Here is a 72,089-nt window from a genome sequence, read left to right on the forward strand (position 1 = left end):
AATCCCCAAATGGTAATTATGGTAATAGTTATAAGTAGCTAAAATTAATCAAATGGAATAAATACTATATGGTCTTACCAGGGATTGTTTTTTATTAACCTTCATAAATTATCCCCGTTCCACAGATAACGAACTTGAACCTGAAGACATGTAAGTAATTTGCCCAGGCAATGTGCCAAGGTAATAAATGAGAGGGTCAGTCAGGACTGAAGCTCATGTCTTGCATCAGGAAGTTGTACTGCTAGCAACTGATTGACACCACTAGGCTCATGGTTATTGACTCATTACTGTCGAGGCTGGACTCCACTAAGAAACCCTTCCACCTACAAGCATGTAGCATCAGCCTTCTGCATGCTGCCTGCAAGGAGCCTTTCATATTACAAAAAGGCTACAGCAGCCACCTGGGTATCAAATGCCGCAAGTGTCCATGACAACACACTTGGAAGCTTCCTTGGTGGGCCCTGACATGGTAACAAGCACTCGTTTCTTTATTCCTTATGGGTCCTGAAAAATGAGCCTTTCGCTAGCGTCTCTGTTATTAGCTAACTTTCAGAAAGGGCCAGCTCCACAGACATCTTGAAGGTACAGCCTTATAATGTATTTATTAGTGCCAGCTAAAGGTCAAGCCTGATTCTGATAGTATTTTTAATAGAGTCTTTCTCAGCATTCCTTTGGCCATAACTTATTTCTTTCACCAGTTTGTCCCTCCCCCCATTTCTTGGGAGAATCCACAACGGTTGTATAGTTCAGAGGAAATTGAAAGCTTGCCAAATAATGCAAAAGCTACACTAAAAAGCCAGTTTTTAGATCAGAAGAAAAAGGGCATTTTTTTTCTGGAAAAGATTATTGATCTTTGAATGTTAAGCACGCAGCTGGCTCCATAGTTAAGGAACACAGGGGTTTGGGAAATTCTCAGGAAAGAGCACGTGTGTATTGTGCTTCTGGTTTTCCTGAAGTCTGTTGCTGGAGGTTTAAGGTGTGAGTCCTGTACATGCAATTCTCAGTAACAGTCCCTATTCCAAAGGGACTCAGTAGGACAGCTCACACACAGAGACCCAGACGTACCATTCTAATGCATTAGTGTAGATTAGAAATGGGGAGGGCCGTGAGTCACATAGGAACTCATGGAGATAGTATCAGAGATAGCCCTAGTCTTTGCAGAGAGCAGCATTTATTAAATACCGACCATGGGTGCTGGTGGCTTAAATGAAAAGGCAAGGTATCTGTTAAGCCACAGGAGTTGCAATCTGCTGGCTGATTCTCATTTGGAGAAAGCAGGCAGCTGGGCAGTGATTGAAGTGTCCAGCAGGGGGCTGGCATTCGCTGTCTATACGTGGTCCTGGCTCCTCTTCAAAGCCTCAGCTCAGGAGAGCTGCCGTTTGCTGGGAAAGCCAGTGACGTGCAAAGCATCCTGCCTATAGGATTGGAGGCTTTCTTGGTGCAGTTTTTTCTACCCACTTTAAACCTTCAGGTTCTACATATCAGGAAAGACGGGAAATGCTGTGTGAAAACAGCAATCCAAAAGTTCTTAGCAAACTGCAGCCAGAGGGACTCAGACTAGAATGGAGGTAGGAAGAACTGGGACAGAGTGGGCTTAATCCTAAGCTTTTCTTTGGGCTGAGTTTCTGTTGCTTGTTAACTTAGGGCATTTACAGATAGATGTATCACTCACTGGTGGTGTGGAGGCTGGGGCAGAACCAACATCTACGTACTGAGCTAGAGTTTGGAATACCAGTGTGTGTGCATTCAGAGTGTTTTTATTAAAGGAGATCAAGAGCCTAGCACAGATCTTACCTTCATCACCTAACTGCAAAACCAGAAGTTAAGAAGCAGCATCTTAAAGGCACTTTTCTAGAGAGAAGTCTTGAGATGGCTCTGAATAATTGTTCCCACCTGAACCTGGAAGTGGACCCTTTCCTGTACTGCAACAACACTGTCAATCAAAGTCTGAATCCCCCCAAGATGGACAACTGGTTCTACCCAGGAATCATTTACGTCATCCCCGCAGTTTATGGGGTTATCATCGTGATAGGCCTCATTGGCAACATCACCCTGATCAAGATCTTCTGCACAGTCAAGTCCATGCGAAACGTGCCAAACCTGTTCATCTCTAGCCTGGCTTTGGGAGACCTGCTGCTACTGGTAACCTGTGCCCCTGTGGATGCCAGCAAGTACCTGGCTGACAGATGGCTATTTGGCAGGATTGGCTGCAAACTGATCCCCTTCATACAGCTTACCTCAGTGGGGGTGTCTGTCTTCACACTTACAGCGTTGTCCGCAGACAGGTAAGTACTGACTGGAAGTTAATATCCTCTCTTGGGGTGGTGGACTACTCAGTGAACGACACAGGAGAGCTGTTTTCATGAAAGGGAAGTTTTACTCAGATTCAAACTCCCTTCCAGGCATGGTTTTGTTCTGGAAATTACTTCTGGAGTTTGGCATATTAGTTTAAGAAAAGAAAAATGAGTGAATGGTGGAGACAGGAGGAGACAAATGAGAATTAAATCTCTAAGCCTGAGACCAAGGGACATTTTTTCTGAAGAAAAATCATTGCCTAGCCTGTCTTCTCCCTCCTTGAAAAATTAGTTGAGCAGTGAAAAGGACAATCACACCCCATAGTTTTAACCTCGGGCTAATGTTTCTTAGAAGCAAGTCAGACCCTTTCAGAAAACAGAGAAGTTCCCACTGCCCCTCTGTAAAACCTCTGAGAAAGAAAAAATAGGCTCCGTTTCTTGGAACTTTGTCTTCCTTGGACAGTGTTAACTTTTCTTACAGCTGATATTCGAGTGTGACTGTACAGAAAAATTGTGTGTTGATTTTTGTAAGTTTTCCTTCAATGAACTTAAACACAATTGCTCTCTTTGGCCTGGCTAAGGAAATGTTGTTCAAGGTTAACTTCTAATTGTCATAGCTTTATTAATGTCCTTCTGTGTTCAATGTCTTTGGAGCTTGGTGGTGGTGGGTATCCACTTTTATTCTGGAAAATACACATCTTTGTGAACTTCATTGTATATATATATATATAGAGAGAGAGAGACACAATTTTAAAACCTGTTCTCATGCACTTATCAACTATCTACTGTGTTAAAAAATAAAACCCATGTTTGAACAAGCAAGTAAAGAAATATTTGTAGGATATTCACACACATTGCTGACCATGTCTTAGATTCTGAAGATTGAACACAGAAATGATTAGACTATCAGATACAGCATATGCTAAATGGCTAAATTAGGAAAAACAGGTCCTGTGGACCAGAGATTATAAGTTATCTTAAGTCAACTCGATGGTGTATGTTAAAGATACATAGGACCAGAGTGTATACTGGAAAGAGTACAGGCACAGTTCTTAAAAGTTTAGAATCTGAAGAATATGGCCTACATCTTAATACATCTGGTGCTGGAGTCTTTTTCTAAAGGAACAAACCGTCCTCAGGTGAGCTGGCCTTAGTAAGTAATGGACAAATAAAGATAGCGTTATCAGTATTTGTGGCCATGTGTTTCTCCTGAGCTACTTAAACTACACTGCTCAGTACAGATGATATTCTCAGAGACTGAAAAGTAATGATCCAGAAATGAGGTTATTGTGTGGACCGGACAGGGTTCCTCCACTCACCCTCCTCTTGCTCGCACCCTGCCTTTTTGCCCTCCAGGTACTAATGACCACAGATACTTTTCTGTGTTCGTTCAGGGCCAGCAAACTTCAGAGCTGGCAGAAGCTCCAGGGCCGGTTCCCACTGGTGGAGGGCACGTCAGGCTGAGCATAATTTTCTTGATGGGAAGAAGAGATTTGGGTTTCCGGGCTGGTGAATGCAGTGGTCCAGATGGTGTTTACTGTCTCCTTGGGGAGGCGAACAGAGTGGAAAGGGAGGGCATGGAATGGAAAACTGCAGCTGCAGGGACCCTCTTCCCGGAGTTTCGGCACAGACTGAACTCGCCATCAGCAGTCAGGAAAAGCTCTGTGCAAAGCTGAGTTGGATGCCACCGCAGCTGCAGTCTGTCCTCACTAACTTTTTGTATTTGGCTGTGCCTTGCAAAGGCTGATGGGTCACTGGAATTACAGGTGCCGCACCACACTGACTTCAACAAGAATAGGTGGCCTGCCAGTTTGGTAACACAAGACTGTACATTTCTATTTATCTTACGTTTGAAAGCAACGAGATTCTTACAGCAGCCTTATGGGCTTGCCAATGTAAATGTGAATTCTATACTTTTCAATGTGTCATCTATGTGCACAGTAAAGAGAGTAAGTTAACAACTCAGTATTTTACATGATGTCTATGTAACTGTGTAGCCACTACCCAGTTGAGATATTAAGGATTTCCAGTACCTTGCCCATTTCTAGTTAATATTCCTACAGAGAGGCAATTATTACTTTGACTTCATTCACCCAGTATTACTTATTGCATTCATATGGAATCATACAGCTTGTCTGTCTAAGAAGAACTTATGCTTGGCATAGTTCTGTGTTATACATCCATGTTGATGTGTTTAGCAGTGGGGTTTTTTTTGTTTTTCAATGTTGTTGTTTTTTGTTTTTACTGTGTGCAGGGTCCCATTGAAAGAAAAGAACTCAGTTATCCTGATGAACACTGATGTATTTCTTATTTGGGGCTGAGAACCTTTTCCGAGTATTCTAATTTTTTTTTTGAGAATTTCATACAATATATTTTGATCATATTACGTGCCCTTCCCCAAGTCCTTCCAGATCCTAAGACCTCCCTACCCACCCAACTTCATGTTCTTCTCTTTAAAAAATGAACAAACCAAACAGCAAAAGCACATGCGCACACACACACACACACACACACACACACACACACAAATAAACAAGCATGAGGTCTATTTTGTGTTGGCCAACTGTTCCTGAGCATGGGCCCTGCCCTGGAGTGTGGTTGATATACCAAGTGTCACTCTGTTGAAGAAAACTGATTCTTCCTCTCTCAACAGTTATCAATTGCAGATAGCTTCTTGCTTAGAGGTAGGACTTTGTATCTCTTGATTTTAGCATAAGAATTTGTTTCTTTTAAGCATATGTTCATGTCTGAAATGCTAAGTTATGAGTGCTTATATTTAGTAAATATCGGCAGTCTCCAAGTGAGCCTCCCTATTTGATAGCTTGGTAAAAGGCCAATGAAACCCTCCAATGTGGACAACCGTCATAGCCAAAAGGGGGCTTTGAAACCCTGTGGAGAGCAATAAAAGAGATATCTTGACAGAGTGTACCATTAAGGGGATGGGGAGAAATCTGCAACTAGGGAAAACCCCAGGAACTCACAAGATTGTCCCCAGCTAAGACTCATAGCAATGGTGGAGCGGGTTCTTGAAGTAGCCTTCCCCTGCACTCAGATTGGTGACTACCCTAATTGTCATCATAGAACCTACATCCAGTGACTGATGGAAGCAGATGTAGAGACCCACAGCCAAGCACTTGGCCAAGATCCTGGAATTCAGTTGAAGAGAGGAAGGAAGGATTCTGAGAGCAAGGGGAGTCAGAATCATGATTGGAGAAACCACAGGAATAACTGACCCAAGCTAGTGGGAGCTCACGGACTCTGGACTGACAGCTGGGGAGCCTTCATGGGACCAAACTAGGCCCTCTGAATGTGTTTGTGGGTCCCCTGGCAATGGGAGCAGGACTTACCCTGGGTACACAAACTGGCTTTTTAGACCCCATTCCCTATGGTGCAATGCCTTACTCAGCCTTGATGAAGGAGGGAGAGGCTAGTTCTAACCCCAACATGGTATAACAGCCTGTGTTGACTACCCAAGGGAGGCTTTACCCTCTATGAGGAGGGGAGGGGGTGAGATAGGGGTAAGTGGAGGGGGAGCAGGAGAAGATGAGGGAGGGGGGATGGGTTGGTATGTAAAAGGAAAGAAAATTTTTTAATAAAAAATTATATATGTATATATGTATACACACACACACACACACACACACACACACACACACACACATAACCCTATGGAAGCCTAGGCCTCACCCAAAGCTACGGAAACAAGGTTTCCAACATGTGAGTGGGACACAGAGTAGTACTGAGCAGGAGTTCACATTCAAGCCCCTTCAATTTTGGTCCCTGTCTTCTCTCTCCATTTGCACCCTTTGCCTTCACACATTCAGTAATGTCCTCATACATGGTATTACATGGTCCCATTCTTGTTGAATCCACTCTTCAAAGTGCTTCTCCTTTCACGGATATATGGTTCCACGCCTCTTCCCCACGGCATAGGCTTGGGTGAGCATCAACAGGCCTGCATTTTAGACATTCATCGGCTACTCCTATCCATATGGGGGAGTTGGGCCAAGTTATTTAACTAACTCTCTGGCTTTGGTTTAATTACCTATAAAACGACATAGTAAAATGGCAGAATTGAGCTAGATTATTTTGTTGGGGGTAGGGGGAGAGGAGAGTATTGTGTGCACATGCATGTGTGTGTGGAGGCCAATGGTTAGCCTCAGCTGTCATTTCTCAGGAGCTGTCTATCTTTTCTTTTTTGAGCCAGAGTCTCTCACTGGCTTAGAACTCACCAGGTAAGCTAGGCTGCTTGGCCAACAAGCCCCAGGGATCTACCTGTCTCTGCCGTCTCAGCACTGGGAAGCTCCATAAAGTCCATATTCTCTATAACACCCAGGGTCCATTCTACTTATAAGAGTTGAGGAACTACAGTTTGGTTGATATTTGAGCAGTGAGCACATAATCCAATCAAGCAGCTAGGAGTAGAAGCAGGAATTTACCCTTGTTTGACATAGAAACCAAAAACACGTGGTGGGATTTAACCTTCAGGACAAACTTGGAGGAAAGTGAAACCACAAGCCACAAATTCTTTAGCAAATCTTGACACTTTCTTTAGCAACAATCAAAACACAGTCTGATTCCATTTCCCTTCTCCTGACATTGGGAGCTACAGGCTCAACATTGGGCTGTTCTAAAAGACGGTGCTGAGTGATCCAAGGCAGAAGGGGCTCTTCTCCCTCGTCACTTCAACGGGTCTCCAGCTATTATGCCTAGCTTTCTGGATTCTGAGGAGATTGATCTTTTTTCTCACAAAAGACTCAATTTAGTTTCTTATAAAGCATCCTTCCAAAAAAGTCCCTCAGTTAGAGGAAGTTGGGTGGGCTGCCAGTTCTAAGTTCTGTATAGTTTGGCTTTTCAGAGGCACACGCTGCCCCTCTGGAAGGAAGTATAACTTGTGTCTGCCCACAGCCACGGAGAACCAGCACTGTAGCCAGCAGGTTCCGGAATGAGCAGAGGCCAGGTGCTGCAGAAGCGGGCTTTCCCAGCCGGGCTCTCACTCAACTGGAATGAGGCGGAAGAGGAGGGAGAAGAGGGCAACAAAAACCTTCATCTTGTCTCTCACACATTATCTTTTCAAGTGTCAGGCTTTTATGCGATTAATTAAGTATCATTTCTGGCAACTTAATATGCATGAAGGCAAAAAAAAAAAGCACAAACTTCATCATGAAACACGCAGCGTCTCACGAAAGGGCTCCCTGGTGAGGTTTTTTTGAACTGTGCCTGTCAATAACATCCTTTAAAAATAGACCAAATTTGCATTCTTGCACTTATAAATCTTCCTGGTATGTGGGGTTGCATAAATTCTCTCTTAATTAAAACACATGCTTTCAGAATAAAATGGAAAATGGAAATTTTCCTCTTTTTCACCTCTGAGTCAAAGCAAAGAGGGACATCTAAGAGGTTTCTTTTACACATTAGCCACCTTCTCTAAGAGACCTTCCTTGGCTACTCAGTCTAACAGACTGGCCGACGGCATCCTATCAAACAATTGATTTCTTTTTCAGGTTTATTGGAATGTAAGTTGTATATAGTAAATTCTTAGAGGGGCATGTCTATGAACCTTGACACTCCCCACCCTCACCACATCACTTCCACCAATACAATCCAAATAAATATCATTTCTATCACCTCCCCAAATACTTTCTGGTCCCTTTGGAGTGTGCCCCTTCTTCCACCTCAGCTCCTGGAAACCTTGATCTTTTCCAGGATGTCCCATGAATGGTGGCATACAGCCTGGTTCCTTTTTACACACTGTATTGCATGTGTAACTAACCCACTACTATTTTGCTGTGTAGTATTCATAGTAATGGTGTGCCATGGCTTATTTATCTGTCCTCCAGTTCACGATCAATAGGAGTGTTTTCTGTTTGGGATGATGATGAATAAATCTGGCATAAATGCTCATTTACAGTTTTGGAATGGATATATATTCTCCTGAGTACATATAATCTATGATTATTTTTCTTGAGAATTTCTTTGTTTGTTTGGTTTTTGTCATACTGTAATGATATAAGCACAGAAAATGGGATCTAGTGGCCTGGGGAGATGGCTCAGTTGGCCAAATGCTTGTCAGGCTAACATGAGGATGTGAGTTAGAGACCCAGAACATACCTATAATCCCAGTGCTGGGGAGCCAGAGATAGAGAGATACTAGGGGCTTTCTGGCCAGCCATTTAATCTGAATTGTAAACTTCTGGGTTCAGTGAGAGTCCTTGTCTCAAAATATAAGATAAAGAGCAATGACGTCAACTACCGACCTCCATACACATGTGCACACAGGGTGGGTACACACTTGAATACATACACATGTAAAGGAGGGATCTATCTTACTCATTAATGTATTCTCTGATACTAGACCAGTTTATAGCCTGTACTGAGTGCTCAAGATATCTTTGTTGAATAGATTAAATGAAAGATTCATGAAAGAAGGAATAAAAGAATGAATGAATTCAGATGGCTCATACCGGATGAACCTAGAATACTTGATTATGATCTGCAAATCATGTTCATTTCCTCTGATGATTCACTAGAACAACAATGGCTCCAGCCACAGATGACAGGAGCTAGATTTTGTGGAAACTGAAGAGTGCTTTTTAAAAAGGAAAACCAAACAAAATTTTGAACAGAAGGCAAATAAACATTTAAAGTCACTTAGAACTTATACAATGGAGTTGGTAATCAAATGAATTACAAGTTAAATGAGTTAATAAATTGTATAGTCATCACAAAATTCAGGAAAGTATGATAATACCTACTAACTAGCTTCCTGAGTTGACCATGCTTGTTTTCTTAAATATTTTGACTCCATCCTTATCTGTCTCCTCCTAAAATAATCATCATCTGGACATATTTATTTCCTTTGCTTGCTTTCTTTTTAAGTTCTGGGGACTGAACTGCAGACCTTATGCATGAATGCATGCTAAACATGCACTCTACAGCTGAGCCACACTCCCAGTACTGATAACATTCATTTCTATAAGAAATTAGAATCAGTCTTTCCCAAAGATGAGCTCCCTGATAGCTTATCCATTACCATGTGGTCAACACTAAACACATGTACATAAGAGCAACACTAAATGGACTCCAAAGGCTTTATTTGTACATACATATGTATATTATATATGTAAATTATAATTTAGGAGAGAGGTCATAGATCTGAGAAGAACTGGGGGAAATGTAGGAGGAGTTGAAGGGGGAGAGGTAGGTATGGAAATGATATAAATACAGTACCTATGTGTGAAACTCTCAAAATATAAAAATAGGATACCATGGCTTGAAATTACTATTTCCTTGAAAAAAAATGAAAATTTGGCATTAAAATGAGGAGAAAAAATTTAACAAGAAATTAGAAGGATGCAGCTGTGTTCTATCACGGATGATTAAAATCAGCTTTTTATTAGAGGTTAGAAAAGTTTCCATCCAATTTCACAGCTCATTATCGAGCTTGTCGTATACAAACATTTAAAATTATAAAGTTTTAGAAAACTGTTGTCTTGACCTTGTTTCTCTCTTGCTACAATAGAATACTACAGACTGAGTAAATTGTAAACAATAGAAATGTATTTAGCTCATGGTTCTGGAGTCTGTGACTTCCAAGAAGCGCTAGGGGGTGGTGAGGGTCTCACTGCCACACTGTGACACTGCATGAAGGAAAGAAAATGTGTGGGAGATATACAGCAACCTGAAATTTTGTAACAATTTACTGAGAAGAAGGGGAACCAGAGCAGGTAGTGGGGCAGGAGAGGGAGGAGAGAAAGACATATCTGAAAAAAAAAAATAGTTACTCTTTCATCATCTCCCAAAGTTCTGTCCTATCCCCTTGGTGTACCTCCTCCCTCCATCTCAGGTCCCGGAAACCTTGATCTTTTCCAGGGTGTTCCATGAATGGTAGCATACAGCCTGGTTCCTTTTAACACACTGTATTGCATATGTAAGTAACCCACTCCTGTTTTGCTGTGTAGTATTCGTAATGTTGATGTGCCATGTTTTATTTATCTGTCTTCCAGTTCATGATCAGTAGGAGTGTTTTCAGCTTGGGATGGTGATGAATGAATCTAGCATAAATGCTCATTTACAGTTTTAGCATGGATATATGCCTTCTATTCTTCTGAGTACATACAATCCATGATTATTTTCTTGAGAATTTTTTTGTTTTATATGTATGACAGAAAATGGAAGGAGGACTATTGGGGAGGAGAAAAATTAACAATGTGAGGGATAGCAGAGGGCTGAATATGAGCAAAGCACAATGATACATCCATGCAAAAACATAATAATAAAAATAAATTCAATAAATGAAAACAAGTAAAAAGTAGTCATTCACTGTTGGTGAAATTAATGCATTCCTGCAATAATGGCATTAATCCATTCCTAAGGGCAGAGACCTCAAAATCTGACCGCTCCTTAAAGGTCCCCCTGATTAACACTGTGGTGCTTGAATGATAACCAAACTTCAACCCTAAGTTTTTTAGATGGAGGGAGGACATTCAAACTGCTGCAACCACTACCAAGTTTTGTTTCCTATACAGGCTGCTAAAATTGACAGTAATTCCATTTTCTTGTGTCTTGAGTAATCGTAAGTACTCATTTGATGAACCGCACCTACTGTGAGCTCTTTGCTATCTTCACCAGGTTTGGCATTTTTATGATTTTGCATAACACAAGCAAATTGATACAATACACTTGATACTTGTAATTTGGTCACAGGCTTCTGCTTTACAAACATATACTGGTAAATTCAGTTCTACTTATATATCTAAATCAAATATCTTACCTTATTACTTGATTTTTTTTTTATCAATCTCACCTGATAGACAATTTCTCTCTCTTTTCTTACCTTCTGTGCTGGCTAGTTTTATGTCAACTTGATACAAGATATCAGGGAGGAGGGAGCCTCAATGAAAAAAAAAATGCCTGCATAAGATCAGGCTACAGGCAAGCCTGGGGGCATTCTCTTAATTAGTGATTGATGGGGGAGGTTCCAGCCCATTGTGGGTGGGGCCATCCCTGGGCTGGTGGTCCTGGGTGCTATAAGAAGGCAGGCTGCCGGGCGGTGGTGGCGCACGCCTTTAATCCCAGCACTCGGGAGGCAGAGGCAGGCGGATCTCTGTGAGTTTGAGGCCAGCCTGGGCTACCAAGTGAGTTCCAGGAAAGGCACAAAGCTACACAGAGAAAGCCTGTCTCGAAAAACAAAACAAAAAAAAACAAAAAAAAAAAAACCAAAAAAAAAAAAAAAAAAAGAAGAAGAAGGCAGGCTGAGCAAGCCAGGGGAAGTAAGCCAATAAGCAGCACCTCTGCATGGCCTCTGCATCAGCTCCTGCTGCCAGGTTCCTGCCCTGCTTGAATTCCCATGCTCATTGCTTATGATGATAAACTGTTACATGGAACTGAGAATAAAATAAACCCTTTCTTCCCCAAGTTGCTTTTGGTCATGTGTTTCATCACAGCCATAGTAACCCAAACTAAGAGAAATTTTAAGTTAACTTAATATTTTAATTGTTCCATTTCACTCCCCCATGGATTTGTTAATTATAGAAACCTTTTCAATATTCATTTAGGTACATCCCTAAAGTTTACAATATGTGTCCTTGACTTATTAGTGTCTACTGTAAATTAGAATTTCCTCATAATACAGGGCTTTGAGGATACTTCAACTTCATTTAAAATTCCTTCTTGCCTTTTTGCTTTTTATGCTATATTTTACATTTTATTTATTTGTGTGTATCTGGGGGATATTGTGTGCAATGGTGTGTGTGTGGTCCTCATCTTCTTCCTTTATATGAGTTTCAGGTATTGAACTCTGGTCACCAGGCTTGGCTACAAAGCTCCTTTATATACTAAGCCATCTTGCTAGTCCCCATCTGTTCTATATTTTAATTCTCTCTATATTTTTATAACCTACACCATACCATTTGTATTGTTTGTACATGCTTTGTTTACTCGCATACTTATTTTAAGATTTAAATTTAGATTTTTGCTTTATCTTTATATTTGTTTCTCCTGCATTCTCCATTCCTCTGTGTATCTCTGTGGCTTTTCACCAGAGATCATTTTCCTCTTGTCCAAAGAACTTCCTATAGCACTCCGTTTAGTAGTAAGTCCAATAGTGACACCTCCTCTCAGTTTCTGCTTGATACTGCCTTATTTTGTGTTTAATTTTGGAGAATATTTTCAGAATTCTGGGAGGAGGGTTTATATCTCTTGGCACTTTGCAGTTACCTAACCATTCATCATCATCTGAATTCTTCTGTGAAGTCACAGTTTTATTATAGTTCCTTTAACAATATTGTGGTTTTTTTCTGATTTAGCATTTTCTGTCTTTTTTTTTTTTTTACTTTAAGTGGTATTACTGTGATGCACACAGATGTAGTTTGTTTGTTTGTTCCCATGATTGGAGTCCATCGTGTTTCTTAAATCTGTGGCCTGAAGATTTGAGTCAGTTTGGGGAAGTTTGTAATCATTACAACTTTAAACATAAATTCTATTCCCTTTTCTTTTTCTTATTTTTCTACATATGTACAGAATAACTACAAACAAACTTTATGTTTTAAAGTCTGCCCCTTTCACTATCATTAAGGCTAGCAATTTCATAACAGCTCTGTTACTGAAAAAAAATTCATTTCATTGTTTGTTTTAAATTTATTTGGGGGTGCCAGAGATAAAGTCTGTTTTAAACACATTTTAATGTCACAATTTTGTCATGGCTTATAGATGTGCTTCTCCCATTTCTCTATGTTGACTCTAATTTGTATTTGGCTCACAAATGGATTCACAATATATTTTTAAAAAATTTGTGGGGGTTGGAGAGATGGCTCAGTTGTTAAGAGCACTGGCTGCTCTTGAATAGTACTCATGTTCAGTTCTCAGTACCCACATGGTGGCTCACAATTGTGTATAACCTCAGTTCCAGGGAATTTGACACCCTCTTTTGACTTCCTGGTGCTCCTGCACGCACATGGTGCACATAAATTCATGCAGATACACATGCAGGTACTTAGTTATGTAAATAAATAAGTAAACCTTTTAAAAACTCTAACCTCTGGAGTACCTATACATCTATTTCTATTGTAACTTTCTTCCTCTTTGTTTTATGGCCACTTATTTTGTCTCCTGGTAGACCAAGCAATTTTTGCTTGAATGCCTACTTTTGTGTATGAAAACTGGTAGGTAAGTTGAGGCTCTGGGTACTTATTATAGTCCAGAAAATACAGCCTTTGCTCTTGCTGGCTGCTGGAAGGTAGTGTTGAATCAGACTTAATTGGAACTGAGCAAATTGGAAACTGAGCTTTTTGGCCTCCGTGAGAGTTAGTCTGTATTTGGGGATACTTCATATCCAAATTGTAACCTGGTCCATTTCCAGTTTTCCTCTTCTGCTGAAGTTTACCCCTCTGGGAATCTCAGCTTAACTTCTAGGCTGTTAACCTGGAACCCCCTTCTTCAGTGGCCCCTGGACTCCACTTATTGCCCATCTTCACCCAAAAGCTGCTTGAGATTTGTAAGGGGCCTCAAGGGAAAATGATGCTGAATGCCAGCCTCCTGTCTGCACTTCATTTCTTTCCAGGATTCAAGCTTCTCGAATTATTATCACCTTGGTCTGCCTCTGACAGGTTTCAAAGACATTTTTTTTTCCTAACATTTTGTTTCTGAAGCTCTGCCCAGCCACCAGCTAGTTTTCTGTGATCAGGAGTGGAAAAACCTACCCTACCTCTCTGAAAGACCTTCTAAGCTGCCCTTAAAGGGGCACTCAGATACCTATTTGGGCCTGTGAGGTCAGCGTTCAGAGTCTCCAACACTCTCAGCAATTTAGCGTCAGAGAACTGAGTTATGGCTCACTTCAAAGTGAGTCAGTCAGAAATCTCATCAGAGGTCTGCAGCAGTACCTACTGCTGAGGGTACAGGCACATCAAAGCCTCAGGGATCCTGAAACTAGGCCGGGACTCTCAGCCCAGTGAGCAGGAGTTGGAGCTGACATTTAGTTACACAATGCGTTTGTAACAGTTGAAATTTCGTGGACAGAAAAGAGCCAGAGTGTCCCTAAGATGTGTTTCTTTAAATTTCATTATTTAATATTTTTTGAGGATTTCATACATGAGTGCTGTATTTATATCGTTTCCACACCTCCCTCTATCTTCTCTAGTTTCTCCTATGTTCCCTGTTCCCTCTCAAATTCATAATCTCTTTTTCTGTAATTATTATTGTCATATGCCTGGGCATACAGCCATATGATATAGATACACACACACACACACACACACACACACACACACACACACACACACGTCCTACTGAGTGGAATTAGTGTTGCCCATATGTACATGTGTTTAGAGCTGACCACTTGGAATTGGATAACCTGTCAGGGGCTTGTCCCTGGAGAAGACTGATATTTTTTTCTATCAGAAACTCCTTATGTCCTTAGCTCACAGTGGTGTCCTGGTCCTCTGGCTCTTGCAATCTTTCCACCTCCTCTTCCAAAATGTCCCCCTGAGCCTGCGCTGTGTATGGAGTTGATGTACTGACTGAGGCTGGTCGCCATATGGCCACTTTTTTCTCTACTCCTTGACCAGTTTGAGTTTGAGTTTTAAAACCATTATGTATCGGTATATTGTACACAATGGTGGGTTACATTAAAACATTTTCATACAAATATAAATCGTATGCTGAGCAAATGCTCCACACTACTCTACTCTTCCCCTTTTCTGCCCTCGCATTTCTTCTCCTTAGTCCTTTTTGGTTCCCCAGATGATTTTTATTCTACTTTCATATTCTATATACATGTATGATTTTATGTATCTAATATAAAATCCAGGAACCATGTGTAAGAGAAAGCATATGATATCTTTGTAACACTGGCTTAATTTGCCTAATACGTGTGACAGTTTTCATTGTCAACACAATCTGAATCACCTGAGAGAAGGGCCTCTGAGAAGGTCTGTGAGGGATTATCTTATTACATTAATGGAGGTGGAAAGGTAGTGCCAGGGGATCCTTGGCTGTATAAGAAAGGGAGCTGAGGAGCAGCACACATGTGTTTATCGGACCTTCTGCCTGTGGACTTACTGTGACTAGTTGCTTCAAACTCTCATTGCTGCGACTTCCCCACCATAAAGGACTATAACCTAGAACTGTGAGCCAAAATATGTTCCCCCCACCTTAAGCTGTTTTTGTGCATTTCACTACAGCAACAGGAAAAGAAACTAAGACCTACTTTCCTGCAAATGATATGACTTTGCTCTTTTTTATGACCGAAAAAAAATTCCAATATGTATCACTTTTTCTTTGCCCCTTCCTCTGTGGTTGGCCGCTTGGGTTAGTTCCCTCACTTAGCTATTGTGAATAGTGCTGCAATAAACACGCATGTGCAAATAGCTCTGTGATCTATCAGCTTGCAGTCCTTTGGGTCAACACCTGGGAGGGGCATAGCTGGCTTCTATGGAAGTCTATTTTTAGTTTTATTTCTTTATGGTTTTCCTCTCTTCCTTGCCTTCCTCCTCTTTGATCCCTATCTCTGTTTCTATCATCTCTGTCTCTTTCTTTTGTAGTCTACTCGGGCTAATTGGCCAGAGAAAACTACCGAAGATTATATTAAAGAAATGGGGAGAATGCAAAATTTGGCACATAAGGAAGTTTATTTTCAAGCTGAAGGACTTACTGTGACATGTCTAGGTGACTCATTTGTGTCTTTATACTGTTTACATATAAATAGAACCATAGGTCACTGTGAAGCTTTTCAACTTTTCCTTTTGCCCTTTGCTAATTTTGTCTTGTTCTGTTGTGTTCTGTTGAGTTAGGCTATGTCACATCTGGGTCAAATGTCTGTTATGAAAACTACTTTAAACACAATTTTCAAAACAATAGAAAATTATGTTACAATAAAACAACAGTAGTTTTCCCCATGAAAACCTATGAGCAATGCTGTTTTTTAAAAATTCTTTGATTTTTTTATTTTATGAGTATGGATGTTTTGTCTGTATTTATGTCTATGTACCATTTGCATGGCTGATTGCTTCAGGGGCCAGAAGAGGGCGTGGGGTCCCATAGAACTGTATTTCTAGATGACTGTGAGTCACTGTACGGGTGCTGGAAATTGAACCCAAGTCCTCTACAAGAGCAGCAAGAGCACTTAACCACTAAGCCATCTCTCCAGCCCTGGAAATTCATTATATTATGATGATGCAAACTAAAATTTAAAAGACTCTCATTATTGGATGATTAGCTAATTATATATTGCCTGTTCTTACATTAGATGATCAAACACATTACAGAAGAATTGGAGCACAATTTTTTCCTAGATTGTCAACAAAAGTGGAATTGAAAATTAAATTGATAGTGTGAAGAAGGCATGTACCACAGGATGCACATAAATACAGTCAGTATTTATTCTTAAGCATTCTTTCCTTGTGCTTCAAGGGAAGACACGAGAGTCTAGAGAGCAATGGTCTTGCTCCATCTCTGAGAACTAGCTTTCATGGTACCAGAAGGCACCATGCAAGCATCTAAAGGAGGGAGGCAGCTAAGAGTCCTACTCAGCTAGGATGTTATGAACCATGCCAATGACCAGCATGGCACAATAACTCTAAGGGTGCAGTAATGATATACATATCTTGGCAATAATCAACAGCTCTCTAATTGGACTTAGGACTCTCTCAACAAGAGGGAAACCATGCCTGGTACTAGAAACCCAGCTAACTACTCAGTGCTACTGAAATCATGGTTATTGGAGGAGAATCACCAATTTACTATACTAACACAATCCCTAAAACAATCTATAAACATTGGTCCTTATACCCACAGATTAGTATAGTCTTTACCCCTCATCAAGGACGCTTCTCTTTGCAACAGATAGAGACCACTACAGAAAACCACAACCAATCAAAATGCAGAGCTGTGGATCACAGCCCCAAAACACTACCACACCTAAGGCTCAAGGAACACTGTGGAAGAGGGAGCCGAAAGATTGTAAGAGCCAGAGGATCAGGGAATTTGCTATGAGATTGTGTCTCCTAGTAGTATCAGAAGCTACACCAATAAAATTGTACCAACATGACTGTCCAAGTACGAGCTGAACAAGGATGACACCAATGGGCATGTCAAAGTGGAAAGGGGAAAGTCTGAGAGGTCTCAACCCTACACAAAGAACGAGAAAACCTGGAAATTTACCCCAGGGAAAAGCATATCAATTGGCTATTCAGTGCCAAATGGTTAGCCCTGATAATATACATACAAATAACATTATATGGACTAATATATATATATATATATGCAATAACAACTAATGAAAAAAGGCCATGGATTTGAAGAAGAGTGGAGGAGGCGTATGGGAGAGTTTGCAAGGAGGAAAGGCAAGGGAGAAATGTAATTATATTATAATGCAAAAATAACATGAAAGTTTAAAAAAATGGTAAGTATGGGAAATCATCACTGATTGGGCATCTAGAACCTTAGGCTCTTCGAGGTTCTCAGGCAACTGGCAACGGGACTACTCCTGGATTTGGCATCTTCTTCAAGCAAAAGAAATGACACTTGATGGCTTCTTGTTTTCAGGCCTATCGCTCCACAGAAGAGAGATTTGTAATTAGAAGGATGTGCATTTATCTCTATTGTGGTAGCAGTACTTCACATATTGATCTATTGCCATCAGCTCTAAGAGCTCTTCACAAAGATCTATGTAGAAATCATTGTCATGTTCATTAAGGGCTTTTTCTGGGCATATCTTGCTTTTCCAGCTAGACTTTCAATCCTCATTGGCCAGAAACTTTTACATTCATAGTGCCAAGCAGAGCCTGAAATACCAATTTAGTACTTCAGTGTGCTGATAAATCCACTAAGTATGCTGAGCATCGAGGGCTTAGTACTAGAAGCCCAATGGCAGGGCTCAGTGGCCTATTGTCTTTATTATCATGAATTAATAAGGCTAATAAGCAGTGTTGTGTGTAATGGAAGGCAGGCTTACTTCTATTTAAAGATGGAATAAACAGCTTTGAGGGGCACAAGCAGAGAACATAGGAACATTAGCCTTGTTCCCATATTCAGTGCACATAGGCCACAGCTTGGCAAACATTTATGTAAAGGGCCAGATGATAAACATTTGAGGATTTGAAGACCACAGGGTCTCCATTGCAACCACTAAATTCTGCTTTTGTAGCATGAAAACAGCTATAGATAATGCATAAACAAATGGGCATGGCCATGTGCCAATAAAACTTTATTTATGGATGCTGAACTTTGAATTCTATGTAACTTTCACACATCCCATAAATATTATTCTTCTTTGGATTTTTTCCCAGCCACTTACAATGTAAAAAACATTACTATCTCATAGCCATACCAAAAGAGGCAGAAGGCCTGATTTGAGAAATGTGTCCCATATAGTTTACTGTCCACGATTCAGACTCGAGTGCACACTTTCTGGGACAATCATTTAACAGTGAGAGTTTCCTGTTTAAATGGAGTGGGCCTAGGAGAATCCATGATCCCTTTCCAGTTATCCAGGACAGAGGTGCTGGGGAATAGTATACATAAAAACCCTAAATCTTGGGTTGGGGGGAGATAGTTCAACTGGTCAAGCACTTACCTTGCAAGTATGTGTTTGATCCCCACAACACATGTGAAAAAGCTGCCCATTATAACGGTGGTGCACAATTGTAATGGCAGCTCTAGGAAGTCAGAGACAAGAGTGACCCTGGGGCTCATTAGCCAGGTGCCATAGCCTACATTATGAGCTCCAGATCAGTGAGAGACTCTGTCTCAAAAAAGCAAAGTGGACAATAGTTGAGGAGGAACTCCCAACATTGTCTTCTGGCCTCTTGTCATACACAGGACCACACACACGGAGTCCTACATCTCTCTGGTGTTGTAGTGGTTCGAATCTCCTGCCATAGCATACACCGTAGCTTTTTAGAGTATCAAGAACCACTATCATCTATGTTTTTAAAATGGTAAAGTGGGGTTCTACCGCACATGGTCAGAAAACAGTAAACTCAAGAGCAAAGCCAAGGGCTTTCAGCCAGCTGTTTCTTCTTCCTGCATGCCCTCAGTTGTCTGATGCAAACAGTTTCAATCCAGAAAAGGAAATGCTTTTGAAGAGAAAGTTTAGCTGTATTCCAACACACATTGTGCCTCTTGCCTCCCACTTTGTGCTGCACCATTGTGCACGGAGCTGCTTCCTCCGGGGGCTTTTCATTGAACAATTTCAACGATATGAAAAATAAAGGGGGGAGGAGGAGGAACTAGGCCTGGCAAGATTACTTCCTCAGTTATTCCTTGTGATTTTTTTGTTTGTTTTGTTTTGTTTTATGGTTTTTCAAGACAGGGTTTCTCGGTGCAGCTTTGCGCCTTTCCTGGAACTCGCTTTGTAGACCAGGCTGGCCTCGAACTCACAGAGATCCGTCTGCCTCTGCCTCCTGAGTGCTGGGATTAAAGGCGTGCACCACCAACGCCCGGCATTCCTTGTGAATTTTGAAGACTTGAAATGACCAGAGAATTGGGAAGCATTTGGACTGTGTAAGGTGTTCAGAGCAATGTTGTATAAGGCCTTGAGAGGACCATTGAGCTAAACATATAGCAGGAGAGGAATGGGTCACTTTGAACATCTCAAATCTGTTTCCTTATCTCGAGTTGCATATGGTGTGAGCCTCCTAACATGGGTGCTGGGAGCAGAACTCAGGATCTCTGGAAGAGCAGCATGTACTCTTAACCACTGAGTCATCTTCCCAGCCTGAATCATTGTCCTTAATCTCCAGAATGAGTATGCAAAAAAAAAAAACCTAAGCGTCCAGGCTTATGGATTCATTTGCATTAGCTAGTTCCTAGTATAGGACCCTGCAAAAGTAGATACTTAAGATATGCTTGTGTGTTACCAGATGTCCTGCTTTCTGGGTGGTTGGGGGTGCTTCACTTCATTTGAGCTAATTGGCAGAGGCACATGAGAAAGTGGAGACTCTGTTCCCTAGAGATCACTAGACATCCTTGAAAAGACATAGTGGCCAAAGAGGCTTGCTAGCATTGGCAGGTTATGGCCTGATGTCTGGAGGGGCATCTGTGTGATATCACGAAATGTTTATATGAGAGACTGATGTTAAAAGACACAAAAAATTCTAATTTTAATCTTGTAAAGAAGACCAGAAAAAGTAAATGGGAAGAATTATATCAAAACATCATGTATAAGACTACTCAGTGATTCTTGTTTTGTTTGTAGAATTCTGAGAGAGAAGGAGAGAGAGAGAGAGAGACAGAGACAGAGAGAGAGACAGAGACAGAGAGAGACAGACAGAGACAGAGACAGACAGAGAGACAGAGATTGGGGATGGAACCCAAGGCTTCACAGATGAAGAGCATGGAGCCTCTCAAATCTTACAATCTAAGCCTGGACTCAGGAGCAGATGGCCTCTATTCAGATTCCAGCTTTGCCATTTGTTTATGTGGCCTTGGGAAATGTAGCCATTCTGTCAGTTCTTTCATTTGTAAGAACATAAGAGAGAATGAGGAGCGAGAAGACAAGGGGGTGAGAGAAACGAAGGGAGAGAGAGAGAGAGAGAGAGAGAGAGAGAGAGAGAGAGAGAGAGAGAGAGAGAGATGATAAATAGTACTGACAACCTTCTATTGTAATAAGCATTTTTAAAGGTAAGAGTAACTATTGAAAAGTATTTCATAGAATATTATGCTCTTTCTTTCTCAAGCATGAGTTCCAAAGGCATTTGACTGAGGATGCTAATAGGTACAGGCATAACTGCATTAAAGTTAGATTTAGAATGTAATGACAGAAAACATTTCAAGAGCTATCCATCTCTTAACATAGTAAAATCCAAATTAGAGACCTTTTTATCATTTAGTGTCAATCTATCTCTTTTTTAAGTTAATTCTTGGAACCCATTGAGAACTGTGCCAGGCACACAGTACGTGCAATGTGAGTTTTCATTAAATAACAAAACAGTCAAAAGAAAATCATGATAAATTGCTAATGATGAAAGTAGAGTCTCATGTGAGTTCCCAGACCTCACCCTGTCTCTCTCCTCACCTCAGGCTTCCTCCTTATACAATAAGACCTCTCCAACACAGCCAACGTCAACCTAAGCTGGAGGACCCAATAAGTTACAGAGCTGAGTCACACTCTTACTACTTCTCAAACTTCTCCTCAAAGTTTATTTAATATACTGCTGTTGAACTTTTATAATTTGACACAATGAGTCATATGCCATGATGGTATTTTTAAATTTCAATGCATCTTGTTTTGGAAAAAAAATTGTAACATACTTTATTAAGGTAATTTAGAAATTCTATTTTTAGCCCCAGTAATGTGAAATATACTTAAAACTAAACACTGTCTCCTATATTTCAAAGTTTACATATATGTTTGATAAACTAAATGGACCAGGTAAAGAATTTATGCTGTAGGTGGTAGCTGTATCCCCTGGTGTGCCCTGGGAGACTCGGCTTCCTTTCTCAGAGCAAGGGCAAACACTGTGCCAATGAAGGTTTGGAGCAGGCAGAGGCCATTCCAAAATTAACAACCTATGACAAGTCTCAGCCAAAGAGGGCTAGTGACAGGTGGGTAAATGCTGTCACTTTGTCCTTGGCTGGCACAGTTCTACAACATGCTCCCGAGGCTCTCAAGGGTTACCTTGCTCCTCCAGCCTCTTCTTCATCTTGCTTTCCACACTGTCCTGGACTTTCTGGTAACTTGCCCTTACTTGATTTAAATCGTCACCTCTGAGTCTGTTTGGGGTGAACGACTAGCTTTGAAGACAATCTATGACCCCCCCCCCAAGTCAATGATACATTCTCTCCCAGAACATGAGTGAACTTTGTCTTTGGGGCTTGTCTCAGCTCCTGATTTTCTGTGTATTTTCTAGGCTGCAAGGTAGAGTGATTTCACTATGTCTGACTTCAGTGTGCAAATGGAATCTGGAAACGTTCTTCCAGCTTTGAGGCTCATAAACTGTTGAAAAGGTGTAACGAGATCTAAATATATGTTCTTCCCTCCATAAAGTTTTTGAAGAATGGTCTATGAACAGCTTGTGCCAGGATCCTTGCATACCTACTGGAGTTTAACTGGGTTACTGCTTTCCTTTGTCACTTTAAACATACCCAAGGGCAAGGGCAATATTTCAGCCTGCTTCTACCCCTTCTGAAAGGCTTCCTTATAAGATTAGCATTGAACTCTGGAATTAGATCATCCTGATGAAACTCGTTTTTGGCCCAGGGTTCAGTTGGTGCCCAATTCCTTATGAGAAAGCATTTTAAGATGTCCAACAACTGATTACGTCTCTGTTCCCATCATATCCCTAAGAATTTTCAGCCCTCATGTCCTAGAATCAGAGGGCTGTGTTACTGTTGTTTTGTAGTATTGAAGATTGAACTCAAAACCCTGTGCATGCTGGGCAAGTGCTACACAACTGAGCTACACGCCAATCTCACCTCCTAGAATCACTATCTTTATGTCTGAACCATTCCTGGCATCGTCCCAGATGCATTCTAGCCTGCAGGCTTCTGGTTCTTCATTGATGCCAATACTTTTTTTCTTTTTAAACCTCAGCTCCAAGGTCTCCCTCAGATGACCCTTTGGGGCCCTGGGGTCTCTGAATATAGAAGAAAGCTCAGAATTCACTCTAAGCCTCAGGCCATGTAGATCTCTCTCTCTCTCTCTCTCTCTCTCTCTCTCTCTCTCTCTCTCTCTCTCTCTCTCTCTCTGTCTCTCTCTCTCTCTGTCTCTCTCTCTCTCCTTCCCTCCCTCCCTCCCTCCCTCCCTCCCCCCCCCGTGTGTGTGTGTGTGTGTGTGTGTGTGTGTGTGTGTGTGTGTGTGTGTTGTGGTTTATTGTATCAGGAATCCCAGGTTTCACAATCAACCACAGGACCATCAGATTAGGAAGCTATCATGATGATGAATAGACCCAAACTTGGTTGCTAATGTTTAACGTTGGTGGTCCTGGATAAGTTAATGAAACTCAGTTTACTCATCTGTTAAAGAATAGCTTTATTGGTGTTTGCCCTCCAGGATTGCTGTGAGGACAAAGCATGATCATTCAATCAAAACAGCACAGTCAGTGAGAGCACAAATACCTGAGCTTCAGCTACTATGGTGGTGGTGATTCTTTACTGAGTCAAGCTGATTGAAACCCACGTACACATGCTTTAGTCTTTGGAAATCTGCACAAAAGAGAAATTCCTGGGAGCTGGGGAGACAGCTCAGTCTGAGTCAAATCCCCAGCACCCACATGGAAGAAGCCAAGGACAGTCATGGAAGAAGCCAAGCACAGTGTCCTGTACCTATAATTCCAGCCCTTAAGGAAGCAAAGACATGAGGAGCCCGAGGGCTTTCAGTCACTTTCTCAATTAGTGAGCTCCAGGTCTAGTGAGAGATCCTATCTCAAAAAAGAAGGTGGAGAGCAATTGAGGAAGACACGTACATCTATCTCTGGGTCCACCTGGTGCATACACAGATCAAGATACACACACATACACAAGGATATGCATGCAAATACAGATACACATAGAAACATAGAGACACACAAAAGAAAGTCCCACATGGTGGCTGCCAAGCAAGACTTTGAAGAAGAAAGGAAACATGTGGAAATATTGCTTCCTGAAGCGCTTGACTTGGTGGAGGAATTTAAAACTCCTTCACTGGGAACTAGCCTTCTTTCCATAGTGGAGGGTGAGCACAATGACTTTCAGTGTACTTCAGAGCAAATAAGCGACAGCTTCTCTCCTCCCCAAAGCCTGCTACGCTCTCCAGGAGAGGAGATGATGGAGAAATTTCAGCCCCCAGGTAAACATTAGGATTGTATTGGGTGTGGAAGGACTCTATCTACACATACTATTTGCTTCATGGTCTCTTTGAGGAAAACCTAAAGTCCAATTACATTTCACAGCATGGATCATGACTCACTCCCTTGGCCTAGGTTTAAAGCTTACTTCTTCCTAAAGAAGGAAGATCTCTGTTGAAGACTCCTAGAAAGTCCACTAAAACCTTAGCTACATCGTCTGGAAAACTTCCTGTGGGACAATGGCCCCCAAAGCAGAGATAACTCACCTGGAGAGAGAGTTGAGACCTATCTAATGGGTAAGAGAGGAAAAGTATAAAACCTTCTATTTGTATCGGCTTCTATTTAAATGTAAGGATGAATTAAACATTAGGGTCCAAACTGAGGCTCACTCCCTGACCACTCTATCACAGGACCCATTACCAGATGCCCATCAGGCAGCAGAAGCAGTGCTCCCATCCACAATGGCAGCCCCACTCTTCCCTAATCTCTCAGCTCATATCCAGACACTGTGGACTGATGTGTATTTGTATGTAATCCAGTTTTAATTAAACAAGCCTCCCTAAATGAACAAGTGGCTTAAAAATAGTCCTGACAAAACAAAAGAGAACACAACAAAACCTCACAGGTTGTAGATGATATTAAAATCACAAACCCAAGAGAACAATGTGACTATAGCTAGGAAGATACATCCCTTGCTCTTGGTATAGATCCTGAGCTGATAAGATACATTCAGTCATATTTCAATTATAATTTAATAATGTTGTTCATGTGGCAAAGGCTTTTAACCTTTAATGACAAAAAGTAAGATAGATGATGTTATGTCTTAGTTACTTTTCTATCACTGAGAAGAAACACAATGGCCAAGGCAACTTATAGAAGAAACAGTTACTGGGTTTACAGTTTCAGAGGATGAGTCTTTGAACATCATGGCAGGGAGCGTGACAACAGCTAGGCAGGCCTGCATGGGGCTGGAGCAGTAGCTGAGAGCTTACGTGTTAGGACAATAACCACAGTAAGGAGAGAGGGGGATAGAGAGGGAAGAGAAGGAAGGAGGGATGAAGAGACAGAGACAGAGACAGACAGACAGAGAGAACTAATTAAGAATAGTATGGGCTTTTGAAACCTCAAAACAGCCATACTTCCTAATCCTTTCAAAACAGTTCCAATTGGAGAACAAGCATTAAAAAGCATTAAAATATGAAAGCCTATGGGGATCATCCTCATTCAAATTACCACACAGTGTTTTACCTTTTTTTGTACTGTTAGCTTATTTTTTAAAATATATATTTAGAATATCCATTTACATCCAAAAAAACACATTTCCTCAATTTTGCCCTTACAATGTAGTATGTGTGAGTGTAAGTATTTGTGTTTATGTTTGCTTGCTGTGTTCTGTGTTGAACTTTGAAAAGTAAACCCCTATGTATTTGAGTGTTTTTCCTCAGAACAAGGACACTCTTTGTCTTAGTTAGGGTTTCTATTGCTGTGAAATACTATGACCAAAAGCTAGTTGGGGAGGAAAGGGTTTATTTGACTTACACTTCCACATTGTAGTCCATCATTGAAGGAAGCCAAAACAGGAACTCAAGAAAGGCAAGATCCTGGAGGCAGGAGCTGATGCAGAGGCCAAGGAGGAGTGCTGCTTACTAGCTTGCTTCCTTTGACTTGCTCAGCCTGCTTTCTTATAGAATCTAGGGCCACCAGCCCAGGAATGGCAACATCCATGATGGGCTTGTCCCACCCCCATTAATCACTAATTAAGAAAATGCCTTACCCCTGGATCTTATGGAAGTATTTTCTCAATTGAGGCTCCCTCCTTTCACATAATTCTAGCTTATGTCAAGTTGACATAAGACCAGCCAGCACACTATTCTGTGTACTTAGTATCATTATCATATTGAGAGAAATTAACAATAATTTTAACAATATCTAATATTTAACCTATAATCATATTTCCCTCATTGTCCCCTAAAGTCTTTTATAGCTTCTTTTTTTTTAATAATTACGGATCAAATAAAGGCTTTATGCTTTACATGTGTTATACCTCTTTCATCACCTTCAACTCTCCATTTCCTTTAGTCTCAATTTCTTTAATAGCAATAACATTGATATTTTAAGAATACTTTGTATTTGTTATTTGACAATTCCATACACGTATACAGTGCATCTTGATTGTATCCACCCCCAGCTTTCCCCCTAACTCCCTTTGGGCCATTTCCAAAACATCTCCCTCCCACCTCATGTCACATCTTCTTTTTTAAAAATAACCCGCCGGGCAGTGGTGGCGCACGCCTTTAATCCCAGCACTCGGAAGGCAGAGCCAGGCAGATCTCTGTGAGTTCGAGGCCAGCCTGGGCTACCAAGTGAGTGCCAGGAAAGGCGCAAAGCTACACAGAGAAACCCTGTCTCGAAAAACCAAAAAAAAAAAATAAAAAACTATAAAAAAATAAAAATAACCCAACTAAGTCAAATAAGTGATTCCTGTATATGCATGTTCCTAAGACTCTCCAATGAAGAATGAGCAACCTACCAGTGGCCACACATCCAATAAAAATGACTCCCTCTCCCAGCAGCCACCAGCAGCCAATAGCTCTGCAGCTAGGGTGGAGCTTCATTATCTCCTCCTGCAACCATGCTGGAATGTTTACTGGTTTGATCTTGTGCAGGTTACCACCACTGCTATGAGTTCATGAAAGCAACAGCAATCTCATATCCAGAAGACAGCATTTCACAACACTCCATCCCATCATCTGGTTCTTATACTCTTTCTATCTTCTGTTCTGAGATGTCCCTTGAGATTTGGACATTGGGTTGATATAGATGACCCATTTAGAACTGAGCATCCAACAGTTACTTATTATTAGCACACCGACCAGTTACGAGTCTCTGCATAAACTGCTACCCACTAAAAAAGGAAGCTTCGCTGACCAAGGTTGAGAGCAGCACTAATCTATGGATATAAACATAAATACGTATTTAAAGATTGTTTATTTTTATTTTGTGTAGATGAGTATTTTGTCTGCATATGTGTATGTGCACTGCATGTGTGCTAAGTTCCCATGGAGGCCAAAAGAGGAGGGCGCTGGATCTCCTGGAACTGGAGTCACAGACAGTTATACTTGTGAGTACTTGCAAACAGACCTGGTCCTCTGCAAGAGCAGCAAGTGCTCTTAATTTCAGAGCCATCTCTCCAGCCTCAAACACAAATATTTAGAAGGTAGTTTGATCCATCAATTTAGCAAAACAACAGTAGTAAGTGCTCTAGGATCCATGACCTCCCCAACCATGAACTGTTGACCAGATTTGTAGTACTAGGCATGAATCCTTCTTGTGGTTCAGGCCTCAATTCAGTCATAAATTTTGATTTCCCCTAAAGCAGTCATTCCACTATTGCACAGGTAGGGTGGGCACATCTTGCCTGCTGGGTTAGTACTGTAGCATGCAGGGTTCACTCCTGGGTAATTCTACTTATGGCTTTGCCCACCCCACCCCCAAAGTGGCCTTTGTATCAGCTCCTGGCACTAGGAAACTGGCCAGCAGGGAGGAAATTTCCAGATCAATTAATAACTTGATTTCTCTATGTCCTGCAAGCAAAGTATGTGGTATCTTTAGCAATAGGTCCCTACTATCTAGTTACAGTCGCAATGGACATTGCTATTTTTGGTAAGTCAAAGCGTTTTTCCTGTACCTCCAATAATGCTTTAAGCACTGGGTCATGTACCTACACTGTTTAAAGAAAAAATTACCGTTGCGTTTGATATGTTAAGGGGTAACTTCTAGATCCTTCTATCATAAAGGTATATTTTCCCATTTGTAACCAGGTAGTAATCTTTAGTGAGCACATTGTGTGAATATTTTATTATTCCAAAACCTCTAGCTTCAATGGTTTTATTGTTTTCACCTGAATCAATGATTATATAGAAGGTTACAAATGGACATCATCTAAACGTATTTCTTCTTATTTGTTAGTTGGACTTTTTCTTTTGTTCTTTAATTTTAAACAAAGGGCTGGAAAGATGGCTCAGCGGTTAAGAGCAAGTAATGCTTTTACAGAGGACCCAAGTTGGTTCTCATGTTGGTTAGCTTATAACTGCCTGTAACTGCAACTCCAGGGAATCTGACTCCCTCTTCTGGCATCCAGAGGTACCTGCATGTACATGGTGCACATAAACTCAAGCAGGGGCACACACATACACATAAAATAAAAAATAATAACAGCATAGATTTATGAATAGGTTTAAATTCACTGAGTTATCTATTACCACTGCTCTAATTTTATTGCTAAAATTGTCCTAAGAAGACTCTTCAATAAGTTTTCTATGTTCATTACTATAAATCTCTTATACTGTAAGCACTTCCTTTCTGTCTGGCACCATAATGTATTTGAGGTTCATCTGATACATTTTCTACTTCAGATATACAATTAAACATTTGCCCAAGAGCTTCCATTTTCTTTTAGTGACTAATAACATTAGAATATTTTCTTAGGGTATATGTATTATTTATAAACAAAAACACGTATATTAAATGTGCATGTCTATTTATTCTTTATTGAGTGGTATTCCCAACAAGCCCAACGAGGGGTGCTTTTACCCTGTATTTGAAACCGAGTAACTCCTTGTGTCATTTAGTTTATGATCCTTCATTTAAAGTGAATGAAAGTCTTTTTTGATACATTTGCAACAGGAAAGAAAGATTGAATTCAATTCTATGCCCAACTTGTATTTGTTCATATCACTTCCACTAAGCCTTGGATAGGGAAACAAGGTCTACAGCTGTATCAACTCTGCAAATTTTGAGGATCTTCAGCCTTGTAATACTAGTACCTATGCCACCCCACATGCTTGGGGGGGGCATGCATTTCACATGGCCGAGTTGTGTTTCGCTGTGAGAGTTACCACTTTATGATGGCCCTGCCTATTCTTGAAAAAAAAAAAGACTTTTCCCTAGGTGTCCAATTCCCCCTCAACTACCCACTGCTCTTACACTAGCTTCCTTGGGACAGTCAGCTACATTGACAAAGTCTAGGTGAATATATTGACGAGAGCATGACACAACAACAGAGTGGCATTAAAGAGGCAGACAATGTTTAGGCCTTTCTTCTCCTTATTCCTTCCATCATCTCCTCCTATTTCCTGCTTCCTTCTCTATTCTTCTCCAATTTCCTCCCTTTATGTCTTTTTCTTTTTTCTCAACCCTTCCCTCCATTCAGCCATTTCCCTGGGGATTCTGCTTTGGTCACAAGTCTATGTTACAAGCCAGGAGAAACTAGAGTATATCAAGACAGGATGAAAAGAGCACTGGAGCTATTAACCTGGAGAAAAATTGGAAAAGGATGACTGTAATATGTCACATATTTGAAAGAGAACGGTTGGATCTTCTACAACGACCACTAATCTGCTTGCTGAGATATAGCTCAGAGGGATGGGGGTAGGGGAGAGTAAAGAGGATCAGTGAGGAGTTGGGGGAGGAAAATGCATGATCAGAATATATCCTATGAACCCCCAAACCTTTTTTAAAAAAAAGATTCCACAGCTCTGTGCTCTGGGTTATAGGCATCTTACAACCAGTTTATAAGAACCTCACATTTCTTCAAGGAGGATTGTAGGTGCTATTCTTGAGGGAAAGTAAATCCAGGGTTTTGTAGTTTTGTCAAAGTTTATCTGAAGGATTCTAATTTAAATTCAGGAAACATGTCAGTTACCTCAGAGACTATTTTGTCTTATTCTTCCGGACCAATCTTCTCTGTATAGTGAGTATTTGGCTTGTACTGAGAGTTTTAAAGGGTTGATGTTCAACAATTTCTACTGACTACAGTAGATAATTATAGACAAGCAAGGGCTGAAATATTTGAATAAAATAATAAAATAAAACTATCATCTGAGTTATCATCTGAGTCATGCCTTTCTGTGGACAAAGGTTTCCAATATTGGACACAAGAGCCAATTAGTTTGAGTCTTTGACGTATTAATTTTGTGAAGACCATACTTCACCCTTTCCAATGTTGACACAAGAAAAATGAAGCACAGATGTTTTTAGAAATGGAAACCCTTGAGTCTCATATCAGTGGAGTGAATTTGCCCATCTACAAAAGAATGAGTATTACTAAGTATGTAATAGTGAAGCCCCTCTCTCTTATTTGTGAGAACTTGGGAATAAGAGATTCTTCTGCAAGTTACATATTTACAACCAATAGCAAGTGTTTGCTGAGCTCCTACTTAAACAAGGGACTTGGGACATTTTGCATGATATAGAGAGAAATGGAAAGAAGAAGCCAGAATCTTCAGACCAGAGGAAACTGATGAATAAGTCAGGTAAAAAAGACATACCCATAAAAAAAAACTTAGAAAACAATAAATTAATGTTGGACCAGGTGGTGCATCCCATAATCCAAGTTACTCAGGAAACAGAGGCAGGAGAATTGCAAGTTTGAGACCTACCTGGGCTATAGAGTATGTTCAAGACAAACTTAGGCAATTTATAAGGACTGTCTCAAAATGAAAAGTGAAAAAGAAATATGGGGCTATAGAGAGGGCTTCCCTAGCTTGCATGAGCAAGGTCTTGGTTAGATCCTCAGTACCATAAATAATTAACTAAAGACAGTGCATAGTAAGTGTAAAATGAGAAGAGCTCATAACTCTGTCAAAAAATTCAGACAAGTTAGGGGAAAGAATGGGAATGTTTGAGGCATCAATTAGTTTGCAAAACCTTCAAGATGACACTTAAACTAGAATTGGGAAGGACTGGATTCAGATGCATGCAGACTCTGGGAATGAGCATGAACAGAAGAGGAAAGCAGAGATGTAATGGAGATTTAATCATTTCCATATCTATCCCTTAAGTGCAAAGAGACAGATTATTCTTTTAAGGGCTGGAAATGACCCCTGGGAAATGTGATAGTTTAAAGGTAATTGGCCTCCATAATCACATAGGGAGTGGCACTATTAGGAGGTGTGGCTTTGTTGGAAGAGGTATGGCCTTGCTAGAGGAAGTGTGTCACAGCGGGGGCAGGATTTGAGGTATGCTGAAGATACTGTCCAGTGTGTCAGTCTACTTCCTGTTGCCTGCAAGATGTAGGACTCTCAGCTACTACTCCAACACCACATCTGCCTGCATGCCTCCATGCTCCCTGTCATGATGATAATAGACTGAATCTCTGAAACCATAAGTGAGCCACCCCAATTAAATGTTTTCTTTGTAAGAATTGCCATGGTCATGGTGTCTTTTCACAGCAATAGAAACCCTAACTAGAAGAGGAAATGATCCTGGGAATAAATATGGTGGCAACTTCAAATGATCATTGTGATTGACTGTTTCCTATAAGGCTCTTTTGGTTAAAAAAAAAAAAGGAAGCCACTTAAAGCAATTCAAGAGAAAAGGCAATGAGAGAATATTCCAATTATAACATGAAGCTGCATGTTCAAAAGTAGCTCGTAGGTCGGAAAACAAGGACCCTCTATGACTTAGGACCACATTGTCTCTGTTTCCCCTCATGTCTGCTTCATTCTCTTTTTCTTCCAGTCCATCTATTCTGTTTATTTATCCTCTCCAAAGTTAAAACATGGCTGCTATGATCACTTCTTTCACATCAAAAATCTTTTCAGTATCAATCATTAGCTAGCTATATTTTCTGGTTAGATGTTTAAGAGAAAGAGAAACTCTTCAGTTACTGAGTAAACAGTTCATTAGCTGGTTCAGCTCAGGTATCCACCCCCAATAAACCTTTGTACCCTTGACTTCAGGCTGGTGTCTGCTTCCCAGAGTCCTTAACCCAGGTACCTCACAAAACAGTAAGAAGACAGGGCAGAAGGAAGAGGGTAAGAAGGTGAAGTAAAGATTAGTTTGTTAATTATAGGCCTCCTTCTGGGTGTCAATAGGCATTTTCAATGGCCTATTCAGTCCTCATTCTTTGAAAGAAAGAAGAGAAACACTGAAAGTCCTCAAGGACTTCAGGTTCCTGGAAATGAATGTGAATATTCAAAATGAAGATTTTACAAAATAAAAATAAGCTCCTTGTCTCTGTGTCTCTCTTTAGGTAGCAATTTGCTTTGTTATTCAATTCTGCAATTTATTAAGAAAACTGAAAGGAACATCAGCTTTTCTGAGAAGCACTCTTAAAATCAAGAGACACAGTGAATTGTGCTGCACAGTGACTACAGTTATTAACAATGTATTATATGCTTGAAAAACACAGTCAATTTTAATTGGCTTCATAGAAAAAAACAGATAACTACATGAGATAATACATATGCTAATTAGCTCAAGCCTTTCTATAATGTGTACATATTTTGAAACATAATATTGTACACAATAAAGAAATATATATAATTTTTAAGTGGGAAATTGCGTGGGAGTCCATACCTAGACAAACAACTCCTGGCATCTAAGGAATGCTGAGAGGGGGAAGTCGTTTTCTCCAGAGAAGACTTCACCTAATAGGTTATTCAATACCAAATGGTCAGCCCAGAAATCATATACATACAAGTAACACTAAATGGACTGAGAACATTGTATTATATATTTAGGTGTGTGTGTGTGTGTGTGTGTGTGTGTGTGTGTGTGTGTGTGTGTGTGAGAGAGAGAGAGAGAGAGAGAGAGAGAGAACAGAATGTTACTTCTCAAGGCATCTATTATAGACCAGCTAGAATGAGGCAAGGTACATGTTCAGGGTGCCAAATTTCAGAAGGCACTCACTTTTGGGTTCATGAGAATTCAGAGTAAACATTTTCACGAGCTTAATGGTGAGTACCTCCTTTAACTCTGTCCCTCAGCAGCCTAACTTGCCTCACCCTGGTCCTGGCTGTGGTATCATCCATAATGATTTTGAACAACTTACATAGAACCATTCCCTTTTTGCTGCCCCAGGTACAAAGCCATTGTGCGGCCAATGGATATCCAGGCATCACACGCCCTGATGAAGATCTGTCTCAAAGCTGCCTTGATCTGGATCGTCTCTATGCTGTTGGCCATCCCAGAGGCTGTGTTTTCTGACCTCCATCCCTTCCATGTGAAAGATACCAACCAAACCTTCATTAGCTGTGCCCCCTACCCACACTCTAATGAGCTGCACCCTAAAATTCACTCTATGGCTTCCTTTCTGGTTTTCTACATTATCCCACTGTCAATCATCTCTGTCTACTACTACTTCATTGCCCGAAATCTGATTCAGAGTGCCTACAATCTCCCCGTGGAAGGCAATATACATGTCAAGAAGCAGGTGGGTGCTTAGTGTCCATTCATTTTCTGCCTTAGGCATGTGGCCTCTTGCATTAATTTTGGATGTTAGTGACAAGTATGGTATATAAGTGACCACATCACTTGATTTTGAGATTCTTGAGATAAAGTGAGTGATGCCTCTTTAAGGGTTTTGGGTTATTTCCATGGTAGGGCACTTGCCTAGCATGGACAAGGCCCTGGATTTGGTCCACCAGAACTGTGAAAGAGAAAATAATTTTAAGGACTCCAAAATGCTTTCTATAGATGCCTCTTTTAACTCCAACCATGCTGATTGACCAGGAAGAGAATTACCACACAGATGAAGCAGAGGGAGAAGAAAAAAAGAGATAATCTGGTTAAGAGCAGCTAGAGGGATGACTGAAGTCAAACGACATGACAAGCTTGAACACCAATGTCTTCCTGAAACCCCGTCTATAAAAATGTATACCAATGAAAAAAGGTTTATAGAATGACTGGTTCAAATCCAGATTTGATTTTCCCTCTTGAGGCTTCAATTTTCTTATCATTGTTGTAATAGTAGTAGCTTCTATTTCAGAAGGTTATTGGAAAATTATGAGAGAATGTATAAGAGCTACAAGTCCCAGCATGCAGGATATCCCCATATATTACTCCCCACTCCATCTCCCATAACCCCCTGAAATTTTATCCTAGAGGGACAAGTAGAAACCAAGGGCTCTGGCATTCCTTTCTTTGTCAGTAATTTTAAATTTTTTTAAAGATTTTTGTATTTCATTTTATGTATATGAGTGTTTGCCTGCAATGTATATGCACCATGAGTGTGCCTGGTACCCATGGAAGTCAAAAGAGGGCACCGAATCCCAAGGGAGTAGACTTATAGATGGTTGTGAGCCACCATGTGTGAGCTGGGAACTGAACCCAGGTCCTTTGCAAGCCATCTCTCCAGCCCCAGTCACTTCTTTTTGCCTCCAAGCCCAAATGCAGATCTTTGATATATTTAATGGTAGAACAAAAAGACCCCCCAGCTCCACGGAAGTAAATAGCTGATTCCCTTGGAGAGCTTCCCTTCCTAAGTTCTTTTCCTACCAAGGAGAAATGGCAGTTGTCAGTACAACTGGCTGCCTATTCGAAAGGCTTTTTAGGAAGCAAATACCCACTGTACCCTAAATTGTTTAATGAGAAAGAAGTTCCCCCTTGAAGTCACAAAGGGAGTTAAGCACAAAAAGAGATGTTCACTCTGCTTTGTATAATCACCTTCCTCACTGTGTCGTCCAGAAATAGCTAGAGATTAAAAAATAATAATACAGACTTATCTCAGCTTGGCCAATGAGGAAGAATAAAGCTGGCTGCTGTTTTGAGCATCAGAGGGGATAAGAAATAATTAACTGTAGAGCAAGGAAAGGCATGAAGTAGAATGGCTGATAAACTGCCCCAATGCTCTCTGGAGGGAAAAGAGGGCACTTACTAGAATTTCATTGTGCAATCCATTCAAGCATGTAATCAACTTGGTTTAAAGATCTGTTCTCAGCAGCATATTCTAAATATTTTACCTCATGGGTTTCTGCTTCCTGCCTTGTCAATCTGTGTTTCTGTGTTTCTGACTCTGTTTTCCTCTCTCTCTCTCTCTCTCTCTCTCTCTCTCTCTCTCTCTCTCTCTCTCTCTCTCTCCCTCTCTCTCCCTCCATCCCTCTCTCTCCCTTCCCTCTCTCTCCCTCCCTCTCTCTCCCTCTCTCCCTCTCTCTCTCCCTCCCTCTCTCTCTCTCTCCCTCTCTTCCCCCCTCTCTCCCTCTCTCTCATCACCTTCATCTACAATTGAACTCTTTCTGTGGCTCTGCTCCCTCATCCATTTTCCTGTTTCTGTTTGTCTTCATTGATCTAACACTGCGCCCCCTCTGCCTCTCTCTTTGCTCAGATTGAATCCCGCAAGCGGCTTGCCAAGACAGTACTGGTGTTTGTGGGCCTCTTTGCCTTCTGCTGGCTCCCCAACCATGTCATCTACCTGTACCGCTCCTACCACTACTCTGAGGTGGATACCTCCATGCTCCACTTTGTCACTAGCATCTGTGCCCGCCTCCTGGCCTTCACCAACTCCTGTGTGAACCCCTTTGCCCTCTATCTGCTGAGCAAGAGCTTCAGGAAGCAGTTCAACACTCAGCTCCTCTGCTGCCAGCCCGGCCTGATGAACCGGTCCCACAGCACTGGCAGAAGTACCACCTGCATGACCTCCTTCAAGAGCACCAACCCCTCGGCCACCTTCAGCCTCATCAATGGGAACATCTGTCATGAGGGGTATGTCTAGACTAACCTCTCAACCTTGCCTCCTAAGGGACTCCAGATTTTGTTTTATGGATGGCCAGGAGCCCTGCCATTGGTTGTTATCTCTATACCTTCCAAAGACCCTTCAGGAGGCTGAGGGATTCAGATGGGTAGGAGAGATATCCAAATGCATCGATCATTAGTGTATCTCAAAGTAAGCCAGCAGGCTTCATTTTCTGTCTCAATTTGGGAGGGCTTCTTCTGATGGAGATCAAATCTTCCTGTTAAAAAGAAGGAACAAATTGGAAATTATTATTCAAAGCACCAAGCCCTGCTATGCAAGTATCGTCAATTAAGTCATAGAAATTATGTGAACAAAGAGAGCAGAGAAACCATGCGTTGGATATCTACTCTGTGAAAGATTTTATTTAAACAGAAGCTGATTGCTTTCAAAACATGGCTTGACTCTTTTTTCCAGAAATATCTATAATATGTAAACCAAGGGACAACTTTAATTTACATTCCTAAAATGAGAAGCCAACTCTTTTAAGAAAGAGTCCCATGTATGAGAAATGGACTTCATTTATAACATTGGAAGCAGTGTAATATAAAACAAACCTCTAAATATTGACTTTTAAAAAGATGTTGCTGAGGACACAGAAGAAACACCCAATATAAAATGTTAAGGCAAAATACAGCCAAACACATAGATCCATGTATGGATATAGAGCAACAGCTTATGGTCTGACTTTTTGTTTCATAGAAATTCTAATTTTCGTTAACCCAATTTGGGCCATTGTAATGTCATTCTGCCATGGAGGAGAAATCCTTCCATGGGAAAAAAATTGCTCATTTTATCAAAGTAGCAACTATTTATAAATGTATAAAGGATGATGTTTATTCTTGGTATACATGTTTTAAATCAAGTATATTTACTTAGGCTTAATTTCCTTGTTATGGTGAAACAGTAGTTTCAATAAGAGAAAGATCATAATTGTAGAGAAAAAATCATGTTTATATTGGATGTATAGTTCCCCTAAAGTGTGTGGGGGAAATTAATATAGTTTTAGTAACATGAATTTGTGTCTGAATATGTGTAAAAAAAAAAGTCACAGGAACCTTAAATTTTTGAACTGACCAAAACAGGTACATTTTCGTTTCTATTTAAAAAAATGTGTATGAAATAGCCCACATGCAGAAAAAGACTGGCCTGGTAGCTCCATCTCTCTAAATGCACAGAAAGGACTTTATAAAGTTTGGACTATCTTACTTGAGAAATCCTGGTTTGACTTTTTCTGAACTTAAAGATGGGCCAATTCTGACAGACTGAATATGCAGACTCACTTGACTCTAAATCCAAGTTGTACAAGTGTTTCCTAATGTGTATCCCTTAAATCCTAAGGCAATTTTAGTTCCAGCTTTCTCTGCCTGGGTGAGATATAAACAGCAAGCACATAGCACATAAAAAAAAGCTTTCTGTTGGTTGATGCAGGGAAGTATTGGCTGGCTGTGAAGCTTTAGGCATTAGGACCAAGACAGTGTAAGGATCTGTGCTTACAATTGTACCAGCTGGAACAAAATCTCTTCATTCCCACTTTCTCTGGGCTTTTATGTACTATAAACACCAGCTTTTCTGGTAGTCCTTAATTACATTGCACTGTTTGAAAAGCAAGACACACAGTGGAGGTAAAAGAACCAAGACGTCTTGCTATCCCAACTTCATCTCTAGCTATATGACTTTGGCTATCCATTTTTCCTCCCCTAGGCTTCCCTTTTATGTTTAAAATGAGATGACAGAGCTAAATCCCTTCTAGTGCTAAGATCCTCCGAGTCTCTTCATTTCCTCCAGTTATGTCTTGAAAGCATGTGTGGCCCATCTCCTTACAGTTAGTACACTTCTGTTTCTCTTACAACCATAAGTCACTGGAGACCCCTGCACCCACTCTTCCATGCTCCCGTGCACATGGGCAGGATGAAAGGAGCTAGGTCGTTCTGCTACTAAGGGACTCCTTGACATCACTCACATGAATAAAGGTCCATGAGCTTGCGCTGTTTTAGAATTAGAGCTGAAAGATACGTAAGAAAACGTGTGGCTCAGGCTTCTCATTATTCAAGGGGAACTCTTGCTCTTCACTCTTCTTTAGCTTTCACACACCTGTTCTCTCGAAATACTGTGTCACAACTTTGCTTTTTTGCCTCAACCCTTCAAAAGCCTTGAACATAAATGGCTCCATGCCTAGATAGTTGCTAACGTAGATGGGATGTCTAGAATTCTGGCATATGGAATTTGCAATAGCAGTTTAAGCATCTCTGATATACCTGCTTCTAGAGATGTTTCCAGAACAGATTTCAGCCTCCTGTCTCCTTCAATTAACGTCAGGGCACAGACAGAGCATCTCTTTACTAGCCACTAGACAAACAGTGAGAAGATCGAGGTCTGGGTATCCTAAGGCAAATCTTGTTTCTTCCTTGTGACTTGTAGATGAAAGAGTTGGAGGGAGTTTTTGGCAGCCGGTGACCCAAACTGATTAAACATAGAGTGAATTAAATAATGGGTTGAGCTGGACCTTCTTATTAGGAAAGACTTAATTGGTCCATCCCTTCTCTAACTAAATTTAAGTTTTATTTTAAAATCAAGAACCTAAAATCATATGATAAACCTGAGACCCATATAGTGTCCCTTCTCTGCCAGGGCAGAACACACAGGGGTTGGAGCTGAACCATTTCATGCCTGGCTTCTAAAGATAATCACGTTTAGCACTTATGTCTTTGGTGAAGGAAAAAAAATCAATTTTTGCTGTGGAAAACCATCTGTGTTTATTCAATTGACAGATACTACCTTTCAATCTATCTTAAATTGAGCCTCCCCAAGGCAGGCAGCTCAACAGTGATAGATTAAGCAATAAACAAAGCAGTCTCCCCACCAAGGGCTGCTGCTGGCAGGGAAGGTACAGCTGCCATTGGGAGTGATATTCGGCAGCAAGATGATCCTCCCTAGTTAGTGCAGACAAGGTCCCTCCCTGCTGATGATTTTATGATTCCCCATAAATGTGGATGGCTCAACCCAGTTCTTCTGGCTGCTATCACTTCCCCCACTGAATCTAGCTTTCTGTCTCATTAGCAAAGCCTCTTTGCCCCACTAATAATTTGGTTCTTCAGCTTAGAGGACTGAGAGCCTGTAGGGAAACTATGTGGAAGCTGCTACAGACAAAGCAACCTCATCTTGTTAGCAATGTGCACACTAAACAGAAGTAAATGAACTTGACTGTAAGATGTGGGGGAACTTGGGTTATAAAGTTCTTGTTGCCGCCAAGAGGAGCAGTTGTTTATTGGTTGCCCAGCCTCATCATATGTCAGATGGCTTCTAGTAAAAGGGATTATCTTTGTTTGGAGAATGACGTGTTGAATGACATCCTCATCTGTGGATTAAAAGGTGGCTAAGTCACTTTCCCCAGAAGCCAGATAGAAACAATTGCCCCGAGGAGGACCTGACTGTATGAGGACTGAATGAACAGTGTACCCCAAATCATGGTAAAAGCGGGGAGATACACACTTTCTTGCCGTTGGATCTCTTCACCTCCACACTGGGAGGGAGTGGTTGTGAGAGAATGGATTATAGAATTAGCCATGAGGTTCGGGGAGGAACAGAGCATATTTTACAAAATTCCTATAACCTTGACTCCATTTTCATGGAATGAACTAACAACTGAGAGGAAGCAAGAGTGCTTTACTTTTATGGGACCAATCTCTCTCACTCCTGCTCTCTCTTCTCTGTCTCTCTGTGTGCATGTGCACATGCGCTGATCAGTGAAAGCACACCACCCTGAGCTCTCCTTCGTTCTGTGTCTGGAGTGCTATTCCTCCCAGCCACACCTCTCCCACAGCACACAGACACAGCAACTTTAACACTGCTCCACTCTCTGACTCTGGCCTTCATGGCCAGTGAGATAGCTCAACCGGTAAAGGCGCTTACTGCTGAGCCAGACTAACTCAATGCCACCCCCAGAACCCATGCCGTTGAAGGCAAGAACTACCCTGAAAGTTGTCTTCTGACCTCTGCACATGCACTATGGCACATGCATGCCCTCCACACAACCCTCCCCCTGCCACAGATAAACAAAGGTAATAAAAAGAAATTTTAAAATATTGTAATTTGTGTCTTTAAAGACATCCTTTGTTAGATAAAGGAAGATCAAACATATGTTCCAGGAGAGCATATATCTAGAGCGGTCAACAAAAAGCACATGAAGAACAAAACTTTGCTTTCATGAAACCTCATGTTAGAAATGCACTCAATAGAGTTTAAATATTTTCTTAAAATTTCAAGGTTGCACATGTATTCAATGTAGGAATCGTGGGTTAGACAATTATGGTCCATGATTAATTCAAAAGAATATTGCATTTACCTCGTGTTCACAGTCTATAAAGCATTCTCACACTCATTACCTCATCAAACCAATGCCTTTCCCACGGACCAAAAAGCCCATTGACATCCTTTAGTATGGGAATTTGGAAGTATTAAATTCACTTACTTGTGACCATCTAGCACTGAATTAAAAGATCCATGGAACCATGGGACTGAAGCATGAGCTGTCAAAATCAAACCACATTTGACCTTGAAAAGGAAAAGGTTGTTTTGTCCACTGCAATTTAATCTGATTTCATTTTGCTCTGATCTGAATTAACTGTGCTTTATTCCTTATGGCTCATTCTGGGAAAATGATAATCATTGCTTCCCAAGTTTCCAGGTAATTTTGGTGCCCCTAGAAAGAGTCCCCTCACCTTGGTACAAGGGAGTTAACAGGGTTATTGTTGTCTGCAAAGAAGTGGGAATAACTTCCCATGTTATAAGGAAGTGGAAGGCAGAGACACAGGACAAGATGCTTGGGGAAAAACAGTGGCCATGAAATTATCCAAAACCTGAGTGAATTCCTGTGGCTTTGAAAGTGCTGGGAGGCAAGGGACTTAATGTCACCAAGCATTCAAATGTGAACTTCTCTCCTGGGCATATGAAATCATGATTCAAGGCCATTACTTAACAATCCTAAGATTACATAGAAGAGTCAAGTGGCAGAATATAAATATAGAGCAGAATTTCTCTTGATTCCACACCTTCATCCAGCATTACTTCCCAAATTCAGGCTGCGTGAGAAATGAAGATCCCAAGACTTAATACAAAGCCATGTTGCCACTCTAGATGTTGCCCAAAGGCCTGACCTAGTGATAGAATTAAAGCCAATTGGGCAAAGAATGCATCGAAGGCCAAGGCTGGGATGCAATACAAACTGGTTGATCAGGGAAGTCCCTTAGCTTGTACCCTCATCCCAACCCAAAGATACACATTAGTTGCAAGCACCTACTAAGTCTCATGGTTCTGTGACTAACTGAAAAGCCTGCCGAACAGGCTGCTTGGGGACACATGCTTGTAATCCCAGCATTCAAAGAGGCTGAGGCACAAGAACTGCTACAAGTTCCAGGACAGCCAGGGCTACATAGTGACACTTCGTCTTAAAACAACAACCAAAACAACCAAAAAACCAAATCAACAACAAATAACTCAGCATTGACAAAGTCAGAGAAGAGGACCCAAGTCCTAACAATCAAGCTTTCTTTGAATCAGGATTCCTTGGAGAATGGGTATCAGGAAAGAGGCAGGGCCACTCACTCACCACCCCCCTACTTTCCTTACTAAATAAATACGATATGGCAATAAATGGTTTCCTGGAGCCTGGAGACCTAGGCTACAGGAACGGCCTCTAATAGGAAAAAATACTCCTGGACTAAAGCACTTAGCCAGGAACTCAAATAAGGAATCAGTAGTCTGGATGCAATGTTAGAATCTCAGATCCCACTGTCTCTTGCCTCCCCCCTTCCCCGAGTTCATACATTTCTAGGAGATATGATTTATATTTCCCCAAATTCAAAAATCACTCCCAGAGTAATTGAACATGGAGAGACTCTCATAACTTTATGGTTTCTTAAGAGAATCATTTTAATGGATGATAAAACTTCATACATTCAAGACTTCATTAACTCCCAGGCAAACTTGAAATTTTTGGTATAACTCAGAACCTCAATATGTAAGACACATTGTACAATTTGGGCCTCTTGTGTATTCAAGTTTTTCTTTGCATTGGCTTTAGCTAGCGACTATGATAACAAAAAAAGTAAAAATGCTTTCCCTGAAAAAATATTTTGTTCTGTAAGCTGAGCTTTACTGATTTGTACATGATCTTTCTTGTATTCGAGACAACAGGGTTTGAGATGATACACTCCAGTGAGTTGTGAAACTACATGGCACACGCTTCTTTAGTGTCATTTTATGTTCTGTTTTAAATACTAGGCACATGTTTTGTAAATTATAATTGTACTTGTTAATATTAGCCATAAATATTTATTGCATTGAAAAACATACTCTGTGTTAAATAACTCAGAACGAGTTCCAGGTGTGGTACTCAGTGTAAATAATGTCATAGCTTGGTTTTGTCTAGACTCTTTGGATTAATGAATTATGTAGGAGAAGTTCACAGTATGAACATGACTGACTCAGATCCTTTTACCTTTGCCATGTGTGTAACTGTGTGGCCATGTGAAACTTGCTCTGTTCAAGTGTGCTCTGTGATTGAATTTGGATGTCTTCAGAAATGCTTCCAAAGCTACTGTCCCAACCTGTGTGCTCTCTGGGATAGTAACTTGAATCCAGTGTAGAAAACTGAATGTTCCAAGTGGTAGAAGATAAGTAGTTGCTCTTATTTCTTAACACAATAAAGCATAATTTATAAACTGTACAGATGCATGCATCCGATAGTCAATAAAATAGTTGTTGTGTGACTGCAGTCTGTGGCTCTGTGTCCCTTTTATTAATAATAATAACTGTTATCATCATCATCATCATCATTACTATTACCATCAATGTTATTATTTTAGGGGGACATGTACACCAGGGCACACATGCAGGAGATCAGAGACCAACTTGTGGGAGGCAGTTTCTTCTTCTGCCATGTGGGCCCTAGGGATCAAACTCAGTTCTCAGGCTTAGTGGCAAGCACCTTTCAATTGCTGAGCCATCTCACCAGTCCTGTCCTTTAGCTTGTTGGTTCCTCAGATCTACATCAGAATCAATCAGGCTGACTTGTTGCAAAATACAGAGTTTCTAATATTTTATGAAGATGGAACATTCTGCACTGAAAACCAAACACTCCACATAATTCTCTATAACTAGAGTTTTATTACATTTTTACTTATACACTTAACATTTTAAAATGTATTTTACTTTTTTATTTTTTTAATTAATTTATTTATTTTGAGGTGAAAAGATTTATTTTAGCTCACTATTCCAGGATTCAGGTCAAGGTGAATGACGTGAAATTCCCAAAGAATCAATAAAAAGTAAGCATATGGATGTTTTTAACATACTTTTGAATGTTAGGTTTTTCATATATAAATAAACTATTTTATGCATTATGAGAAAGTAGGGAAAGGCTTTGTGATCATAGATTCATAAAACATAAAATATACACAGGGAGATTGATGTGTTATGAAAATACTTGTTATGTGAAAGAATTTTCATCTAAATGTCCATGTAAATGGAATGCAAACTATCTTTGCACAAATAAACAGATTTTTCCCTCCATCTGACATTCTGTCTTAATCACTACTAACACAACATACAAAGAGTAGAAAACCAGGAAGTTTTTCCTATTTACTTTTACATTTCACTATGGTGGATGAATCTGAGTCTTGATCAACAGAGCCTTCTTCCTTGACTTCCTTAGATTTTATGTGTCTATATCTGTGTGAATATACTTTATTAATTCTTTCAGAATTTCACATAATGTATTTTGATCTTATTTATCCCTTACTCCTCCCCTAACTCTTCCTAGACCTACTCCCACCTTCCTATGCACCCACAATTCATGTTGTCTTCTTCCTCTTCCTCCTCCTCCTCCTCTTCCCTCCTCCTTCTCCCTCCTCCTCCTCCCCCTCCTCCTCCTCTTCCTCCTCCTTCTTCTTCATTTAAATAACTCCATGACTCTGAATTTGTGCTGTCCATATACTCCTGAACCATCTGGTAGAGCATGGTTGGTCTATCAGGAACTACACCCTTAAAGAAAATCAACTTTCCTTCCCCCAGAAACCACCAAGCAGCCAGAGTTTTTCAGTTAAGGGTGGGAGCTTTGAAACCTCTTCTCCCTCCATGCTAGAATGTTGACTGTCTTGGTCTTGTGTGGGTCTTGTACAGGCAACCACTGCTGCTATGAGTTTGTGGGTGCAGTGGTCCTGTCGTGTCAGAGGATACCAGTTTGCTCTGATCTCCCTAACCTCTGTCTCATGGTCTAAAGAACTAAAATGACATGTCTCAGAACTAAAGGCATGAAAAATGGCATCCAGTGCAAAGTTATTTAACTATTACTGCCCCTTGTCCCATTAATGCTCAGCATCCATCCCCAAACCCTGCAGTTAGTAGTCATTGCTGTGCTGTTACTAGTTTCTTTCTATGTCTACTGCAGTGTTTACACATATATACAGATAAATATAAAATATTTTTGCACATTCCATCCTCAATTTACAGAAATGGTAGCATATTAGTTGCTATGCCATCAAGAAAGCCATCCTGGCTTCGGTGGCACAAGAATGCCTATAATATTAGCACTTGGAAGTCAGAGGCATGAAGCTCACTGAAAGTTTGAGACCAGCCTTGGCTACTTAGTGAGTTCCAGGCCAGCCAGGACTACAAGTGATAAATGAGTAAGCAAAGCAGACAAAAGACAATCACCAGCCCTAGCACATTGATCTGGACCCTGCAGAGCTGGAAAAAAAATAGATTTTTCCTTATAAATCTATGTTCTTGGTAACAGAACACAGGCTAATGCAAGGAAGTTAACAACAAGGGAGTGACAGAGTCACAGTGGGTGTAAATAAGGCCCGCCCAAACTCCGTGCCTTGGTGAGAAGAGCTAATACTAAAGGTGCCTATCAGATGTAGTCAGCAAATTTCTTGAAGGACACATTGGTCACTGTGCCAAGAGGCTTCCAGTAGGTGGGCCTTTGAATGGAAGAAAGCTCTTTCATCTTCCACGTTCTCTGCCATGCACTCCACCTTCTTGATATGAAGTGTGTACAGTCCACAATTAAGTTGTAAATGCTTTACAGAAGTGTCAACACTTCCACATCATAACTGTGCCTAAAGTAATGCTTGAGTCTCTGGGTTTCATGGGTTATACGGGAAGACAATGGAGCTACAAAGTTTTGGGATATCCAGGCAATAAAACGCTAAATTGAATGTACGTTTGTTTCACTTTAATCGCTCAGTTTCATGTAAATCCCAAGTGATATTTCCTATTCAAAAGTCTGAACTCTTTGTAAGTATTCTACCTACCATGTCAGAAAAGAAAACTTTACTAATCCACAGATTGTAATATAGAGAGTTTAATACTCTCACAGAAGCATGGATTATTAGCATTGGAAGACACCCCAGAGAATGCCATATATAGCCCCTAATTTAAAAAATGAGGAGGTTAAAGAAAAGTGTCAGAATTTATGCTTCGTTTAGTCCTCAGAGTTTGGAAAAATGAAAACTAATGGGCTTGGAGATGATGTAGATAAAGTGGGCAGAGTTTCATCGGTCCCTTTTGCTAGGGGAAAGGCAAATCTATACAGACTATGCTGTAACACGCCAAGCTTATTCATTAGACTCAACACCAATGAGTGATGGTTTCTAATAAAAGAAAGATGAGATAATTTCTCAAGGAAACAACACAGAAGCATAACTCCTATCCTTTGCATATTGAATGAAATGTGTTTACTATTATAAAAATGAATTTCTGAAAGTACAACCCTTTTCTGGAGTTGAAGTCAGGAAAGGCAAACACCTTGCTCCAAACAACTTTAGCTCCTCACAGATCTTCTAGGCTCTTCAGATGGGCTGCAATAGTTCTAACCAGTGTTCCCTTTACTAGCATAGTCTACTTTGGGGTGTTCACCCAGGACAATGGTAGCTGGTGTATGGTTCATGAACCATTACCTAAAAGCTAGTTAAAAGGCAGATTTGCACACCCTACTTTAGACCTACTGTATCCAAATTGACTTTTTAATAGCTCACTAAGCAATTTTGTTCTTTGTGGTCACAGAGAATGGTCTGTGAGAGCTATATTCTAAGTTTGGGATGAGTGAAGTTATGAAGTAACACTCAAAAGACTGAATACTGAGCATCAGAGAGCAAAACAGTGTTAAATGGGTACATAAAACTTCTAGTAGAGACAATTGGAGTAGGCCAAATGAGAGAGCAAACAAAATGTAACATCACCAAATTAGAGAATAGAAATATCCAGTAGAAATTTATAGGAGAAGCCCCATTGAGACAGTCAGCAGGAGTTCCCAATAAAAAGAGTCCCAGGCAGAATCAAATGTCCCCTCAGATGAGGTTTCCAAGTAAAGGAGTAGTACCACATAAAGATAATATTATCAAATTGGTTACTGGCACCATCCTGCAGAAACCAACTGAGGAAGGTGAGGTTGTCAGATGGAGTTCCTGATTGATTGAGCTTTCTCTCCATGAATATGCTTCCCATGGATAGACTTCTGGCTGCTCATCCCCACTCCCAATCATGGTATAAAACAATAGTGACCTCGGTTGGAGATCATTCGCCTTTTAGCTGTTCTCAACCATCTGTAACTCCAGTTCCAGGGGCTCCAACATCCTCTTCCGACCTCCGTGGGCCAGTGTACGCATGGTTCACATACATACATGCAAGCAAAATGTCCACACAAGTAAAAAAAATAAATCTGAAAAATAAAACTCTTGTATCTGCTTATTGATTAACTTTTTCATAAAAATAAGAGCTACCTGCCCATTAAACCCACCTCAAAGGAAGTACTTTCTTTCTGATTAGACAGTGTCACCCCAATTTTATCGTTAGAGGAGAGTGTTTAAAGGTCTACTGCTGTTCACAAGCACATTCCTGATTCCAGGCAAACCTTTTGTTGTGCCATTTTTCCGAAGGAGAAAATGCCTTGCAGAAGAACCCTTAGGTGATCTGATGGAGGCATTTTCTCATCTGAAGTTCCTTTTCCCGGATAATTATAGCTTGTATCAAGTTTAAAAAACAACAAACAAACACAAAATCAACCAAGACAACTGACCTCTTGTCAGTTTGGCACATCAATACTTTGCTGTTAAACCATAACCCTTCCTTTCTTGTTTATTACCAAGATGTTATATAAATATTAATATCACATTATAAAACATTCCAAAGTCTCACAGTCTTTAAAACTCCAAATACTTTAAAATTCAGTCTCTTTAAAACATCCAAGGTCTCTTTTGAAGTTCAAAGCTTCTCTAAAATTCCAAAGTCTTTCTAAAATATTCAAAGTTACTCTAAAATTTCAGTCTATGTAAAACTCCCAAGTCTTTCTAAAATATCCAAAGTCTGTCTAAAATTTCAGTCTCTCTAAAATTCCAAAGTCTCACAATTGTGAGCTCCTATAAAGTGAGGTAAAAAAAAAATAAGTCACATAATTTCTTACTTTAAGAGCAAAGAACCTGGGCACCGTTAGAATCAAATCAAAGCAGAACTACAGTCCAACAGTGTAAAGCTCAATGTCAGACATCTCACAATCTTCTGGGCTTCAAGGGTCATCATTTCCCCAGCTCTATTGCCATTATCAGCACACACAGTTCATCTCTAGGTTCAGGCCAGCTCCACCCACAGCTGCTGTTGTCCCCAGCAATCATACAATGGTACTAGCGTCTCTAAAATGGTGGATCTCTGCTACAGCTGAGCTATACCTTCACCAATAATCTCTCCTGGGCTCTCTTCAGGGACTCCAACCCTGCCACTTGATGCCAGGCCTCAACTTCTCACCACAACCTGGCCTCTCATGATGCCAAGCCTCATCTGCTTTCCATGACCCCTTAATACCTTCTAAACCTGTATCACCTGAGAGACTCTTACACATTACCAAGTGTGGCTGCCAGCACAAGGTAAATCCTTGGTCCTCTGTGGACTGCAGTTTCTGTGTGCTGACTCTGATGAAATACATTCCAGATTTGCCTCAATGATGGTCCCCCCTCTCTTTTTTCTTCATTTTTTCCCTTCTACTGAAAACAGATTATTTTCTCGTACAGTATATTCTAATTATGTTTCCCCTCCCTCTACTCCTCCCAGGTCCTCCCAGAAGTCCCAAGAGCTGACACAAGAGTCAGAGACCCAGTCGTTCTCACTGTCAGAAGTCCCATAAAAATACTAAGCCAATAGCTATAATGTATACTCAGAGGACCTGGTGCAGACCCATGTAGTCCCTGTGCTTGCTGTTTCAGTGTCCTGGTGTCCTCCATCCCTCTGGCTCTTGCAATGTTTCCTCCTCCACTTCCACAGGATTTCCTGAGCTCTGAGAAGAGGGATTTAATGGAGGCCTCTCATTTAGACTCTCTCTCTCTCACTGGTAATGTCTGGCTCTGGGTCTCTGCATCTGTTCCCATCTGCTCCTAGAGGAAGCCTCTCTGATGATTACTGTATAAGGCATTGGTCTATGAGTATAGCAGAACATCATTAGGAGTCATTTTATTGATACCTTTTTTTAGGCCAGTAGTCTTTGGTTTTACCCTAGGTCTCTGGGCATTTTAGTCTCTGATTCTTAGACACCCAAGCAATATCAGGCATGGATTTTCTCTCATGGAGTAGACCTTTTAAAAAAAATTAGACATTTGTTGGCTACTCCCACAAGTTCTGTGCCACCGTTGCCCTAGCATACATTGCAGACAGGACAGATCGTAGGTCAGAGGTTTTTTTGGCTGTGTTGGTGTCCACGTTTCTTATTTGGTAGCCCTCAGAGTACCTTCCCACACCAACGAGACTAGAATGTAGGGGTGAGGGCTCTGTGTAGGTACCAGCCTGGCTTGTCCATCCATGTTCAATGAGTTGTGTGGGTGTTGTCCTCAGAAATGGGGTCCTCTTGTCAGTTTGCAGAGAGCAACCCATTGTCTTAGCAACAGACTGGGTTGTTCAGAAATTTCAGTGGGACCCCTTAGCCAACAACCCAATTGAATGCAACCTAATCCTGCCACTAGAAGCCTCCCCTGGTGACAACAGATGGTGAGTTCGGACTCCCTATCCCCCATTAAGAGTCCTCATTAGGATCATCTTCATACATTACAATAAGTTCCCATGATACTAAGTTTACACACACACCCCAAATGCCCCTCAATTCCAGCCATCTCTCACCACACTCTCTCCCTCCACCCCATCTCCCCCACTGATCTCCTCCCCATTGCTTCTGTCCCCACCCTCCCCCAGTTCACCTATAAAATCTATTCTATTTCCCCCTCCCAGGGAGATCCATGTGCTCCCCTGCAGGCCACTCTTCTTTACATGACCTCTCTGAGTCTGTGGATTGTAGCTTGGTTTATCATTTATCATTGGTTTTATCATTTATTTTTTGGCTAATATCCACTTATGAGTGAGTACATATCATATTTATCTTTCTGGGTTGGGGTTACCTTACTCAGGATGATCCTTTCTGATTCCATCCATTTGCCTGCATTGATATCATTGTTTTTAACAGCTAAGTAATATTCCATTGTGTAAATGTAACATATTTTCTTTACCCATTCTTCAATTTAGGGACATCTAGGTTGTTTCTAGGTTCTGGCTATTATGAATAAAGCTGCTATTAACATAGTTGAGTAAGTGTCCTTGTGGTATGATTGAGCTTCCTAGGAGTGACTTAGCTGAGTCTTGAGGTAGATTGATTCCCAGATTTCTGAGAAACTGCCATATTGATTTCCAAAGTGGCTGTACAAGTTTACACTCCCACCAGCAATGAAGGAGTGTTCCCCTTGCTCTACATCCTCTCCATCACAAGTTGTCATTAGTGTTTTTGATCTCAGCCATTCTGATGGGTGTAAGATGGTATCTCACAGTCATTTTGATTTGCATTGCCTTGATAGTTAAGGATGTTGAACAATTCTTTAAGTATATCTCTGACATTTGAGATTTTTCTGTTGAGAATTCTCTGCTTAGATCTGTACCCTATTTTTAATTAGATTATTGGGTTTTTGGTATCTGATTTCTTGAGTTCTTTATATATTTTGAATATTAGTCCTCTATCAGATATGTAGTTGGTAAAAAAAACCTTTCCCATTCTATAGGGTACCACTTTGTCCAAATGATAGTGTCCTTTGCTATGCCAAAGCTTTTCAGTTTCATGGGATCCCATTTATTAATTGTTGATCTTAGTGCCTGCATTAGCAGTGTTGTTTTCTCAAAGTTGTCTTCTGTGCCAATGAATTCAAAGCTATTCCCCCACTTTATCTTCTATCAGGTTTAGTGTATCTGGTTTTATGTTGAGGTCTTTGATCCATTTAGAGTTGAGTTTTGTGCAAGGTGAACAGTATGGATCTATTTGCTTTCTTTTCCATGAAGACATCCAGGTTGTCCAGTACCATTTGTTGAAGATGCTATCTTATTTTTCAATGTGTGTTTCTGGCTTCTTTATCAGAAATCAGGTGTCCATATGTGTGTGGATTTATATATGGGTCCTCAATTTAATTCCATTGATCAGTGTGTCTGTTTTTATGCCAGTACCATGCTTTTTTAAATACTGTGACTCTGTAGTGTAACTTGAAATCCAGAATGGTGAATCCACCAGCAGTTCTTTTATTGTTCAGGATTGTCTTACTGATCCTGGAATTTTTCCATATGAAGTTGAGAATTGTCCTGTCAAGGTCTGGAACAGGGACAGAGTAGGAGGGCAGGAGGAAGATACCATGATAGATGAGGACATCATGGGAATAGGAAGAGGCAGGGTGCTGGGGAGGCGCTCAGGAATCCACAAGGTTGACCCCACCTTGGTCTGCTGGCAGTGGTTCAGAGGGTGCTTGGACTGGTATATTCTAGTGACCAGCCTAGCAAATAACCTAGCTGTCATCACAGAGTCTTTGTCCAGTGACTGATGGAGGCAGATACAGAGATCCACAGCCAAGCACCAGGCTGAGCTCCGGGAATCCAATTGATGAGAGAGAGGAGAGATACTGCAGGCAAGGGACGTCAAGATCATGACTAGTGTGATGGACCACACTAGTAGAAGCCCATGAAGTGTGGACTGGTGGCTGTGGAGCCCCATGGGACTGAACTAGGCCCTCTGGATACAGAAGATAGTTGTTTGGCTCGAACTGTTTGGGGGACACCCAGGCAGGGGGATCTGGATCTGTCCCTGGTCTATGGTGAGGCTTCTGGAATCCAGTGTCTGTGGTGTGACACCTTGCACAGCCTTAGTGCAGTGGGAAGGGGCTTGGACCTGCCTAGGCTCAGTGTGCTGGACTCTGCTGACTCCTCTTGGGAGACCTCTATTTGGGGGATGTGGGGAGGCAAGGTGGCTTGGGAAAGAGGGCTGGGGGTGGGAGAAGGGAGGAGGAGGCATCTGTGGATAGCATGTGGAGTGAGTAGAAAATTTCTTAATAAAGAAAAATGAAAGAAAAAAAATTGTGTTGGAACTTTGATGGGAATTGCATTTAACGTGTAGATTGCTTTTGGTGGGATGGCCCTTTTTACTATGTTAATCTTACCAAGCCATTGTCATGGGAGTTCTTTATATCTTCTGATATCTTCTTTAATATTTCTTTCTTCAAAGACTTGAAGGTTTTATCCTAAAAGTTTTTCACTTGTTTGGTTAGAGTTACCCCCAAGATATTTTATATTATTTGTGGCTATTGTGAAGAGGGTTTTTACTGATTTCTTGCTCAATCCATTTGTCATTTGTATGGAGGAGGGCTGCTGATTTTTGTGAGTTCATCTTGTATTCAGGTACTTCACTGGAAGTGTTTATCAGCTATAGGAGTTCCCTGGTAGAATTTTTGGGGTCACTTGTCTATACTATTACATCACCTGCAAATACATATATTTTTCTTCTTCCCTTCCAATTTGTACCCCCTTGATCTCCTTCAGTTTTTTTATTGCTCTATCTAGAACTTCAAGTACTATTTTGAATAGGTATGGGGAGAATGGACAGCTTGTCTTGTTCTTGATTTTAGTGGAATTGCTTTGAGTTTCTCTTCATTTGATTTGATGTTGGCTGTTGGCTTGCTGTCAACAGCCTTTATTATGTTTAGGTGTGTACCTTCTATCCCTAATCTCTCCAGGGTTTTTAATCATGAAGTGTGTTGGATTTGTTAAAAATCCTTCTCAGCATCTAATGAGATGATCATGTGTTTTTTTTTTCTTTCAGTTTGTTTATGTGGTGGATTATATTTACTGATTCTTGTATGTTAAACCACCCCTGCATCTCTGGGATGAGGCCTTACTTGATCATGGTGGATGATCTTTTTGTTGTGTTCTTGGATTCAGTTTGCAAGTATTTTATTGAGTATTTTTGCATCAATGTTCATGAGGAAAATTGGTCTGTAATTCTCTTTTTTGTTGAGTCTTTGTGTGGTTTGGGTATCAGGGTGACTGTGGCCTCATAGAACCAATTTAGCAATGTTACTTCTCTTTTTATTTTGTGAAATAATGTGAGGAGTATTGGCATTAACTCTTCTTTGAAAGTCTTGTAGAATTTTACTGTTAAACCACCTGGCCTGGGCTTTTTGTTGTTGTTGTTAGGAGACTTTCAATGACTGTTTATATTTCACTATAGGGATTATAGGGATATGTATCTAGAAAATTATCCATTTCTTTCAGATTTTCAAATTTTATGAAGTACAGGTTTTTTTATTTAAGAAATTTTTCATTCATTTTACATACCAACCACAGATTCCTGCTCTCATCCCTCCTCCTGCTCCCCTAGCCTTCTCCCCCCTCCAACCACCATCCATCCCCTCCTCCAAAAGGGTAGGGGCTCCCAATAGGGAGTCAGCAAAGCCTGGTACATTCAGTTGAGGCAGGACCAAGACCCTTCCCCCTGCATTAAGGCTGAGCAGGGCATCCCACCATAGGTAATGGGCTCCAGATAGCCATCTCATGCACTTGATAGAGGGAGACATTATGGGGATGGGGAGAAACCTGGTACTAGGGAAATTCCCAGGAATCCACAAGGATGTCCCCAGATTAGACTACTATCAATAGTGGAGAGGGTGTCTGAGTTGGCCTACCCTGGTAAGCAGATTGGCGAATACCCTAATGTCATCATGGAGCCTTCATCCAGTAACTGAGAGAAGTACAGGTTTTCTGAGTTTTTTATGTCCCACTTTTTATTTCTGATTTTGTTAATTTGGATATTCTCACTCTGCTTTTTATTTAGTTTGGATAAGGTTTTGTAGCTAGAGTTTTCCTGCCTGGCCCACAGTCAGGACAAATCTCTCTCACCTGCCAGTCCCACAGCCGCTCAGACCCAACCAAGTAAACACAGAGACTTATATTGCTTACAAACTGTATGGCCATGTCAGGCTTCTTGCTAACTGTTCTTATATCTTAAATTAATCCATTTCTATAAATCTATACCTTGCCACGTGGCTCCTGGCTTACCGGCATCTTCACATGCTGTTTGTCATCATGGCGGCTGGCAGTGTCTCTGACTCAGCCTTCCACTTCCCAGCTTTATTCTCCTCCTTGTCCTGCCTATACTTCCTCTTGCCTGACTATTGGCCAATCAGTGTTTTATTTACCAACCAATCAGAGCAACACATTTGCCATACAGAACATCCCACAGCAAGGTTTTGTCTATGTTGTTGATTTTCTTGAAGAACAAACTTTTTTCATTGATTTTGTGTATTGTTTTTGTTTTTGTTGTTATTGTTTCTATTTTATTGACTATTTCTTGCCATCTATTCCCTTTGGGTGTGATTTCTTTTTTTTGTCCTAGAGTTTTCAAGTGTACTGTTAAATTGCTCGTATGTGAGTTCTCCATTTTTTTTATGTAGCCATTTAGTGCTATGAACTTGTCTCTTAGAATTGTCTTTATTTTGTCCCATACATTTAGGTACATTGTGTATTCATTTTTATTCAATTCTAGAATATCTTTCATTTCTGTCTTGACCAATTTTTCATTCAGTGGATAATTGTTCAGTTTCCATGAGTTTGTAAGCTTTCTCTTGTTTCTGTTGTTGTTGATATCCAGCTTTAATCTGTGGTTGTCAGAATGCAGGATGTTAGTTCAATTTTTTTGTAACTGTTGAGGTTTGTTTTGTGTCTGAGTATGTGGTCAGTTTTGGAGAAAGTTCCATGAGGTGCAGATAAGAAGGTATATTCTTTTGAGTTTGGGTGAAATGTTCTGTAAATATCTGTTAGGTCCATTTGGTTTATAATGTCTGTTAGCTCCACCATTTCATACCTTGCTTTGAATTATGTTTACTTGCATTAATGCTGCTCTTTCCCACTAGATCAAGGATTAGAAGACATTTTCCATAAAGTGCCAGATAATCGATATGTTAGGCATTACAGGACATACAGCCTTTGTGGTGACCACTCAACTGTACTATTGCAGAATGAAGGCAGTCTTAGATAAAATAGAAATAAATGAGTGTGGCTTTGTCTCATAAACTAGTATTTGCAAAGTCAAGATGTGACCTGAAACTTCTAGTTTGCTGATCCCTGCATGAGGCTAACACAGCTACTTGGGGGTCATGAACTTACTCTTTTTTTTTTTACCCTACCCTGATCCCTAGTGTCTATTACAGTGTTTGAACTAATAAGCATATTTTTTTCTGGAACTCTAGTCTGTTTCTCACAACCTTAGCCTAGAGCACAAGTAGCCAAAGTGAAGCAGAAAGAGTCAAAGTTCATTAGTTCTGCATTTTATGCAAATACTAGCATCTACCTAATAATTTGCAATAAAACTGACAAGCACCTACTCCTCACCAGTGAACCTCTTCCCACGCCAGAGTGAATTTTCCAGCTCTACATGGATTCCCTTCTAGCATGCTATGGGCTACTGAGTGTCTTGAGAAGGTTAATGAGATACAAATGACTGGACAAAAGCTAGTGTGTTAGAAGCAGCTGTCCAATTTGCAAAACCAGATTGTAGGTAAGCACACTGACTGGCAGCACCTAATAAGGCTTAAATAACTCATCATTATAAAACATGCACATACACCACATCACACACACACACCCCTCCACATACACACATACACCTACACACACACACACATACCACACCTCCACATACATGCATGCACACCACACACACACACACACACACACACACACACACACACACAGCCACTCAAGATGGGAGGGAAAGAAAACAGGGCTCTCTTGCCCATAACCACAAGACAGATCAATGTTCTGAGAGCTCTTTAATACATCACCATGAGTGATCAAACTTGTCAAAGAGATCCATCTTAGTTATGGACAAATATTCTAGACAAAGCCCATGACAAAACAAAACAGATTTCCTTGAAATAGTCCTCAAGTATTGCTCATCTGTAATAAAAGCACTTCTACATTGTCCCACTCAGCCTAGCTCAAGACATTTGTGTGTGTTCATTTACATTCCTTTGCTCTGCAACTTATATGTCAGGTGATAACAAGAAAGACCTCATATACAAACTACTGGTTTGGATTCTATAGCCAGAGCAATAACAAAATAAGTGAAAGGTACAAGTAAGGAGTAGAAGGAGCTGGTGTTTGATGACCAGAGGATCATTGACACGTGCGACGACACTAGAAAAGGACTCACAAAAGCATGTGGATCTTGGACTTGAGAGATGATTCAGTTAGTAAAGTGCTTGTCATGCAAGAATAAGGGACTGACTTAGGATCCCCCACACTCACACAAAACACCAGTTGCCGTGATGCCTAACTTAACTCCAGCACTTGGCAAGATGATGGAGCCAAGTGGATCCCTGGAACTTGTTAGCTAGCCAGTCTAGTTGACTTAGCAAACTCTAGGTCCAGAGAGAGATCCTGTCTTAAAAGTGGAGGTATGGTGAGATGGCTTGTTAGGGAAAGGTATTTGCTGCCAAAACTGTCAACCTGAGTCAGAACCTACACAGTAAAAAGAGAAAATTCACTCCCAGAAGTTGTCCTGTGACTTAAACGCGCGCATGCGCACACACACACACACACACACACACACACACACACACACACAAATCAATAAATGCAACAAAAAATTTAAAAATGATGAAGAGTAACTAAGGAAGACCCCCCAGTATCAACATCTATCTAGCCTACACACATGCTCACACACATGTATGTATGCACGAATATGTACACACACACACACACACACACACACTGCACACAAATCATATGACCCTGCTACTTTCCTATAGAAAGTCAAGTTATTAGAATAGAAGTCACATGCAAGACTATATCTAGCTAAAAAAAAAAAGAGAAGGAATATATGGGCTGGCTTTATTGTTGACAGTACATCATCTGCCCAAGCCCTCTACCTTGAGGTACAGCTCTTTCATTTCCCATCACTTCTTGAGCAAGGAACTATTCTCTGCAGATTTGTAGCAGGGGAACTATTTAGGTGGCATTTCCCAGGAAGGAAGCCTCTAGTCAAGGAAATAATGGGAGTCAAAATATGAAATCCAATGTGGAAGGAGTGGAGAGTCCCATCCCAGAACATAAATGTTGCACAGTACCACTATGGCTTCCTTCAGACTTTGATGGCTACAGGCAGATCTGTGAGGCTGAGTAACCCCACAGTCATCCTTTGGAGAACTCAGGACCATGACAGGCTTGTTCTGAGAAGGGTCAACTCAAGTTAACAAATGATAGACTGTGAGGCTCTCATGGTTATGGAGGTGGTGGTACTGAAGGAGGAATAAGAGAAGGACCATGCCAGAACAGGTCAGAGTGCTGTGGATGATTGATTGATAAATAAAATGCTGATTGGCCAGTAGCCGGACAGGAAGTATAGGCAGGACAAAGAGAGAGGAGAGGTCTGGGAAGTGGAAGGCTGAGGCAGAGAGATGCTTTCAGCCGCTGCCATGAGAAGATGTTAAGATACCGGTAAGTCACGAGCCACGTGGCAACTTATAGATTAATAGAAATGGATTAATTTAAGATATAAGAACAGCTAGCTAGAAGCCTGAGCCATTAGGCCAAACAGTTTAAATAATATGTGTCTGTGTGTTTATTTTATAAGTAGGCTGCGGGACTGTGGGGGGGGGGGGCTTGGTGGGACCCGGAGAGAAACTCTCCAGCTACATCAGAGATCTAGAATGGATATGACTGCATTTGGCTCATCCTGACCCCAACTCAGTGATCCCAGGACAGGACCTGGATCTGGAATAGTCTTGGGTCTACTGAAGGCAGAGTCTCAGGACCAGTGAGATGCCGAGTTGAGAAATGTTAGGGAAGAATAATAATAACACTCACATAGACAGGAACAGAGAAAGCACCACAAACTTCTAAGTTACTCCCCAATCCTGCTCCTAATTATCCCTGACCCTTTTGTAACCTAAGAGGCATATCTAGAATTGTCAGGTTACCAAGACCCTCATTTTTTCCAGGAGGGTGTTGAGAAGTGGAAGACTTTGGCCCAGCAGTGCTGGCCCTAGTACTGCAGATAGTAGAGACCCGGGAGTTAAAGTCAAGATCAGTATCCTGAGCAATGTGAAGGAACCATCACCATCAGCAGAGAGGGCCATACACTTGCAGTGCCTTTTTCTTAGTCCTGCTAGGCAGTACAACTCAGCCCTCATGGCTGCCTGGGGTCCTAAGAAAGGGAATGACTCTGTCAAAGAAAGTATCCCTGGTTTCACTGAAGGAAGAAATCTAAGTCTTTAATGAAGTCCTGCTGTGAATGAGATTCTCAAAGAAGGGAGCAACCAAGACACAGAGTACCAGATAGGAGTAGCCAGATGTAGTGTACCCTGAATTACCTATCTATGGAGGCAGAGAAGACTGATATTGGTTACCTCTAGAAGAGAGACATTCTAGACTTGGAATTGGAAGGTAGCGGAATCCTACTTCTGCTGGCAGCATGCAGCCCCACACAGTCTTGGCACCTCAACTTCTGCCTTAGAAGTTAGAGGAAGGTAAGGTTTTTGCTCTGAGAAACATGACTTTCAATCAGTAGGATTCGAAGACTGATCCTTGCAAACAAGGACTAGTAGACTGTTGGCCTTTTTATATAACCAAGAGGACCCCATAAAGTCCTGCCCTGGTATTAGCACCAGGAAGTACACAGCACAGCTATTGAACATCCTTCTGTATGGACACCATCAGAAAGGGGAGCACTTTAATATTAAATTTTATTTTATTTTATTTTATGTGTATAGGTGTTTTGCCTGAATGTATGTATGTGCATCATGAGCATCCCTTGTGCTCTTGGTGGCCAGAAGAGGATACTGGATTCCCTGGAACTGAAGTTACAGACAGTTGTGAGCCACCATGTGGATTCTAGGAACTGAACCCAGGCCTCTGAAAGAACCACTGAGTCATCTGTCCAGCCCCAAGGGGACACCTTGAACTACATGTAGCAACCCTGGTTCTACTGAAGAAGACTTGGGTCTTACTTGAAGTCCTGGGCGGCATCTGAATGACTGTGAATGTATCTCTTCTCCAAAATGCCATCTGATCAGAATTCTCCCACTTCTGTCTGCCCAGGAATGCCAGGCAGGGATAAAGCCAGATGTGACTTTTCCAAAAGAGGCTTTTCCCCTCTAGAGATTCATTGAAGTCTAAGGTGCTACTTTAGTAAAGGAAAACATCTTGGTGATAAGATTGACATATGAGGAGCTTCACAGGTCCCTCTCCTTTGCTGGGACCTTTAGGAGAACTTGGCACTGCCTGACCAGAATGTGAGTCTCTCTGCAGGCATGGAGGTCTGTAGTTTCCAGAGACGAGGGCCTTGATCTGATTTGTCTAGCCATGGGTCAGTCAGTAGACAATAACACTTCTAGGACTTATTAGCTGAGAGCCTTGGATGTGAATTGATTGCCCACATGTGTTCAAACAGGGACAGCATGATTGGTCCAGCCTTGAAAACTTCCAGACTAGTCAGGTAAGAACCACAATTGTGAACAGATCATCTACACATAACCTACCAGTGCTTGTCCTCAAAGACCTGGCCTTTGGCCCTCCTCCATCCACCACCTGTGCCCCTGTAACTTGGTCCTTAACACAGTGGCTCTCAACCTTCCTAATGCTGTGACCCTTTAATACAGTTCCTCATGTTGCGGTGACCCCCAACCATAAAATTATTTTCATTACTGCTTCATAACTGTGCTTTTGCTACTGTTATGAACTGTAATGTAAATGTAATGTAATGTAATGTAATGTAATGTAATGTAATGTAATGTAATGTAATGTAATGTAATGTAAATATCTGTGTTTTTCAATGGTCTTAGGTGACCCTATGAAAGGGGAACAAAAATTGCTTTAGGATTTAAGAGATACACATTAGGAAACATTTGTACAACTTAAATTTAGAGTCAAGTGAGTTTGCATACTCACAGTCTGTCAGAATTGGCCCATCTTTAAGTTCAGAAAAAGTCAAAGCTAATAAGTACAGGTGCTTAACAGGTTGGACCAAGAGCAGCTGTGAGGACCTTGGACAATGTGGGGATCATCCACCCCATATTAGCTGGGGACCTGCATGTAGAAGAATGCAAATAGATCCGTCACCTTGCATAAAACTCAATCCAAATAGATCAGAGACCTCAACATAAAGCCAGGTACACTGAAGAAAATAGAAGAGAAAGTGGGGAATAGCCTTGAACGCGTTGGAACAGGAACTGAATGTGTAGACCTGGTCTTTGGCCTTGAACTTCAGGAACTGAACTCTGAGGGTGACTCCTTACAGCCTTGTTGCCAATCTGTACCCTCCCAATGATGGAACTCTGAGTGAAAACTGGCACTTTCCCAGGAATGGCCTCTCCTATGTCTGATCTTAATGAATGATGACAGTGTCACCAAGGTAAAAATGTAGGAATTCCTGAGTATAATGGGAATATATAATGGTGAAGAGCACTTCCTCTTTGGGGATGCTGAGAAGCTCACCACTGAAGACTTTGTGTGCCTAGAGTGCTAAAAGGACCACACAGTGCCCAGCACTAATCCTGTACAGCAGTGGTTCTCAACCTTCCTAATGTTGTGACCCTTTAATACAGTTCCTCATGTTGTAGTGATCCCCAACCATAAAATTAAATTGTTGCTACTTCATAACTGTAATTTTGCTACCGTTATGAATCATAATGTAAATATTTTTCAAGACAGAAGTTTGTCGAAGGGGTCACAACCCACAGGTTGAGAACCACTGATCTACACAGTATATATTCATGTTGGGCCCAAAGGCCTATGTGAAAAAAAAGCAAGCTGTAAGTCCTGGAGCATGTTGGCAAAGAGCAGTGGTACTGTTCCCACTGCCTTCCTATTCCAGTATGAGGAGGCTCTATGAGATGCAGACAGGTTAGTTTGAGCCAATGTTGCAACCAGGAATGGCACTACCACCCATGTCAGGGCCACATTTGACATTTTGTCCCAGATTTAGGGAACATAACGATGTGGTATTCACTTTGAGATTGAAAAAGGCCATCAGTTTTCTCCATAGTAGGAAGCATTGTGGGGTAAGAGAAACCACGATGTATGACTTTTCTGTGTTCTTCTCATTCACAAGTAACCTAGGGATAGGGCCAGGCAGTTGTGATGCACGCCTTTAATCCCAGCACTCAGGAGGCAGAGGCAGGTGGATCTCTGTGAGTTTGAGGTCAGCTGGGCTACCGAGTGAGTTCCAGGAAAGGTGCAAAGCTACACAGAGAAACCCCGTCTCGAAAAACCAAAATAAATAAATAAATAAATAAATAAATAAATAAATAAATAAATAAATAAATAAAATAAAAATAAAAAAAGTAATCTGGGGATATATCTTCTTCAACTTTCTGTTTGCCGTTGTGTTTCCTTCAAAAAGAGTTTATTTCTACTCCAAATCTAAGTTTATGAATAACATAGATGAGTTATTTCCTCTTACCACATGTACTGTTTTGTTAATAAATTCAAAGTTCTTGCTTCTTTTATTGTTATCCAGTACAAGAAAAACACAGCCTTAGACTATGGCTTTACTTTTAAAATGTGAAAGAATCCCATTGTGAAATGGTTGGGATCATGAAATGTGAAAGAAAAAAATGGAAGGTGGTTAGTTCCTGGGTTTTCTCATTCCTATTCATTTCTCAGTAAAACCCAAAGCTACATGCCTGGGTTTGCTGCACTGACTTGAGAACATGTGATAAATTAAGTCACCAATGAGTACTTGTGTTCACTGACTTTTGTTTCCCAAAGCATCTGCTCACTCGAAAGGTTCACACTAGTTTTAGGGACATTTGGACACAGCAAAGCCAATCTCACCCGATACCATTTGGGAGGCCAGTAGTACCTATCACATGGGAAACATGTGATCTTCCTTGTAAAATCTAAAGATAGTAGCAGGAAGATACAGGGAGAGAAGTGGTTCCATATCAAAGCAGCTGAGTCTCTGGGACAAGGAAGTGGGCAAAAGGACAGACTGCTAGTCTCAGTGGAAAGGGATTTTATTTTATCATTTTTATTTACTTATCCATACTGGGGATTTAACCCAGCATTTCATGCATGCTAGGTAAGAATTGTGCCTCTAAGCCATATCCTCAGGCTTGGGAGGGAAATCTAAGCTATCTTGAAACAGGAGCTACAAGAGACTGGTGTACAGGGGCCAGACTCTCAGATGATTGGTCTGAGAATGAAGAAATTACATCTGCATCAGAGAACTGTTCCTAATATTCCTTAGGAATGTGGCAAACTGGAGAGAACTCCCGCTTGGAGAGGCATCAGAAGGACTCTCTGTCCTAAAAGTATCATGTACACGCTCTGTTAGGGGGTTCTGAGAAGTGAAAACTTCCTATAAGCGGGGTGCTCAACTCACCATTGGATGTCTTTGTTTGCCCTGGTCTAGAGGAACCTGATTGCCCCATTAAAAGGCAATGTAGAACATGTATGTTGCATATATGGTAAACTCTAAGCCAGGCCTGAATTTTTTGGTGATTATTTAAAGAAAAAAAGAGGTAGATAAAATGCAGGACAGCTAAGATGGGGGAAAGTTGTTGGTCCTTTGCAAAATACATTCATGGTACATTCACTTGAGGAAGCAAGCCGTCACCACGCCCACATTGAATGACTGATAATGGAGAATTATCAGTTAAAGAACTAAGCAGAATTGGGTTTACTCAGTTTCTTTTGCCCTAGATATTGCATGTTCTCCGACATCTCCTGGGATAAAAGAAAACACCACTGTGGAGCAGAATTTTACCTGAAGATAAGACAACCATAGCAATATCCACCACTTTAAACAGTCTTCATATTCACCAGGAATTGTGTGAGGGCTGTGACATACATTCCACATACCCATCATCCCTAGAAGACAGAGCCTACTTAATCTGCTTCATAAATAGACAACTTGATGCTCATAGAGTTTGCTAACGTGAGTAGACTGGGCTGAAGATAGGACCTTGACCCGAATGCTGACTCAAAAGCCTGCATGATCCCTGTCCTCTAACCCAAGTTATATTTTATGCATGATAATTTGCCTTTTGCATCCATGCTCCTAGATGTGCCCTACATAGAGTCTAGGAGAGGAATACAAGTTCTAATTAAGGAGTACCTCTCCAGAAGCAGGCAACATCCCTATTGTCATCACTGGGAACCCCAGGTCGTGAAGATTGATACAATATCCCTTACTGGGTCAGGGAGGTGAGAAAGGCTCACCCAGAGGCTCTGGGACCATGTCAGGAGAGAACCTCCCATGGTTCAAGGACAGATTATATCCCTCACTGGGAAATCAAAACTGGGTACCTCCTAGTGGGGGTGGTGGGCTGGTGTCTCTTCTTTCTCTTTTAGGGGATACCAGGGGCATAAAGGGTAAGTTTGAGATGTCAACCTGAGCACAGAAAAGGGAAAGGCACTAGTCCCTGTCAGTTATGAAGGTCCTCACCACTAGCTTTTCTGTCACCACAACCCTAGGCAGGGTTGACAGCCCTAAAGTATACTCCAATTTCCTGTACAGGTCCTCAGGGCACAGGAGGACAGTGCCCATGAGGACACTTACAAAGGGCTTTAATAACCCAAAGGCAGGGGATTGTCCAGGCTTAAAGGGATTCAACACTCTCCCATCCTTCACCTCCACGTGCCCATGTCCTGTGTCCTCTTGCCACACACCAGCCTACTGTCCCTGGGCACAGTCATCATGCCTCATGATGGCCAGAAGAATAAGCTCTGTGCTCATGAGAAATGCTACTGACCATGAGATGAGCTGTGAGTGGCTCAGACCATTCCAACAGTGGACCAAAGGCCCCTGTCCTCTTCCTCTTCTGTTTGCTAGGGTGTTTCCTGGGGCAAGTGCAACACCAGGCCACACAATGCTCTTCAGTGGCCTTAGAGAACTTCATGTGTCACTTCCTGCTGTAACTGCTTCACATACTGGGTCTTAGGAAGATATTGCTAGCACAGACAGAAAAAGTTACTTTCAGGCTGGTGAGAGTGTGTTCACATCATATTCATGTTTACGCTAGAGTGGCATCCTTTAAGGCATCTGTAAAGGGCTAGGGAATTCACACATGTCTTTTCATCTCTCCTCCTCTTCCTCTTATTCATTTCTTTCCCCAATCCTTCCATGTACTAGGAACAGGTACACATACCTGTGGAGGCCTGAGATGGATTTCAGGTATCTTGCTCAATCATTTTCTACCTTATTTTATTTTACTTTTGAGATAGGATCTTCATGAACCTGGAGATCACAGAGTTGGCTAGACTAGCTGGCCAGTAAGTCATAGGTACCTCCCATCTTCTCATCCTTGCACTAGGATTGTAAGTACATGCTTAGCTTTTTAGGCTCCTGTTGAGGGTCCAAACTCAGATCCTTGTGCTTGTGCAGCAAGTGCTTTACTGAGTGAACCACCTTCCCAGACCCCTTGTCTTCACACGTCTGATGAGAGATGAATTCATCACACATGCTTTAAATCAACTAAAGGGTCTGTAGGTGGAGTTTTAATGTCCCAGCAGCTGTTTCCCAAATAATCACTCAGAAACTTAATATTAATTGTAAATGATCAGCTGATAGCACAGGCTTGTTACTAGCTAACTCTTACACTTAAATTAACCCATTTTTTATCTATACTTCACCACATGACTCATGGTTTGTTACCACATTTTCTACATGCCCTGCTTTCTCAGTGGCTGGCTGGCATCTCTCCTGACTCCACCCCTCTTCATCCCAGTATCCTCAAGTTTGATTGTCCTGCCTAGCTTTATCCTGCCTTGCTATAGGCCAATCAGCTTCTTTATTATCCAATGTGAGTAATACATATTCACAGTGTACAGAAGGACTATTCCACAGCAAGGATCATTATAAAAGCTAGGGAAAGTATATTCAGTCAATATACTTACAAAAATTGAAAACTAAGGTTGGTCAAATGGGAAAGAAAAAGCCTAGTTCAGTAGAGGCCATTAGTTCTCTGATTCCATTCCCATGAGTCCATAGGCAATTTGGGAGGAATGGAGAGCATCTATCTCCCTTGATATCCATTCAACACTGTCAGTGCAAAAATCACAACTCTCATCTTAAAGGGAATAAAAGATAGTTTATTCTGAAGCCATTTTGCATGAACATGGTCCAGAAACACAGATTTAGGTTACCCCAAATTCCATGTTCCAACGTGGAAGCAGTTTCATGAAGTTTTGTAGTTTTACAGAATGAAGAAAGTCATACATCAAGGCAAGTTTAAAATATATTAATGGGTACATCAGAGAGGTAGTTATAGCCAGATGGTGGAGGCTTTCTTATAGGCCTCAGATACTATTTGTTGACAGTCTTAGCTTTTGGGTTGGTTGGAGCCAGTGGTCTGCTAAGTTAATAGACTCCAAAAAGCTTTTATCTATTAGTCACATGATGTTAGTTTCCTCACAGAGTTGGGAAAAGAATGGCTATTCAGGATGCTAAAGGTAGTCCCAAATCAGATAATTAGCCCTGGACCAGCAGTATTCCAACCTCTCCATATCACTGCAGTTCTTCAATCAGCCCCTCTAGACACAGCTTTTTACCGGAAATCCCTGTTCTCAGCTCCCCTCCCCACTGAACAAGCGTAACATTTTGTGCACATAAGGGATACATTATTTATTAAATATTATAAGGTCTCTTCTACCTAAAAAAACTCTATTCTAACATCTTATGTAGATAAGGCTGAGTAGTGGCAGGAAGGCTGTCTTTAGGAGAGAGGGACAGCTGGTAAAGGCTATTAAGAAAGAAACTCCTGGGTCATATCAAAACTATTAGCCATCATTACCCAGACCCGACTTTTTTTTTATGCCTTCTGTACCTGACATAACATTTACGCATGACATATATAGGATTACCATACCTAAAAGTAAAACAAAATCACTAAGAACATAGTTTAGCCTAATGGACTGGAGGTAACAGATGACAGAAACATGTTTTTAAATAAAAAGATTTACATATTTTAAAAATTAGATTGGCTATATGTTTCCCCAGTATTCATAGTTATTTGTGCTCTGTGAACTATCTTACTTATGCTTAAATGGTTAGAGATGGAAATGAGAGTCTGGAAGGAGTCACTGTAGTATTGTCCACTGTTTTTAAATTAGTAAAATACAAATATTGTTTAATTTTATGGGACATTTTAGATCGCAATTGAGTCAAAAAGCATCGGTATATAAGTCATAGAGTCTCATAAATGTGATTGTTATTAGACATTGATTTATTTTGTATAATTTGGATAAGAAGAGTTAACCCAAATCTTTGGATATCTCTAGCTTGCGTAAATGGAGTTAAAGTTTGATTTAAAAGAAAGATGTTTCTTGATATTAAAAAAAGTCTATGCTCTGCCCAGTGATTTGCAGAGACTCCAGTTTTGTGCTAAGAATCCGCATGTGAGCGCATTTCCCAGCTCTGTGTGGTTCCACTGGTTTATGTGTTTATCTCTGAGCCCATGCTGTGTTCCTTTAATCACTATAGTCTTAAAATAAGCTCCCATATCTGGGAGAATTTGCTCTTCATTCCACTCTGCTTTTGTAAAAAGTTCCCTTTTCCCTTCTTAGCCATTTACACGCTTCCACAGAGAATTTTCCATCAGCTTGTCAGTTTCCAAAGTTGTCATAGTTTCATTCCTACAAATTAAATTATAAATCTCAAAAGTTACTGAGTTGTCCAATCCATAAATGTATCAAGCCTCTCTACTGTTTCAGTCTTTTCATTAAAATTTTATAATTTACTCCACATGGTTTATTAGATTGAGTTTGAGGTACATATTTCTAATGTGATTAAATACAGGAATTCTGCGCCTTACCCATTTGTTAATTGATATAAAGCAATGTAGTATATATGACATATATATGTAGCAATATATAACACATATAGAAGCATATATATTACATTTCTTTTTAACAATTACCAATTGAGGACAGAGGCAGAAAGTTTAACGGCTACTTGATTAGGTATATTAAAAACACACACACAATACTAAACATTCCTATTATTTTTCATTCATATATACTTGGCTTAGGCTTTTACACAAATTTAATCACAAGCCCTATGAGTAATGATGTTTTCTGTCTTCCTTCAATTATGTTTCTTTTCCTTGTCCAATCTGGGACATGAGAACAATGTAGAATGAAAGGGATAAGTGAGCCCCTCACCTTGTGACTGAACTCACGGGGAAGATATTCAGGCTGGCCCTACACATTATGTTTGTTGTAATCTTTCCGTATTAGGTTGACAGATACAAAAATGAATGACTGTCAAATTATGTAATGTTAATTTAATACCATAGGTTTTGTTTAATGTTCTAGTCATATCAAAGTAGTTCCTCTCCATCCCAGTGTTTTAAGACTTTGGGGGTAATTTTTAAAATTATGAATCATTGCTAATTTCTTTCAAATATTTTTCTACCTCACTGAGTTAGTATATTTAAATGTTTTCCTATTCATAGAAATGACTATCTAGATACTAAGAAAATCTTATGTTTCTATGTTAAAAACAACATTTTTTAACAGATTCAACTCTTCAAAACAGAAGAGGTGAGTCATCAAGTCTCCCTAAGAACATGCTCATAAAATGCTAAATTCATCTGCTGCAAGTTTCATTGTGTATTCTGCAGAGATCTGCGTATGGATATATCTCAAACCAGGAGACCAGGTGGGGAAGTCCTTTAGTTGCTGTACATAGAAAATAAGCAGAAACATTTTATTCCGCATTGCTAAAATAACCATGCAATTACTCTGTAACTACACTATAAATACACGGCTGATGCCATGCTGGTGCACAAGAACTACATGCTTGGTAAGTTGAAGTGATACCCTAAAACCTTTGAACTAATTACATGTTAATTATGTTGGAGTTATGTAGTAACTCCCAACTACAATCCAGTGTAAGCTGAAGGGCATGTAATCACAAAGTTCAGTGTAATAGGTAATCATTGTTTATGCCCTGGAAAGAAGTGGAGCTAAATCATCTGTAAACATGCTTGTCACACAATCACAAGTAAATATTAGAAGAATAGCAATTTCTTGCTTTAGTCATGCATACTAACATTACAGACTTGCCCTGTGGCAGGTGATTTTGTTTTATTACATAGAATTTAAAAGAACAAACATCTCTGAATCAAACATGTAATATCAATGAATTAAGATTAAAAATGGCTAGACATTCACCAAAAAGTCTGTATTTTATGAATAATTTTAAAAGCATAATAAGAATCTGTAGATAATTTTTGTTATTTTAAATTTCTATCCTATACCTATTCATTTAATTTTTAGGAACTACACTGTTATCTTGTCATTTCCATGTGAATTTTTTCATTAATTTATGACTTTGCATAGACTATTTTTTAAATTATAGGTACACCAATAGCTAGTGCTGGGGAAGAATGATTAAGCATCATGCTTTTTATTCTCAGGAAACTCTAAAATAGCATTGCCAGTGCACAACATTCATAATTTAAAAACATATGCAGAGCACTGAAATGTATACAAAGCAGAATTTAAGAAAATAAAATTTATCAAAATATTTATATTGAAAATGAAGTATATGAGCTGAGTGGTGGAGGGACACGACTTTAATCCCAGCACTCAGGAGGCAGAGGCAGGTGGATCTCTGAGTTGAAAGCCAGCCTGGTCTACAGAGTGAGTTCCAGGACAGCCAGGACTACACAGAGAAACCCTGTCTCAAAAAATATATATATGAAGATCTCTCGGTAATAAAAGTACAAAAACCTACTCTTTGCAATATGAAAAATTGATATATTGCAAAAAGAGATAGTCCATCAGTGAAAAGTGTACCTAAAAAAATGTTCACTGTTGGAAAAACAAGATATACAAAAGTAATGAAGAACAAATATACATTACATGCATGATAAAACAAGTGAGCTACAAAACACTCTACTGAAATTCAGCAGGTCATTTACAAAGAGAAAGTTATTCAAAGCTCCTTGCCCCATTGTTATTCCTTGTTAATTCATTACACCTGTTTACCGAGTAGGAGCAGCACAACAGCACACCCCAAGTCACCTCCAAGCATTAAAGGAAGAAAAGGGCAAATGAGTATCCCAATTAGAATCATTCAGTTCAGGAGAAAAGGAAAAACCGACCAACTGCAGGGGAGCACCTTCCACTCTGCCATTCACCTCTTTGCAGGGAAGTCTTTGGAAGTAGCTCCCTTGCATTGAATGAACTTAGCATCTTACCAGAGTGCTCTTGGAAAGACTTGATCATTCCTCCCCGCCCCGCTTTGTTTTGAAGACTTGAATATTCTGTTAAAAGATGATTTCAAAGTTGAATGTGATGAATTGTGGCAAGCTCACTCCAGTTATGTGCAATTCTTATCTCACACTTTGAAAAGATCTTTGCAGTGTAATTCTTTATTTTTAATTGCAGACATTTAAAAATATCATTTTCTACTGTTAAGAGTAATCCTCTTTCTTCCTGGTGCTTCTAAAGAATCAGAAACCAATCTTTCTACTAACATAAATTTGAGATTAGTTTTAAGAGGTTTTTGGTCATTTGCTTTGTTTTATTATCTTATTTTAACGTTACTGCATTTGAGCATTTAAGAATTGGAACCATATGGTATTCAACTGGATTTTTTTATATTTTAAAAACTTTAAGTATAATGGGTTTTATAATTTCATCAGATTTTTGTAAATTTTTGGAAGTGAAGCCTTTAGCAAGGGGATGTCTAGGTTTTAGTAATCTCTATTTTTCCTGGTGTATTGCTTGTATTATTATACATTATAACACAAAAGAGAAACATTATAAGTGCATCATTTAATTGTACTACTTGGCTGAATTTCCATATAGTTTTTACCATGTATGGGGTTATATCCTAGCATTTTAAATAAGGGTAATTAGCTTTTTATTAAAGTCATTTTCAAGGTAAGTTCCTATTTTTGTATGTTCTACTCTTAAGCTATATAACACAGTTCCTTTTTATTCAATGTTCACTTGTTGAAATGCTAGTGGTAAATTAATGCTACTAAATATCTTGCAAATGACTACTTATACAAATATACATATACTTTTAAATATTTTTAATGTGAAGTGTTGAATGAATAAAACTTTTAACTCAGAAAAATATCCATTATTTCTTTAAATATTTAATTAGCTATTTTATATCATGACTAACATGAAATTTTTGTAGGTCTGTTTCTTCTTGTTCTATTTTTTTCTACTACTTGTCACTCCTGGACTTTTATCTTCTTGTGTTTTTGTTTCATTTACTATTGTTTGTATTCCTTAAACTTTCAATTATCATTTGCTAACACCCTTGGATTTGTTGCTAGTGTGGAGAAAATTAGCTTTTGCATCTATGTTAGCTGTGAGCATTTGCCAAACTTGTATAAAACAATAGATTGCTGGTATCAGGTTTTGTTGAATCCTCCAGAACTGTGAATTTGAGCTGCCAACTCCCTAAACATCCAGCCTGCAGACACAACTTCCTGTGAGCATCAATTCCCTATCATATCCATGGAAAGGTTGAGAGCAGTTTTCATTGCAATCCCCTGAGACGACAGTGCTTTGTACTAGTACACTGCCATGGCTGTTGTTACACATAGACCTCAGGCAGGACTCATTCATTCTTCTTCGTAATCCAAATCACACAACAAGGACTGAAGTTCAGGTTCCTGTCTGGCCCAAACTGTCAGTGTCAAGTAGTGCTGTGTTGTTCTGGCTTGCTGTTCTGCATTTCCATTTCCACTCATTCCTCATTCTATCACCTATGCATTCCTTTCTTGACCCATATTAGCTCATATTGTAATTTTCAATCCAGTAGTTCAAATGGTTTTCTGAAGCAGAGTCAAGTTAAAAACCTCTCATGCCGTATTATTAGAAAGCAAAGGCAGTAATTTTATCTAATTACTTTGTAACTGGTTATTTTTCTATTTTAATTGTGGATTCTACAGGAGGTGAATATAATTAGCAACACTCAGACTCAAACAAACTTCCCTGGAGAAGCTGAAATGGAAACAGAGAATCCTGGTTTCTAATACTTAAGAAAAGAGGGGCCTGCAGGCATAGTTTAGTTGGTAGAGCCCTTGCCTGGCATGTACAAGGCCCTGGGTTCGTTCCCTAACACTGTAGTAAGACTGTCAGGGGAGCAAAAGGAAGAAAAGATGAAAGCCTAGTCCATCAGGATCCATCTTGCTAGATGTTAATGGAGATCCTAGGACTGACTTAGTCCCCATACTAGAGAGCCCCTGCTGTCTGCTTATTCTCTTCCCTAAAGAATGTTGAACAGTATTCAGATTGTGCCAATCATAACTTAAGCATTCTGCTTGTGATATTTGTCCTCCTCTCAGCCTGTGCCACGTATAACTAAATCCTTCATTGCTCTTTCACTGCAAAAATGAAATGCACAACAGTCCTTATCTAGGGGTTGTTTTGTCCAGCCTTCACCCTTCAGGGCATATGTGGCCATGTCAACAGACTTAATTATTTGAAACAAAAAGAGAAAGACTTGTTTGTTTGTTTGTTTGTTTGTTTATTTGTTTTTTAAATGCTGGGGGGTTGAAACCAGCACCTTGAGCGTGCTTCATGTGTTAGTTCCTTTTCCATTGCTGTGAAAAACACCATGACCAAGGCACCTTACAGAAGAAAGAGTTGATTTGAGCTTACAGTTCCAGAGGGATAAGAGTCCATGATGGTAGGGAAGAAGCAGACATGGTAGTTAGAGCTGGAAGCTGAGCACTTACATCTTAAAACATAAGCAAGAAAGAGCAAATTTGAAATGGTACAAGTCTTTAAACTCTCAAAGCCCACCTCCAGTGACATACTTCTTCCAACAAAGCCAAACCTCCTAAACCTCCCAAATTGTACCATCAACTAGGGATCAAGTGTTCAAATGCCTGGGACTATGGGGAACATCACATTCAAACCACCACACTTTGTAAATGCTCTACCACTAGTTATATGCCTGACCAAGAAGACAATTTTTTATTATCACTCTAGGGGTAAAGAAGTTACTGAGATATAAAAGGTAGGCATCTTGGATGCCACTAAAGCAGTGCCCCTCAACAAAGAATTACCTGCCTCCAAGCATCTATAATGCTGAGGTTGGCATATGCCAGGAAATGATAGGTAGGAGCAAAGCAGCATGAAAAAAGGTTTTCCATGAGAGGATTACTCTCTCAAATACTGAAAATTTGGGCTTGATTGGGGACCAAATACAATTCTATTAGTTGTTGTTTGTTTTTTTTTGTTGTTGTTGTTGATTTTAAGATAGAGACTCTGTAGCCTAGGTTAGCCTTGAAGTATGGCAATCCTCCTATTTTGAAACTAGGACTCTAGACGTGAGTCACTATGATTGGCTTGAATGCAATTGATCTCACAGTTGATCCCTTCCTGTAAGAAGCCTTTAACAGGAATATTTAAACAGAACATATTTCATTCATTGGTGTGTGTGTGTGTGTGTGTGTGTGTGTGTGTGTGTGTGTGTACTGTCTCTGGGAATATGTATACAGTGTGACTTCATTAAATACTAGACCAAAAGTTTCACTTTTCAGTCTCATTTGTTTCTCACAAGAAGTGGGGGGGGATCGATAACTGTATATTAAGTGCTAAGACAAATCAAAGCAATTCAGGACAATTTAAACTACCTCAAGAGGGAGTTTGATCAAAGGTTTTTGTGGACAGCCATGTACTAATTTAACTTAAATCAGATTATTAGAGCTACTTAATCAATATACATCACCAACAATTTCAGGAGACGACTTTTCTTCAAAAAAACTTCTCTAGCATTTGAGAAACCAAAAGATTCTCAAGGTGATCTAGTCAGGGTTTAAGATTGAATTAGTGGTAGAAAATATATAAAATTTCAGGATTTCTGTACCCCAAAGTTTTATACCAATATACTTTCTAAAGTCAGTAATAAGTATAAAAGAATATCTGAATCACACAGGATTCAGTGAGAGAAGCTTGATGTGGAGTGTTGGATTTCTCACAGAGGGTAGACTTTATGGTGCTATAAACGGAGTCAGTGGTCCATGTAATGCTGTTTGCTTCTGCATCTAATGTCACCAGGCAGAAGAGCAGCTGGAATGGAGCTATGAATGGGCAGGAACAAACACAAGGCAAACTCTGCATTTCTCACTGCCTCCAACATTAGTGCCATGGGTAACTTTCAGGAGAAGCTAGCATTGCCATGGCACTCACATGTTA

The 72,089-nt window shown here is 40.5% G+C and overlaps 1 protein-coding gene across 1 annotated transcript; it reads left to right on the forward strand.

Annotated features, from left to right (window-relative positions):
• The first annotated feature begins 1,869 nt into the window (after positions 1 to 1,869).
• Positions 1,870 to 35,549, forward strand: Grpr (gastrin releasing peptide receptor). Its single transcript, XM_059251424.1, has 3 exons — positions 1,870 to 2,285; positions 32,921 to 33,272; positions 35,163 to 35,549. The coding sequence occupies exons 1-3, from the start codon at positions 1,870 to 1,872 to the stop codon at positions 35,547 to 35,549; spliced, it is 1,155 nt and encodes a 384-aa protein (XP_059107407.1).
• The last annotated feature ends 36,540 nt before the right edge of the window (positions 35,550 to 72,089 follow it).

This window comes from Peromyscus eremicus, chromosome X (assembly GCF_949786415.1).
Source record: "Peromyscus eremicus chromosome X, PerEre_H2_v1, whole genome shotgun sequence".
In the NCBI taxonomy this organism is placed as follows: domain Eukaryota; kingdom Metazoa; phylum Chordata; class Mammalia; order Rodentia; family Cricetidae; genus Peromyscus; species Peromyscus eremicus.

What these genes read in the sequence shown, in the direction of transcription:
- Grpr (XM_059251424.1), top strand. Translation starts at nt 1,870, where the DNA reads ATGGCTCTGAATAATTGTTCCCACCTGAACCTGGAAGTGGACCCTTTC. An exon ending in ACAGCGTTGTCCGCAGACAG is followed by an intron (nt 2,286 to 32,920) that starts GTAAGTACTGAC and finishes TTGCTGCCCCAG; the next exon opens with GTACAAAGCCATTGTGCGGC. An exon ending in ATATACATGTCAAGAAGCAG is followed by an intron (nt 33,273 to 35,162) that starts GTGGGTGCTTAG and finishes CTCTTTGCTCAG; the next exon opens with ATTGAATCCCGCAAGCGGCT.